Source organism: Urtica dioica, chromosome 2 (assembly GCF_054948205.1).
Source record: "Urtica dioica subsp. dioica isolate 48M chromosome 2, U.dioica_male_clone48M_v1_H2, whole genome shotgun sequence".
NCBI classification, from domain to species: Eukaryota; Viridiplantae; Streptophyta; class Magnoliopsida; order Rosales; family Urticaceae; genus Urtica; species Urtica dioica.
In genome coordinates, this window is record NC_142757.1 from 48,591,336 (window position 1) to 48,654,696 (window position 63,361).

General features: G+C 37.0%; 3 protein-coding genes, 2 long non-coding RNA genes and 1 pseudogene across 6 annotated transcripts; 3 read left to right on the plus strand and 3 right to left on the minus strand.

Moving 5' to 3' along the window:
• Nucleotides 1–20,241: 20,241 nt before the first annotated feature.
• On the plus strand, nucleotides 20,242–20,883 carry LOC149405190 (uncharacterized). The gene is made up of 3 exons (XR_016294073.1): nucleotides 20,242–20,296; nucleotides 20,547–20,705; nucleotides 20,799–20,883. It is a non-coding gene; the product is annotated as an uncharacterized LOC149405190 (long non-coding RNA).
• A 3,907-nt stretch (nucleotides 20,884–24,790) lies between these two features.
• Nucleotides 24,791–25,432, minus strand: LOC149405191 (uncharacterized). The gene is made up of 3 exons (XR_016294069.1): nucleotides 25,378–25,432; nucleotides 24,969–25,127; nucleotides 24,791–24,875 (listed from the first exon to the last, which is right to left on the minus strand). It is a non-coding gene; the product is annotated as an uncharacterized LOC149405191 (long non-coding RNA).
• Nucleotides 25,433–28,908: 3,476 nt separating this feature from the next.
• On the minus strand, nucleotides 28,909–31,332 carry LOC149405192 (uncharacterized; annotated as a pseudogene). Its single transcript, XR_016295522.1, has 2 exons — nucleotides 31,212–31,332; nucleotides 28,909–29,794 (listed from the first exon to the last, which is right to left on the minus strand). The product of XR_016295522.1 is annotated as an uncharacterized LOC149405192 (transcript).
• A 3,304-nt stretch (nucleotides 31,333–34,636) lies between these two features.
• Nucleotides 34,637–37,008, plus strand: LOC149405193 (cell division control protein 2 homolog C). Its single transcript, XM_089606933.1, has 4 exons — nucleotides 34,637–35,372; nucleotides 35,456–35,525; nucleotides 36,007–36,145; nucleotides 36,589–37,008. Exons 1-4 carry the CDS (start codon nucleotides 34,718–34,720, stop codon nucleotides 36,679–36,681), a joined length of 957 nt encoding a protein of 318 aa, XP_089463059.1. The 5' UTR covers nucleotides 34,637–34,717; the 3' UTR covers nucleotides 36,682–37,008.
• A 629-nt stretch (nucleotides 37,009–37,637) lies between these two features.
• Nucleotides 37,638–40,135, plus strand: LOC149405194 (serine/threonine-protein phosphatase PP1-like). The gene is made up of 3 exons (XM_089606936.1): nucleotides 37,638–37,903; nucleotides 38,541–39,100; nucleotides 39,572–40,135. The coding sequence occupies exons 1-3, from the start codon at nucleotides 37,735–37,737 to the stop codon at nucleotides 39,746–39,748; spliced, it is 906 nt and encodes a 301-aa protein (XP_089463062.1). The 5' UTR covers nucleotides 37,638–37,734; the 3' UTR covers nucleotides 39,749–40,135.
• Nucleotides 40,119–47,160, minus strand: LOC149405195 (mediator of RNA polymerase II transcription subunit 33A-like). The gene is made up of 12 exons (XM_089606935.1): nucleotides 46,707–47,160; nucleotides 45,999–46,109; nucleotides 45,278–45,637; nucleotides 44,826–45,142; nucleotides 44,631–44,722; nucleotides 44,158–44,536; nucleotides 43,577–43,784; nucleotides 43,383–43,497; nucleotides 43,024–43,185; nucleotides 42,253–42,871; nucleotides 41,768–41,986; nucleotides 40,119–41,457 (listed from the first exon to the last, which is right to left on the minus strand). Exons 1-12 carry the CDS (start codon nucleotides 46,967–46,969, stop codon nucleotides 40,406–40,408), a joined length of 3,897 nt encoding a protein of 1,298 aa, XP_089463061.1. The 5' UTR covers nucleotides 46,970–47,160; the 3' UTR covers nucleotides 40,119–40,405.
• Nucleotides 47,161–63,361: the final 16,201 nt, after the last annotated feature.

The following is a 63,361-nucleotide window of genomic DNA, read 5'->3' on the forward strand; positions in this document are numbered from 1 at the left end:
TATTTTATTTTTGTTTAAAATTTATGTTTGTATGTATAAAAAGTATTTTCGACACATAAATTTGACTTTTTTTATTGATGATATAATATTTTTTATTAAGTGTATTTTTTTAATGCCGGTTTGGTTGCCGGACCCACGTGCTGATGGCATACGAAATGGAAAAGTTGACTTCTTGGGGAAGCTACGAAGCTCTTCCCCATTGACGAACTCGGATAGACATACGGGAAATTCATCTCCGAACAAAAGAGAAGGTGTCTGCGCTGAGACGGGTTTAAAATTTATTTTGTATTTATTTAAGAAAATCTATCAATTTACCTCGCAGTTTACGGTGTACCTTTATAAGCGGTTCACATACACTACAATCTTTAATATGGATTCATTCATTTCTTTACTCGAACCGAATCAAATCTTAACCGGCTCGACCCTTTTTTAGAGGTTTTGGATAGGTCAGAATGTATTCGATAAAGGGTCGGGCCAAATTAGGCTTGTTGAAGGGCCTATGTTAGGCCTAGAGTATAGACTCTAAAAAACGCCTAACGCAAGCCCGCCCAGTGCCCTAATTAGGCTCGATTTCGCCACAAATTAGGATCGATTCAAGGTTAACCCTTTTTAAAGAATATAATATTTTATTTTTGTTTAAAATTTATGTTTGTATGTGTAAAAAGTATTTTCGACACATAAATTCGACTTTTTTTTATTGATGATATAATTTTTTTTATTAAGTGTATTTTTTTTAATGCCGGTTTGGTTGCCGAACCCACGTGCTGATGGCATACAAAATGGAAAAGTTGACTTCTTGGTGAAGCTACGAAACTCTTCCCCATCGACGAACTCGGATAGACATACGGGAAATTCCTCTCTGAACAAAAGAGAAGGTGTTTGCGCTGAGGCGGGTTTAAAATTTATTTTGTATTTATTTAAGAAAATCTATCAATTTACCTCGCAGTTTACGGTGTACCTTTATAAGCGGTTCCCATACACTACCATCTTTAATATGGATTCATTCATTTCGTTACTCAAACCGAATCAAATCTTGACCGGCTCGACCCTTTTTTAAAGGTTTTGGATAGGTCAGAATGTATTCGATAAAGGGTCGTGCCAAATTAGGCTTGTTGAAGGGCCTATGTTAGGCCTAGAGTATAGACTCTAAAAAACGCCTAACCCAAGCCCGGCCAGTGCCCTAATTAGGCCCGATTTAGCCCCAAATTAGGATCGATTCAGGGTTAACCCTTTTTAAATAATATAATATTTTATTTTTGTTTAAAATTTATGTTTGTATGTATAAAAAGTATTTTCGACACATAAATTCGACTTTTTTTATTGATGATATAATATTTTTTATTAAGTGTATTTTTTTAATGCCGGTTTGGTTGCTGGAACCGCGTGCTGACGGCATACGAAATGGAAAAGTTGACTTCTTGGGGAAGCTACGAAGCTCTTCCCCATCGACGAACTCGGATAGACATACGGGAAATTCCTCTCCGAACAAAAGAGAAGGTATCTGCGCTGAGATGGGTTTAAAATTTATTTTTTATTTATTTAAGAAAATCTATCTATGTACCTCGCAGTTTACGGTGTACCTTTATAAGCGGTTCACATACACTACCATCTTTAATATGGATTCATTCATTTCGTTACTCGAACCGAATAAAATCTTAACTAGCTCAACCCTTTTTTAGAGGGTTTGGATAGGTCAGAATGTATTCGATAAAGGGTCGGGCCAAATTAGGCTTGTTGAATGGCCTATGTTAGGCCTAGAGTATAGACTCTAAAAAACGCCAAACCCAAGCCCGGCCAGACTCTAAAAAATGCTTAACCCAAGCCCGGCAAGTGCCCTAATTAGGGACGATTTGGCCCCAAATTAGGATCGATTCAGGATTAACCCTTTTTAAATAATATAATATTTTATTTTTGTTTAAAATTTATGTTTGCTTGTATAAAAAGTATTTTCGACACATAAATTCGACTTTTTTATTGATGATATAATTTTTTTTATTAAGTGTATTTTTTTAATGCCGATTTGGTTGCCGGACCTACGTGCTGATGGCATACAAAATGGAAAAGTTGGCTTCTGGGGGAAGCTACGAAGCTCTTCCCCATCGACGAACTCGGATAGACATATGGGGCATTCCTCTCCGAACAAAAGAGAAGGTGTTTGCTCTGAGGCGGGTTTAAAATTTATTTTGTATTTATTTAAGAAAATCTATCAATTTACCTCGCAGTTTACGGTGTACCTTTATAAGCGGTTCACATACACTACCATCTTTAATATGGATTCATTCATTTCGTTACTCGAACCGAATCAAATCTTAACCGTCTCGACCCTTTTTTAGAGGTTTTGGATAGGTCAGAATGTATTCGATGAAGGGTCGGGCCAAATTAGGCTTGTCGAAGGGCCTATGTTAGGCCTAGAGTATAGACTCTAAAAAACGCTTAACCCAAGCCCGGCCAGTGCCCTAATTAAGCCCGATTTGGCCCCAAATTAGGATCGATTCAGGATTAACCCTTTTTAAATAATATTATATTTTATTTTTGTTTAAAATTTATGTTTGTATGCATAAAAAGTATTTTCGACACATAAATTCGACTTTTTTATCGATGATATAATATTTTTTATTAAGTGTATTTTTTTAATGCCGGTTTGGTTGCTGGACCCACGTGCTCATGGCATACGAAATGGAAAAAAGTTGACTTCTTGGTGTAGCTACGAAGCTCTTCCCCATCGACGAACTCGGATAGACATACGGGAAATTCCTCTCCGAACAAAAGAGAAGGTGTCTGCACTGAGATGGGTTTAAAATTTATTTTGTATTTATTTAAGAAAATCTATCAATTTACCTCGCAGTATAAGCAGTTCACATACACTACTATCTTTAATATGGATTCATTCATTTCATTACTCGAACCGAATCAAATCTTAACCGGCTCGTCCCCTTTTTAGAGGTTTTGGATAGGTCAGAATGTATTCGATAAAGGGTCGGGCAAAATTAGGCTTGTTGAAGGGCCTATGTTAGACCTAGAGTATAGACTCTAAAAAACGCGTAACGCAAGCCCGGCCAAGTCGCTAATTAGGCCCGATATGGCCCCAAATTAGGATCGATTCAGGGTTAACCCTTTTTAAATAATATAATATTTTATTTTTGTTTAAAATTTATGTTTGTATGTGTAAAAAGTATTTTCGACACATAAATTCGACTTTTTTTTACAAATGATATAATTTTTTTTATTAAGTGTATTTTTTTAATGCCGGTTTGGTTGCCGGACCCACGTGCTGATGGCATACAAAATGGAAAAGTTGGCTTCTTGGGGAAGCTACGAAGCTCTTCCTCATCGACGAACTCGGATAGACATATGGGGCGTTCCTCTCCGAACAAAAGAGAAGGTGTTCGCGCTGAGGCGGGTTTAAAATTTATTTTGTATTTATTTAAGAAAATCTATCAATTTACCTCGCAGTATAAGCAGTTCACATACACTACTATCTTTAATATGGATTCATTCATTTCATTACTCGAACCGAATCAAATCTTAACCGGCTCGTCCCCTTTTTAGAGATTTTGGATAGGTCAGAATGTATTCGATAAAGGGTCGGGCCAAATTAGGATTGTTGAAGGGCCTATGTTAGGCCTAGAGTATAGACTCTAAAAATCGCCAAACCCAAGCCCGGCCAGTGCCCTAATTAGGCCCGATTTGGCTACAAATTAAGATCGATTCAGGGTTAACCCTTTTTAAATAATATAATATTTTATTTTTGTTTAAAATTTATGTTTGTATGTATAAAAAGTATTTTCGACACATAAATTTGAATTTTTTATTGATGATATAATATTTTTTATTAAGTGTACTTTTTTAATGCCGGTTTGGTTGCCGGACCCACGTGCTGATGGCATACGAAATGGAAAAGTTGACTTCTTGGGGAAGCTACGAAGCTCTTCCCCATTGACGAACTCGGATAGACATACGGGAAATTCCTCTCCGAACAAAAGAGAAGGTGTCTGCGGTGAGACGGGTTTAAAATTTATTTTGTATTTATTTAAGAAAATCTATCAATTTACCTCACAGTTTACGGTGTACCTTTATAAGCGGTTCACATACACTACCATCTTTAATACGGATTCATTCATTTCTTTACTCGAACCGAATCAAATCTTAACCGGCTCGATCCTTTTTTAGAGGTTTTGGATAGGTCAGAATGTATTCGATAAAGGGTAGGGCCAAATTAGGATTGTTGAAGGGCCTATGTTATTAGGCCTAGAGTATAGACTCTAAAAATCGCCAAACCCAAGCCCGGCCAGTGCCCTAATTAGGCCCGATTTGGCTACAAATTAGGATCGATTCAGGGTTAACCCTTTTTAAATAATATAATATTTTATTTTTGTTTAAAATTTATGTTTGTATGTATAAAAAGTATTTTCGACACATAAATTTGACTTTTTTATTGATGATATAATATTTTTTATTAAGTGTACTTTTTTAATGCCGGTTTGGTTGCCGGACCCACGTGCTGATGGCATAGGAAATGGAAAAGTTGACTTCTTGGGGAAGCTACGAAGCTCTTCCCCATTGACAAACTTGGATAGACATACGGGAAATTCCTCTCCGAACAAAAGAGAAGGTGTCTGCGCTGAGACGGGTTTAAAATTTATTTTGTATTTATTTAAGAAAATCTATCAATTTACCTCGCAGTTTACGGTGTACCTTTATAAGCGGTTCACATACACTACCATCTTTAATACGGATTCATTCATTTCTTTACTCGAACCGAATCAAATCTTAACCGGCTCGATCCTTTTTTAGAGGTTTTGGATAGGTCAGAATGTATTCGATAAAGGGTAGGGCCAAATTAGGATTGTTGAAGGGCCTATGTTATTAGGCCTAGAGTATAGACTCTAAAAATCGCCAAACCCAAGCCCGGCCAGTGCCCTAATTAGGCCCGATTTGGCTACAAATTAGGATCGATTCAGGGTTAACCCTTTTTAAATAATATAATATTTTATTTTTGTTTAAAATTTATGTTTGTATGTATAAAAAGTATTTTCGACACATAAATTTGACTTTTTTATTGATGATATAATATTTTTTATTAAGTGTACTTTTTTAATGCCGGTTTGGTTGCCGGACCCACGTGCTGATGGCATAGGAAATGGAAAAGTTGACTTCTTGGGGAAGCTACGAAGCTCTTCCCCATTGACAAACTTGGATAGACATACGGGAAATTCCTCTCCGAACAAAAGAGAAGGTGTCTGCGCTGAGACGGGTTTAAAATTTATTTTGTATTTATTTAAGAAAATCTATCAATTTACCTCGCAGTTTACGGTGTACCTTTATAAGCGGTTCACATACACTACCATCTTTAATACGGATTCATTCATTTCTTTACTCGAACCGAATCAAATCTTAACCGGCTCGACCCTTTTTTAGAGGTTTTGGATAGGTCAGAATGTATTCGATAAAGGGTCGGGCCAAATTAGGATTGTTGAAGGGCCTATGTTAGGCCTAGAGTATAGACTCTAAAAAACGCCTAACGCAAGCCCGGCCAGTGCCCTAATTAGGCCCGATTTTGCCCCAAATTAGGATCGATTCAGGGTTAACCCTTTTTAAATAATATAATATTTTATTTTTGTTTAAAATTTATGTTTGTATGTATAAAAAGTATTTTCGACACATAAATTTGACTTTTTTATTGATGATATAATTTTTTTTTATTAAGTGTATTTTTTTAATGCCGGTTTGGTTGTTGGACCCACGTGCTGATGGCATAAGAAATGTAAAAAAGTTTACTTCTTGGGGAAGCTACGAAGCTCTTCCCCATCGACGAACTCGGATAGACATACGGGAAATTCCTCTCCGAACAAAAGAGAAGGTGTCTGCGCTGAGATGGGTTTAAAATTTATTTTGTATTTATTTAAGAAAATCTATCAATTTACCTCCCAGTTTACGGTGTACCTTTATAAGCGGTTCACATACACTACCATCTTTAATATGGATTCATTCCTTTCGTTACTCGAACCGAATAAAATCTTAACCAGCTCGACCCTTTTTTAAAGGTTTTGGATAGGTCAGAATGTATTCGATAAAGGGTCGGACCAAATTAGGCTTGTTGAATGGCCTATGTTTGTCCTGGAGTATAGACTCTAAAAAACGCCTAACCCAAGCCCGGCCAGACTCTAAAAAACGGCTAACCCAAGCCCGGCCAGTGCCCTAATTAGGCCCGATTTGGCCCCAAATTAGGATCGATTAATATTTTATTTTTGTTTAAAATTTATGTTTGTATGTGTAAAAATATTTTCGACACATAAATTCAACTTTTTTATTGATGAAATAATTTTTTTATTAAGTGTATTTTTTTAATGCCGATTTGGTTGCCGGACCTACGTGCTGATGGCATACAAAATGGAAAAGTTGGTTTGTTGGGGAAGCTACGAAGCTCTTCACCATCGACGAACACGGATAGACATATGGTGCTTTCCTCTCCGAACAAAAGAGAAGGTGTTTGCTCTGAGGCGGGTTTAAAATTTATTTTGTATTTATTTAAGAAAATCTATCAATTTACCTCGCAGTTTACGGTGTACCTTTATAAGCGGTTCACATACACTACCATCTTTAATATGGATTCATTCATTTCGTTACTCGAACCGAATCAAATATTAACCGGCTCGACCCCTTTTTAGAGGTTTTGGATAGGTTAGAATGTATTCGATAAAGGGTCGGGCAAAATTAGGCTTGTTGAAGGGCCTATGTTAGGCCTAGAGTATAGACTCCAAAAAACGCCAAACGCAAGCCCGGCCAGTGCCCTAATTAGGCCCAATTTCGCCCCAAATTCGGAACGATTCAGGGTTAACCCTTCTTATATAATATAATATTTTATTTTTATTTAAAATTTATGTTTGTATGTATAAAAAGTATTTTCAACAAATAAATTCGACATTTTTATTGATGATATAATATTTTTTATTAAGTGTATTTTTTTAATGCCGGTTTGGTTGCCGGACACACGTGCTGTTGGCATACGAAATGAAAAAGTTGGCGTCTTAGGGAAGCTACGAAGCTCTTCCCCATCGACGAACTCGGATAGACATATGGGGCATTCTTCTCCGAACAAAAGAGAATGTCTGCGCTGAGGCGGGTTTAAAATTTATTTTGTATTTATTTAAGAAAATCTATCAATTTACCTTGCAGTTTACGGTGTACCTTTATAAGCGGTTCGCATACACTACCATCTTTAATATGGATTCATTCATTTCGTTACTCGAACTGAATCAAATCTTAACCAGCTCGACCCTTTCTTAGAGGTTTTGGATAGGTCAGAATGTATTCGATAAAGGGTTGGGCCAAATTAGGCTTGTCGAAGGGCCTATGTTAGGCCTAGAGTATAGACTCTAAAAAACGCCTAACCCAAGCACGGCTAGTGCCCTAATTAGGCCCGATTTGGCCCAAAATTAGGATCGATTCAGGCTTAACCCTTTTTTAAATAATATAATATTTTATTTTTTGTTTAAAATTTATGTTTGTATGTGTAAAAAGTATTTTCGACACATAAATTCAACTTTTTTTATTGATGATATAATTTTTTTATTAAGTGTATTTTTTTAATGCCGATTTGGTTGCCGGACCTACGTGCTGATGGCATACAAAATGGAAAAGTTGGCTTCTTGGGGAAGCCACGAAGCTCTTCCCCATCGACGAACTCGGATAGACATATGGGGCATTCCTCTCCGAACAAAAGAGAAGGGGTTTGCGCTGAGGCGGGTTTAAAATTTATTTTGTATTTATTTAAGAAAATCTATCAATTTACCTCGCAGTTTATGGTGTACCTTTATAAGCGGTTCACATACACTACCATCTATAATATGGATTCATTCATTTCGTTTCTCGAATCGAATAAAATCTTAACCGGCTCGACCCTTTTTTAGAGGTTTTGGATAGGTCAGAATGTATTCGATAAAGGGTCGGGCCAAATTAGGCTTGTTGAAGGGCCTATGTTAGGCCTAGAGTATAGCCTCTAGAAACCGCCTAACCCAAGCCCGGCCAGTCCCCTAATTAGGCCCGATTTGGCCCCAAATTAGGATCGATTCAGGGTTAACCCTTTTTAAATAATATAATATTTTATTTTTGTTTAAAATTTATGTTTGTATGTATAAAATGTATTTTCGACACATAAATTTGACTTTTTTATTGATGATATAATATTTTTTATTAAGTGTATTTTTTTAATGCCGGTTTGGTTGCTGGACCCACGTACTAATGGCATACGAAATGGAAAAAGTTGACTTCTTGGGGAAACTACGAAGCTCTTCCCCATCGACGAACTCGGATAGACATACGGGAAATTCCTCTCCGAACAAAAGAGAAGGTGTCTACGCTGAGATGGGTTTAAAATTTATTTTGTATTTATTTAAGAAAATCTATCAATTTACCTCGCAGTTTACGGTGTACCTTTATAAGCGGTTAACATACACTACCATCTTTAATATGGATTCATTCATTTCGTTACTCGAATCGAATCAAATCTAAACCGGCTCGACCCCTTTTTAGAGGTTTTGGATAGGCCAGAATGTATTCGATAAAGGGTCGTGCATAATTAGGCTTGTTGAAGGGCCTATGTTAGGCCTAGAGTATAGACTCCAAAAAACGCCAAACGCAAGCCCGGCCAGTGCCCTAATTACGCTCGATTCGGCCCCAAATTTGGAACGATTCAGGGTTAACCCTTTTTATATAATATAATATTTTATTTTTGTTTAAAATTTATGTTTGTATGTATAAAAAGTATTTCATCACATAAATTCGATATTTTTATTGATGATATAATATTTTTTATTAAGTGTATTTTTTTAATGCCGGTTTGGTTGCTGGACCCACGTGCTGATGGCATGCGAAATGAAAAAGTTGGCTTCTTAGGGAAGCTACGAAGCTCTTCCCCATCTATGAACTCGGATAGACATATGGGGCATTCCTCTCCGAACAAAAGAGAATGTCTGCGCTGAGGCGGGTTTAAAATTTATTTTGTATTTATTTAAGAAAATCTATCAATTTACCTCGCAGTTTACGGTGTACCTTTATGAGCGGTTCACATGCACTACCATCTTTAATATGGATTCATTCATTTCGTTACTCGAACTGAATCAAATCTTAACCGGCTCGACCCTTTTTTAGAGGTTTTGGATAGGTCAGAATGTATTCGATAAAGGGTCGGGCCAAATTAGGCTTGTTGAAGAGCCTATGTTAGGCCTCGAGTATAGACTCTAAAAAACACCTAACCCAAGCCCGGCCAGTGCCCTAATTAGGCCTGATTTGGCCCCAAATTAGGATCGATTCAGGGTTAACCCTTTTTAAATAATATAATATTTTATTTATTTTTTTAAATTTATATTTGTATGTATACAAAGTATTTTCGACACATAAATTCGACATTTTTATTGATGATATAATATTTCTTATTAAGTGTATTTTTTTAATGCCGGTTTGGTTGCCGGACCCACGTGCTGATGGCATACGAAATGGAAAACTTGGCTTCTTAGGGAAGCTACGAAGCTCTTCCCCATCGACGAACTCGGATAGACATATGGGGCATTCCTCTCCGAACAAAAGAGAAGGTGTCTGCGTTGAGGCGGGTTTAAAATTTATTTTGTATTTATTTAAGAAAATCTATCAATTTATCACGCAGTTTACGGTGTACCTTTATAAGCGGTTCGCATACACTACCATCTTTAATATGGATTCATTCATTTCGTTACTCGAACCGAATAAAATCTTAACCAACTCGACCCTTTTTTTAGAGGTTTTGGATAGGTCAGAATGTATTCGATAAAGCGTCGGGCCAAATTAGGCTTGTTGAAGGGCCTATGTTAGGCCTAGAGTATAGACTCTAAAAAACGCCTAACCCAATCCCGACCAGTGCCCTAATTAGGCCCGATTTGGCCCCAAATTAGGATCCATTCTGGGTTAACCCTTTTTAAATAATATAATATTTCATTTTTGTTTAAAATTTATGTTTGTATGTATAAAAAGTATTTTCGACACATAAATTCGACTTTTTTATTGATGATATAATATTTTTTATTAAGTGTATTTTTTTAATGCCGGTTTGGTTGCCGGACCCAAGTGCTGATGGCATACGAAATGGAAAAGTTGGCTTCTTGGGGAAGCTACGAAGCTCTTCCCCATCGACGAACTCGGATTGACATATGTGGCATTCCTCTCCGAACAAAAGAGAAGGTGTCTGCGCTGAGGCGGGTTTAAAATTTATTTTGTATTTATTTAAGAAAATCTATCAATTTGCCTTGTAGTTTATGGTGTACCTTTATAAGCGGTTCGCATATACTACCATCTTTAATATGGATTCATTCATTTCGTTACTCGAACCGAATAAAATCTTAACCGGCTCGACCCTTTTTTAGAGGTTTTGGATAGGTCAGAATTTATTCGATAAAGGGTGGGCCAAATTAGGCTTGTTGAAGGGCCTATGTTAGGCCTAGAGTATAGACTCTAAAAAACGCCTAACCCAAGCCCGGCCAGTACCCTAATTAGGCCCGATTTGGCCCCAAATTAGGATTGATTCAGGGTTAACCCTTTTTATTTAATATAATATTTTATTTTTGTTTAAAATTTATGTTTGTATGTTTAAAATGTATTTTCGACACATAAATTCGAATTTTTTATTGATGATATAATTTTTTTTATTAAGTGTATTTTTTTAATGCCGGATTGGTTGCCGAACCCACGTGCTGATGGCGTACGAAATGGAATAGTTGGCTTCTTGGGGAAGCTACGAAGCTCTTCCCCATCGACGAACTCGGATAGACATATGGGGCATTCCTCTCCGAACAAAAGAGAAGGTGTCTGCGGTGAGGCGGGTTTAAAATTGATTTTGTATTTATTTAAGGAAATCTATCAATTTACCTCGCAGTTTACGGTGTACCTTTATAAGCGGTTCGCATACACTACCATCTTTAATATGTATTCATTCATTTCGTTACTCAAATCGAATCAAATCTTAACCGGCTCGACCCTTTTTTAGAGGTTTTGGATAGGTCAGAATGTATTCGATAAAGGGTGGGCCAAATTAGGCTTGTTGAAGGGCCTATGTTAGGCCTAGAGTATAGACTCTATAAAACGCCTAACCCAAGCCCCGCCGGTGCCCTAATTAGACTCGATTTGGCCCTAAATTAGGATCGATTCAGGGTTAACCCATTTTAAATAATATAATATTTTATTTTTGTTTAAAATTTATGTTTGTATGTATAAAAAGTATTTTCGACACATAAATTCGACTTTTTTATTGATGATATAATTTTTTTTATTAAGTGTATTTTTTTAATGCCGGTTTGGTTGCCGGACCCACGTGCTGATGGCATACGTAATGGAAAAGTTGGCTTCTTGGGGAAGCTACGAAGCTCATCCCCATCGACGAACTCGGATAGACATATGGGGCATTCCTCTCCGAACAAAAGAGAAGGTGTCTGCGCTGAGGCGGGTTTAAAATTTATTTTGTATTTATTTAAGAAAATCTATCAATTTACCTCGCAGTTTACGGTGTACCTTTATAAGCGGTTCACATACACCGTAACTATTAATGCTCGTTTTAGATCAACGCTTGAGAACTCCAATGGTTCGACTCATGGCAAGACCATGTGATAGCACTTGAACTGAAAGATAGTGGACTCTTCAACTCGTAGGTCATCTCTCGTGCACACTGTTTATTTGATCCTTAAACCTGAGAAGTGAAGAAAAGAAGAATTGTTAGGGCACAAAGGGATTTACCCTCTCTGATAGGCAACATTATAAAGATTGCTCGAGTTAGAAGTAAATGAGTTATTCAGATAGTAATCAGAGTTTTTTGGGTTTTAGAAGTCGTTACAAGGTATTGGTGAAATCAAGGTGATATTTTTGGAGGGATTCGACTCTAAGGGAAGCGAAGCGGACACACACTCAAATTGGGCCAACACTGAGGCCCAGTCCTTTGTCAGGCTTGTGTTGAGGCCCTTGGAGAGAGACGTTGAGCCCGATTCGTGCTAGGGTTTGGTTCTTTGTTGATTGTTGGGTCTGAGTGCGTCTCTTTTTTAGGTGAGACGTTTTTTTTTCTACTAATAACGGTAATCATAGTCGCATCATAGTAGCGATAAATAATAACTCAAAACCTTCGTACAAGCACAGACTATTTACTATCAACACACACATATGGAGTGAATTATTTTATATAATGAAAACACAACCCAAGTTTGCGAAACCTAATTCTTTTTGGTCTTCAACATTTCACACACAGTGATATCCCTTCACAATCCCCTAGAAAATAGTAGAAGAAAAAATAAAAATATTTACTCTTGTTTTGTTGTTTTGGAGTACATTTCTTAGTGTGATTAACAAGTCTGAATAAAAAAAAAGGTTTGTTTTTAAATGGGCCTCATAAAACCTCTCCGTCAAGACCCGGAGATAGAGACGGGAGAGGAAAGAGCACCCTTTGCATCTATAAAAACTCGACACTCGTCGAGAAAAGCTCTCCGCACAGGAGGCGGAGACTCCCCAAGATTACAAAACCGGACTCCATAGAATTGTTCGCCCAAGATTACAAAACCTAACTCATGAACCAAACAATTGTTCTTTCTACTAGTCCACCCAAAACGAACATCAACCATTTAGACAAGAGAAATTACCCCATTTGCCACTAATTTCATAACATTTACCCATTTTCCACCAATATACTAATTTTGCCTAAAATGCCACCATCTATGTCAACAATGTTGACATCTAATAGTGAAGGGAAAAAATAGATGTCAATATTGTTGACATAGATGGTGGCATTTTGGGCCAAATTAGTCTTTTGGTGGAAAGTGGGAAAATGTTATGAAATTGGTGGCAAAAGGGGCAATTTCTCTTTAGGCAACTCTAAATTATCTAAGAATAATGACAACAGATTCTAAACAGGACAAATCTTAGAAACACCTAAGCTATCCATGATGATCTTGTAGTCACCTTCCACCAAAACGAGCTTTTCTCCTCCGAATTTAGCCAAGAGCAATGCCGTGAAAACTCCCGACATCTGTGCTTCCATCGGCGAGCTCCCAACAGCTTTACTCCTCCACATCCAGCTAATAACATCAACCTCTCTTCGAGCGACCAAACCTACAGCAGCAGAATCATTCCTATAAGAGGCATCAACATTAATTTTGATCATACCTGAGCGTAGAGTAGTCCACACGACAACCGGTTCTGACGCATGGTCCCGCTGATCTGAGACATCCAAGCTTGCTCTCCCACAGTGCTCTTGAACTCCCACTCTGATATTTCGCAATGATTTCTCATCGAAAATTCTAATGCCGTCGAAGATAAGTCTATTTCGTCTATCCCAAATTTCGTTCAAAATGAGCCATGCTCGGATAACAAATTCATTGTTAAGGCCGTCTCTACCATTTAAGCTGGAGTTCAGGTCAAGAATGGCCAGAACTATGTCACGAGGGTCTGAGTCTAAAGCCCAATTCCATGTACGCCTTTGACGCTCAGTCCACCAAATTCTTTGAACTGAATCACATCGAAAGAAGAGATGGGTAAGGGTTTCAGATTCACCTGCACAAACACCACAAAGATCCGTACCTGCCATAGCTCGCCGTAGTAAGAGAGGGCCGAGATTGAAGCAACCACTCGCAACCCGCCAAAGAAATTTTTTTGCCCTTTCATGAATTTTTAATTTCCAAATCCTTTTCCAAATGATCTCTCTTAAGTCTGGCTCAATACCTCTGATGGCCTTGAGCGCACTTTTGATGGAGAAAATTCTAGAATTGATAGCCATCCAAACCAGAGACTCATCATGGGGTTCTCTAAGAGTGCGGAGTTTGAGGATGCCGGCCACCTTATCTTCCCCTATGATTTGGATGATTCTGTTCACATCCCATTCATGAGTTCCTTTCTAATAGAGAGTCCATCGAAATGCTCAAAAGATCAAAATCCGCCTCATCGTCAATGATCTCTCTCGAATAAAGCCATTTATCCCCAAAATTTTTTGACCCTTTTACCACTCCCTACCAAAAAACAACTATTAGCTATGATGATCTCACGGGTAGCCATAATGTCATTCCATCCTTTGGATTGATAAGAATTGGGATTCACATCGAATAAGTTCCCCGAGGCACAATATTTTTTGTGTAGGACTTCCACCCATCTCAAGGGAGATCTAGCGGCCATATTCCATCCTAACTTTGAGAAGAGGGCCAAATTCATATCTTCAAATTTCCGGAATCCAAGCCCCCCGCTCCGTTTAGGTCTACAAAGATGATTCCACCCAATCGATGCCAAAAACCTATTATTTTTTCCCGAGCCTTTCCACCAAAATTTACGAGTCATCTTATCCAATACTTGACTAAAAAGTCCGTGGAAAATTATAGGTGGACATAGCATAAACCAAAATACTTTGGATACGATCTCCCGACATTGGAAATAGTCTTCGCCATCCACCCTTCGATACGATCGTGAACTTTGCGTTTCAAAAAATCCAAACTATCCGACTTGTTTCTACTAAAAAAAAAGAGGATTCCCCAGGTGAAGCACATCTTTGTTACATTCTTTCATGTTGAGCATAGCTTAAATATTCCTTTTATGATCCAAGGAACAATTTTTAGAAAAAATGATCCCCGACTTATGAAGATTAACTTCTTGGCCCGACCATTTAAGATACTTCTCCACACATAATCGTATCGTCGGCAAACATCAAGTGAGATATACTCGGGGTATTTCTACCAATCCTAATACCATGGAACTTACCTCTTTCTTCTTCTCTCGAAAAGAGCCGGCTAAGGACTTCAGATGCAATGATAAACAAATAAGGCGAAAGAGGGTCGCCTTGACGGAGGCCACGTTCAAGTTTTAAAGCCGGGGGAGGACTTCCGTTGAGAAGAATCGCACTAGAGGCCGAACACACACAACGACGGATAATATCAATCATCTTATTCGACATCCCGAAATTCTTAAGCACCTTGAAGATGAAACTCCACTCCATTTTATCATACGCCTTGCTCATATCCATTTTGATCCCAACCAATCCTTTTTTCTTTTTAGATTTTCTCATCGTGTCAAGGACCTCTCTAACCAAGATAGTATTCTCCGCAATCCATCTACCCGGGATAAAAGCCGATTGAAACGGGGATATCATCTTGTCAAGTTATTTTTTAAGTCTTCTTGTGATGATTCTTGTAATGACCCTGAAGCTAAAATTACAAACACTAATAGGTCTAAACTTATCATAAGTGATCGCTCCATTTTCCTTTGGGATAAGAACCACGTGCGCAAAACTAGCCTCCAAATTCCAATCAGCCCCCTTGAAAAAATCTTGGACAAAACCCACCAAAGAAGGTCCCACGATATCCCAAAATTTTTTATAGAACACTCCTTGAAGGCCGTCCGGACCTGGGGCTTTGAGGCTCGGCATCTCCCACACCGTACCTTTGATTTCCTCCTTAGTCGGGATAGCCTCAAGATCCACATTGTCTCGAGGTTCCAAAATCGGCTCAATAAGCCCCTCGAGGTCGTCCGGGGACGTAGGATTAGAAGATTTGAAGATCTCCAAACTTAAGGTTTAAGTAACAAAAAATTAGCTACGTAAGCCACTTAAATTATAGGAATTGTAAATTAGCCAACATTTTGTAAATTCTTTGTAAATAACCAAGTTGCATACGTGACATCCTATTAACTGCTTATTTTTTACATGTTTGCCCTTTATTAATTTCGGCCAAGTGTTTCAAATTAAGCAGTTATTTTTTTAAAATTTGAATCAAATATTGAAACCAATTAGGAAGTTTCAAACGTGATTGCAGTTATGGCCAAAAATTTGATTTCCTTTTTAACTAACGGGCTAAAAAATTGGCGGGAATTGGTTGGGTTATAAGAGTCTTTTTCTATCCCGTAAATAAGGTGCCCTGGCTATTTACAGGATATTAACAAAACGTATGCTATATTACAAAACACTATAGCATATATGGCTATATAGCTTAATAACCCTTTTAAGTAATCTCCATTTTTTTCCCTAGAGTTCAAGAGAGCCCCATCGTCTCCCTTCATCCTACCAATGTAATTCCGCTTGCGGCGTATGGTCGTCGCGGTATGAAAGAATCTATAATTCGAATCTCCATCCTTGAGCCAACATTCTCTAGATTTTTGACGCCAAACTTTTTCCTCTTTCAAGTGAAGATCGGCAAGCTCCCTAACAATAACATCTTCTCGACTAATGTTAATAGAGGAAGCCACTGCATTTTGGATGTTCAGAAGCTCTTCTTCTCTCTCTCTCTAATACTAGCCTTCGTAGAACCCCACTTAATGGCTTGCCATCTTTGAAATTTTTACCAATACCTTAGCTTTTCAAACCAAAACCTCCATTTATTGGCCCAAGCTTCAGTTGGCACCAATAACTATCAATGATTTTCCGGCAACTAGGGTCATCGGCCCAAGCTTCATAGAAACGGAAAGGCTTCTTACCCTTGTTGTCCTCCAAATACAAATCCAAGAAAAGAGGGTTCTGGTCCGAGCCCCCGGCCGGAAGTACTCTAGCACCCGCCATGCGAAAACGAACTAGCCAATCCGGGCTAGCAATCACGCGATCTAATCCTTCTTTTATATGATGGTCGGCACCTCTACCATTCGTCCAAGTAAAGAGACCACCTCTAGCGCTAATATCAATGCCCCCGGATCTTTGAAGGAAATTTCTCAAGTACTTCTCCTTAGCCCACGTAACCTTATTACCTCCTTGTTTTTCGCTAGCATCAAGAATAACATTAAGATCCCCCATAACCACCCACGGCCGGTCCATTGTAGAAATAGAGTCATAAGTGGAATCCCAAAAGGCTTGCCTCTCACTTTCATAAGGCGGCCCGTAAATCCCGAAGAAGTCCCAAGACTCTTGGCACGGCCCGACGCGAATAACCGACCAAATCATATTCTTAGTCATTTTCAAAATATCCACATGCATCCCTCTCCTCCACCAAAGGCAACAACCGCCGGCCAAACCGTTAGCCGAAACCCCTTCCCATCCCCAAAAACCAAACCTGTAACATAAACTTTGCATTCTACCATAGCACATCTTAGTTTCCATTAAAAATAAAAATTTCGGATTGTTCCTTCTCACGAGCCTCCGGAGGGCCCGCACTGCCGTGTCTCGGTTGAGACCCCGACAATTCCACGAGATGACTAACATTGGGGGTGGGGGGTTTGGGATGGCCCGCCTCCTCGGTCATGAAGCTTGTTGCATTTGTTGTTGAGCTTTCACTCCCCATTAGTATCTCCATAGTGATTTTCTTGTGGCCTTCTTCTTTCTTCATAAGGACCATGATGTTTTTTTTATTCCCTTCATTTCGTTTGGCTTTGAGAATTTTCCTCAAAGAGAGTTTGGCACCACCACCCTCGCTCTTGTGACCCGAGGCAAAGGCAGCTGGGAGATCACCTCCCAAAATTTCCCTCCCAGAATCGCTATCCTTGTCATTGAGGACATTAATACTCAAAGCCCTTTTAGCCACCCCTGGTCCTTCTATTTCCATGTCATCACCCATGTCCACAATTTTCCTCTTTAAATTGGAATTCGGGCTGAGTTGATTGACTTTAGGCTTGTTGTTTACCACATCAAAAAATTGAAGCCCAATCTCAAAATCAGCCCATTTTCCCACTTCCCACTTACTTTATAGGCTTATCTCAACATGGGCCGTATCTTTCCCAGGCCCACCACCCAAAACCAGCCCTAGACCCTCTTGTCTTTGCCCATTTTGCTTATCCTCCTTTCCAGAATTAGACATCTCTGCAAATCCTCGCCAAGTTTCTTCTGGGATAGAGTATACCCGAAATCTCGTATCCTCTCTGATTGGACGTAGCTCTGCATCGATGATCCCACCTCTGAAAAAACTCCCGTTGCACCCATGTCACTATCAGATTTCGCGTACCCCAAAGTCTTCTCGCTCATCTGTCTTGTCTAAACAATGCTCGTTTTGTCTATACTCTATACCCATCTCTTTTGAACGAGAAATTTAGCTCAGCATTTATAAAAAGTTGATTTTAACTCTATACCCTCTTCTCATTTTAGTTTTCTTTTTCATTTATTTTTTCAGCCCAAACCATCTAAATTACTTATATATCCTAACCTTATTTTTTTTAAATTAAAAAAAATAAAAAACTTGAAATCTGAGAACCCATTCCCGCGTCTGTTCTCTCACCCAAGAGACCTAGCAGCAGTCACTCCAGCAGCCAGCAGAGAATCGAGAACCCCAGAGAATCCGACCTAGCACAACAAAGGAACAAGAGAGAAGAGAGACCACCCGACCAGCGGGAGAGAAAAAAACTTTCGGCCAAGAGAGAGAGAAAGAGAAACGTGGGCTGAGTGAGAGGCAGAGCGAGAGTGAGCAGAGAGAGAGACACCAGCGGCACGGAGGACAAGGGCGGCGAGGTACAGTCACTCGAAATGTTTAATTCTTGTTCGAATTCAGAGCATTAATTGTTGGTTTTCTTTGTGCTTTGATTTGAAGATTTGAAGGTTAATTTTGTCTTGAATTTTTTAGTTTGAAACTCGTCGGAGTTGAAGAGTGGAAGAAGGTGAATTTCGTTGGAGTTGCAAAGGTAGATGATTCCGTGATTTCCCATCTTTTCTGCTCGAATTTTGATAGAAGAAATCTAGGGTTACTCTTTGTATTGTGTTGGGTCAGAACTTTTGTGGTAATTTCTGAGCTTCCAGATTTCTTAGGATTCTGATTTTTCTTTTGCTTGGATTTTGGTATTGAAACTATGGGTGCGAGTATTGGTGTTTGGCTGATTTGATTCTTGATTTTCTCTCATTCTTTCTTTGCGTCCCCAATTGATGATGATTTTGTTTGAGGATTAACAAATTGCCAGTTACATTAGTCAAATAAGCAATATCATTGTAAAGCCTTTTCACTCAAATGATTTTTGCTGTCAATGATAGAAGAAAGCAAACATCAACATTGTGGCTAATTTTTTTTTGGAAGTCATATAGATGGATTTTACTTTGAAATTGAACGGAAACTTTTGACGTCGGTGTTGTATGTTTGTTGGGTGTTTTTTTTTCTGAACTCTGTGGTTAAGCTGTTGAATGAGAAAAGTACATATTTTGAAGAATTTTGAATGAAGTCACCGGTGAGTTTTAAGTGGTTGTGTATTGGTTTTATATTTAGGTACCCAATGAGTTCGAGTTTTCGCCAATCCATTATAGAAGCGGAAAAACAACAAGAAGAAAATGAAGATAATCACGAAGAGTCCACGGACGAAGAGAGTGTGGAGTACACGTACGAAGAAGATAACGGAAATGATGATGGTTCGAATGCATAAGAGGAAGAAGAACATGAAACTGACGACGATGAAGAGTCGTCAAATGATCGGATCATTCAGGTAAAAACACTTAATTTATTGCAATAAAATGCTACTCTACTGCTCAGTAGAGCAGATTCTGCTCCAGTCTACAGCTCAGTAGAGTACTCTACTGAATTGTAGAGTAAACAATATTAATAGAATTATAGTTTTTATTCTATCCGACTAGAGCAAAATTAAGAAAAATAATAATTATAACTTGTTTGCTACTGTTCTTACGTTTTTTCAGATCAAAGATTTAGAACCATTGAAGCCAGTTCTTAAAGAGGACGATTATTTTCCGATGAAGATCACCATAAGAAGTAATTTTGAAGAGTATTGCAAACTTATCAAGAAAGGTTTGATCAGGAATGAGTTTGAGATTCTCAAGAAGACGCAATTCGGCCATCTTCTCGCTTTTCCTAAACAATACCAACACTCGAGTCAAATGATGTGGTACTTTGTTCTTCGTCAGATTCAGACAAAGAAGAAAAAGGAAATGTGGATGATGGTTAATTCAACACCAATGAGATTTTCAATGGAAGACTATCAAATGATTACGGGGCTCAATTTCACTCATGTTTCAGATAGAGAGAAAATCAAAGATGAAGCATCTCAGAATGTACACCTCGCGACCGAGTTTTTTGGTAGGAAAAAAATCAACATTGATAATTTGGTGTGTGAACTCGAGAAAAAACCCGCGAGAACCAAGAAAATTAACTACGACAAGGTTAAAACCGCTCTTCTTTTATTTTTGACTGGTGTCTTATTCGGGTATGAGAAAAAGACTCTGATTGAAGATTGGATCGTTGGGCTAGTTGATGATATTGAAGTGTTCGATCGATTCGATTGGGGTGTTGAATCGTACAAGTGCACATTGGCGGCTCTTAGGAAGGACGTAAAGGCTAAACTAGAAGAACACTCAAAAAATAAGGAGAAGACATATACGTTTTTAGGATTCGTGCATGCTTTTCAGGTATGATTTTCATGTTCTATCAATATTAATAGTGGTCTAATGGCCAGTAGAGCCGCATTTAATTGATCTACTTACCAGTAGATCAGCTCTAATGGCCACAATTAGTTGATCTACTGACCAGTAGAGCTGATCTACTGGTCAGTAGATCAATTAATCATGGTTCTACTGACCATTAGAGCTGATCTACTGGTCAGTAGAGTAATATGAATTATTTTGAATGTTGTATTAAAATACACTTTTTTTTTTGTAGATATGGATATACGAGATGGTACCTGCAATAGCAAAAGAATACGCTGAAATGATTAGTGAAAGTACGTATCCACGCATTTTACGATGGAAAACTAAGATGTGGAATAAACGAAACTCTCCTAAGTTGAGCGATATTTCCAACACTATTGCAAAAGAAGAGGTAAGTTCATATAATAATGTTCATATAATATGATTAATTAAAAATATTTTAAACCGTAAAATATTTATGATTTTTATCTTATATACAATGTAGATCATACAAGGTTTGTTGCTTCCAACGAGAAAAGAGAAGAAGATATTACGTGGATCCACTAAATTGTTGGACGAAGATGACGAAGTTCTTGATTCTTTGGTGCTAAAATTCCGCTCAGGTGCATTAGTACAAAGAAATATGAACGATGTGCCTCCCGTTCACATTGTTACTCCTCCACTTGATGTGCCTCCCGTGCCACCACCAATACCGCAAACGAGTACGTCTCCGCCACCTCTTCATATGAACGATGGTACGTCTCCGCCGATCGTAACATCTACTCCTTTTCATGTGAACGATGTCTCGGGTGTGCTCTTTAGTCAATTAAAAAGTTATTTTGACGAAAAGTTTAGTGACTTAAAGAGTCATTTTGATGAAAGCTTGAGTCAATTGAAAAGCACACTTATTCACGAGATTCGATCCACGGAGTCTCGTAGTTGCGAATTTCAAGACCGTGACCGCAACTTCACAAGAAATGAAACATTTGGGGATGAATATCATGATCATGAAGATCGCGGAGAGTATTACTTGACACCACCACGAGTTGTCGAGGAAGAGGAAACAAATACTCACGACGTCGGTGGGCGGCCATTTAGAAACAAAAAGCGTTCCTTGTATGTGCGAACTCCATATACGAGAAATATGAAGTTTCGTCGAAATCATGGCCTCGAGTTTGCTCCTTTACGTGAGGTATCGCATAGCAAGAATGCTTTGTTCGAGGAATTCATGAGAAAGTCGTATAGTGGAATTCCGATTGAGTGCGGTATAACGAGTCATAACAAAGAATTCTTCGAAGGCATCATTAAGGACTGTGCATGGTTTTCGAGCGAGGTATGTATTTAGATTTTTTAATTTTTTTTTTTTTGTATTTAGATATCTATTGACCACAATTAGTTGATCTACTGACCAGTAGAGCTGATCTACTGGTCAGTAGATCAATTAATCATGGCTCTACTGATCATTAGAGCTGATCTACTGGTCAGCAGAGTAATATGAATTATTTTGAATGTTGTATTAAAATACACTCTTTTTTTTGTATTTAGATATCTATTTTAGTTGATAATTCATAACTTTTTCTCTCTCTTTATTATGAAGCAAATCGATGAAGCAATGTACGGTTTACGGAAGCGGAAAAATAAGTTCAATGAGATCTTTGATCAAGATGTTGTATTTTTGGACGTCAATTTTACACAACTACTCATATTTGCCATGACGGACAAAGGTCAAGATGTGAATTACAAATGTGATGAAGGTTTGCAATCTTATTGGGTAGGTCAAACACCTAAATTAGGTAAATCTTGGAAACACATGAAAGCATTATACACCATTCATCTTGTGAATGGTAATCATTGGGTGGGGGCTAAAGTAGATTTACAAATATGTGAGATATTTGTTTTTGATTGCAACATGAAATTGTGTGATGAATTTGATGTTCGAGCTTATATGGAACCGCTTTGCGAAAAATTAAGAAGTCCATGGCCGTGTAAGCGGGTGAAAGATTTGCCACAAAATAAGAAGTAAGTGTGTAGATGCTATTTACAATGTCTATTTGTTAGGTAATCAACTTTGTGTTATTCTTTTAACTTTTGTTTTTTTTGGTAAACAGGGGAACGGATTGTGGAATATATGCAATCAAATATATCGAGTTTGATTCCGCCGGAGTAGGCTTTGAAGATATAAACGATGTTAACGTTCCACTCTTTAAGAAGAAGATGGCCGTTGATATTTTTGAAGGCAATTGGGAACCTTGACTTATATTCAATATATGTACTAGTTAAGTATATTATGTGTCTTGATACTTATTGTTTTTAGAAATTAATATGATGAACAAGTCCTTGAGAACGTTTTTATAGAAATGCAAGGTTATACTGAGCGGTAGAGTTACTCTACTGGTCAGTAGTTTTAGTGGTTCTACTGAGCATTAGAGCTACTCTACTGGTCAGTAGATCAATATTACTAGTGGTTCTACCGAGCATTAGAGCTACTCTACTAGTCAGTAGATCAATATTACTAGTCACTCTACCGAGCATTCTAAATCTTTTGATCTACCAATATTACTACTCTACTGTTCTTATGTTTTTTCAGATCAAAGATTTAGAATGCTCGGTAGAGTGACTAGTAATATTGATCTACTGACTAGTAGAGTAGCTCTAATGCTCGGTAGAACCACTAGTAATATTGATCTACTGACCAATAGAGTAGCTCTAATGCTCGGTAGAACCTTACATTTCTATAAAAACGTTCTCAAGGACTTGTTCATCATATTAATTTCTAAAAACAATAAGTATCAAGACACATAATATACTTAACTAGTACATATATTGAATATAAGTCAAGGTTCCCAATTGCCTTCAAAAATATCAACGGCCATCTTCTTCTTAAAGAGTGGAACGTTAACATCGTTTATATCTTCAAAGCCTACTCCGGCGGAATCAAACTCGATATATTTGATTGCATATATTCCACAATCCGTTCCCCTGTTTACCAAAAAAAACAAAAGTTAAAAGAATAACACAAAGTTGATTACCTAACAAATAGACATTGTAAATAGCATCTACACACTTACTTCTTATTTTGTGGCAAATCTTTCACCCGCTTACACGGCCATGGACTTCTTAATTTTTCGCAAAGCGGTTCCATATAAGCTCGAACATCAAATTCATCACACAATTTCATGTTGCAATCAAAAACAAATATCTCACATATTTGTAAATCTACTTTAGCCCCCACCCAATGATTACCATTCACAAGATGAATGGTGTATAATGCTTTCATGTGTTTCCAAGATTTACCTAATTTAGGTGTTTGACCTACCCAATAAGATTGCAAACCTTCATCACATTTGTAATTCACATCTTGACCTTTGTCCGTCATGGAAAATATGAGTAGTTGTGTAAAATTGACGTCCAAAAATACAACATCTTGATCAAAGATCTCATTGAACTTATTTTTCCGCTTCCGTAAACCGTACATTGCTTCATCGATTTGCTTCATAATAAAGAGAGAGAAAAAGTTATGAATTATCAACTAAAATAGATATCTAAATACAAAAAAAAGAGTGTATTTTAATACAACATTCAAAATAATTCATATTACTCTGCTGACCAGTAGATCAGCTCTAATGATCAGTAGAGCCATGATTAATTGATCTACTGACCAGTAGATCAGCTCTACTGGTCAGTAGATCAACTAATTGTGGTCAATAGATATCTAAATACAAAAAAAAAAAAATTAAAAAATCTAAATACATACCTCGCTCGAAAACCATGCACAGTCCTTAATGATGCCTTCGAAGAATTCTTTGTTATGACTCGTTATACCGCACTCAATCGGAATTCCACTATACGACTTTCTCATGAATTCCTCGAACAAAGCATTCTTGCTATGCGATACCTCACGTAAAGGAGCAAACTCGAGGCCATGATTTCGACGAAACTTCATATTTCTCGTATATGGAGTTCGCACATACAAGGAACGCTTTTTGTTTCTAAATGGCCGCCCACCGACGTCGTGAGTATTTGTTTCCTCTTCCTCGACAACTCGTGGTGGTGTCAAGTAATACTCTCCGCGATCTTCATGATCATGATATTCATCCCCAAATGTTTCATTTCTTGTGAAGTTGCGGTCACGGTCTTGAAATTCGCAACTACGAGACTCCGTGGATCGAATCTCGTGAATAAGTGTGCTTTTCAATTGACTCAAGCTTTCATCAAAATGACTCTTTAAGTCACTAAACTTTTCGTCAAAATAACTTTTTAATTGACTAAAGAGCACACCCGAGACATCGTTCACATGAAAAGGAGTAGATGTTACGATCGGCGGAGACGTACCATCGTTCATATGAAGAGGTGGCGGAGACGTACTCGTTTGCGGTATTGGTGGTGGCACGGGAGGCACATCTAGTGGAGGAGTAACAATGTGAACGGGAGGCACATCGTTCATATTTCTTTGTACTAATGCACCCGAGCGGAATTTTAGCACCAAAGAATCAAGAACTTCGTCATCTTCGTCCAACAATTTAGTGGATCCACGTAATATCTTCTTCTCTTTTCTCGTTGGAAGCAACAAACCTTGTATGATCTACATTGTATATAAGATAAAAATCATAAATATTTTACGGTTTAAAATATTTTTAATTAATCATATTATATGAACATTATTATATGAACTTACCTCTTCTTTTGCAATAGTGTTGGAAATATCGCTCAACTTAGGAGAGTTTCGTTTATTCCACATCTTAGTTTTCCATCGTAAAATGCGTGGATACGTACTTTCACTAATCATTTCAGCGTATTCTTTTGCTATTGCAGGTACCATCTCGTATATCCATATCTACAAAAAAAAAAGTGTATTTTAATACAACATTCAAAATAATTCATATTACTCTACTGACCAGTAGATCAGCTCTAATGGTCAGTAGAACCATGATTAATTGATCTACTGACCAGTAGATCAGCTCTACTGGTCAGTAGATCAACTAATTGTGGCCATTAGAGCTGATCTACTGGTAAGTAGATCAATTAAATGCGGCTCTACTGGCCATTAGACCACTATTAATATTGATAGAACATGAAAATCATACCTGAAAAGCATGCACGAATCCTAAAAACGTATATGTCTTCTCCTTATTTTTTGAGTGTTCTTCTAGTTTAGCCTTTACGTCCTTCCTAAGAGCCGCCAATGTGCACTTGTACGATTCAACACCCCAATCGAATCGATCGAACACTTCAATATCATCAACTAGCCCAACGATCCAATCTTCAATCAGAGTCTTTTTCTCATACCCGAATAAGACACCAGTCAAAAATAAAAGAAGAGCGGTTTTAACCTTGTCGTAGTTAATTTTCTTGGTTCTCGCGGGTTTTTTCTCGAGTTCACACACCAAATTATCAATGTTGATTTTTTTCCTACCAAAAAACTCGGTCGCGAGGTGTACATTCTGAGATGCTTCATCTTTGATTTTCTCTCTATCTGAAACATGAGTGAAATTGAGCCCCGTAATCATTTGATAGTCTTCCATTGAAAATCTCATTGGTGTTGAATTAACCATCATCCACATTTCCTTTTTCTTCTTTGTCTGAATCTGACGAAGAACAAAGTACCACATCATTTGACTCGAGTGTTGGTATTGTTTAGGAAAAGCGAGAAGATGGCCGAATTGCGTCTTCTTGAGAATCTCAAACTCATTCCTGATCAAACCTTTCTTGATAAGTTTGCAATACTCTTCAAAATTACTTCTTATGGTGATCTTCATCGGAAAATAATCGTCCTCTTTAAGAACTGGCTTCAATGGTTCTAAATCTTTGATCTGAAAAAACGTAAGAACAGTAGCAAACAAGTTATAATTATTATTTTTCTTAATTTTGCTCTAGTCGGATAGAATAAAAACTATAATTCTATTAATATTGTTTACTCTACAATTCAGTAGAGTACTCTACTGAGCTGTAGACTGGAGCAGAATCTGCTCTACTGAGCAGTAGAGTAGCATTTTATTGCAATAAATTAAGTGTTTTTACCTGAATGATCCGATCATTTGACGACTCTTCATCGTCGTCAGTTTCATGTTCTTCTTCCTCTTATGCATTCGAACCATCATCATTTCCGTTATCTTCTTCGTACGTGTACTCCACACTCTCTTCGTCCGTGGACTCTTCGTGATTATCTTCATTTTCTTCTTGTTGTTTTTCCGCTTCTATAATGGATTGGCGAAAACTCGAACTCATTGGGTACCTAAATATAAAACCAATACACAACCACTTAAAACTCACCGGTGACTTCATTCAAAATTCTTCAAAATATGTACTTTTCTCATTCAACAGCTTAACCACAGAGTTCAGAAAAAAAAACACCCAACAAACATACAACACCGACGTCAAAAGTTTCCTTTCAATTTCAAAGTAAAATCCATCTATATGACTTCCAAAAAAAAATTAGCCACAATGTTGATGTTTGCTTTCTTCTATCATTGACAGCAAAACTCATTTGAGTGAAAAGGCTTTACAATGATATTGCTTATTTGACTAATGTAACTGGCAATTTGTTAATCCTCAAACAAAATCATCATCAATTGGGGACGCAAAGAAAGAATGAGAGAAAATCAAGAATCAAATCAGCCAAACACCAATACTCGCACCCATAGTTTCAATACCAAAATCCAAGCAAAAGAAAAATCAGAATCCTAAGAAATCTGGAAGCTCAGAAATTACCACAAAAGTTCTGACCCAACACAATACAAAGAGTAACCCTAGATTTCTTCTATCAAAATTCGAGCAGAAAAGATGGGAAATCACGGAATCATCTACCTTTGCAACTCCAACGAAATTCACCTTCTTCCACTCTTCAACTCCGACGAGTTTCAAACTAAAAAATTCAAGACAAAATTAACCTTCAAATCTTCAAATCAAAGCACAAAGAAAACCAACAATTAATGCTCTGAATTCGAACAAGAATTAAACATTTCGAGTGACTGTACCTCGCCGCCCTTGTCCTCCGTGCCGCTGGTGTCTCTCTCTCTGCTCACTCTCGCTCTGCCTCTCACTCAGCCCACGTTTCTCTTTCTCTCTCTCTTGGCCGAAAGTTTTTTTCTCTCCCGCTGGTCGGGTGGTCTCTCTTCTCTCTTGTTCCTTTGTTGTGCTAGGTCGGATTCTCTGGGGTTCTCGATTCTCTGCTGGCTGCTGGAGTGACTGCTGCTAGGTCTCTTGGGTGAGAGAACAGACGCGGGAATGGGTTCTCAGATTTCAAGTTTTCTATTTTTTTTAATTAAAAAAAATAAGGTTAGGATATATAAGTAATTTTGATGGTTTGGGCTGAAAAAATAAATGAAAAAGAAAACTAAAATGAGAAGAGGGTATAGAGTTAAAATCAACATTTTATAAATGCACTGAGCTAAATTTCTCAACCCCCCCCCCCCCCCCCCCGACTAAAACCCAAGAGAAAGCCTCCCAAAAGATAAACAAAAATTTCATTTTATAGACCTAGAAGTTCATAAAATATCGGGATTAGACCTCACACTTTGAAAATATCTAAAAATAGACTTTTGTCCCAATTTCGGACATAAATACCTTTTTGAACAAATACACTCATTTCACTTGAGATATCTTCTCAATCCTTCATTCGATCTTTCACGCTCGATTCCGACGAGATATAACTAAATTCAATGAGATATGAAGGAATCCGACGAGCTATGATAACATAGAATGACAAAATTTCACGTGAATTTGACTTTTTCCGCTTAAAATGTCCATAAAATATGAATTTTATCGTATAACTTCGTACATTATCGATGCCGTACGATGTCGTACGATGAGATACGATACATTATAATTATAATGTACGATAAAATTCATACAAATTATAATGTACGATAAAATTCATACAAATTATAATGTACATTATAATTATAACGTACGATATCGTACGATGCTGTACGATGTTGTACGATGCCGTACGATGAGATACGATACATTATAATTATAATGTACAATAAAATTCACACATTATAATGTACATTATAATTATAACGTACGATGTCGTACGATGCTGTACGATGAGATACGATACATTATAATTATAATGTACGATAAAATTCACACATTATAATGTACATTCTAATTATAACGTACGATAACGTACGATGTCGTACGATAATGTACGATGTTATACGATAAAATTCATACTTTTTGGACATTTTACGCGAAAAAAGTTAAATTCACGTAAAATTTTATCATTTTATGTTATCATAGCTCGTCGGATTCCCTTCTATCTCATTGAATTTAGTTATATCTCGTCGGAATCGAGCATGAAAGACCGAAATAGGGATTAAAAAGATAGAAAGAGAAAGTGAAATTAGTGTATTTATTCAAAAGGGTATTTGTGTCCGAAATTGTGACAAAAGTACATTTTTAGATATTTTTAAAGTGTGAGGTCTAATCCCGATATTTTGTTAACTTGTAGGTCTATAAAATGAAATTAAAATGAAATTTCTCATTTACAATTGGACTAAAGGCTACTCTAATTCAAATTGGACAGTCGAATTTGAACAAAAAAAAAGTTACACATCTAATCTTCAGCAGATTCTCTTGATATCCCTTGAACAACTCAAAGACAGACAAAGTAAAAGAGAACTACTATTCCAAATATTTCATTACCAAAAACTCACCGACCAAGATGAGCAGTCACTCTATTAATCTCACAATCCCAACAAATAACTTAAACAAACAGGAAAACAAAACCAACTCAAAAGCTTTCGTCGAGTCTAGCGGAAACTGCTCTGAGCTTCGAGTAAACCTTGCCAGCAGGCGAGCCCATAATCAAGTTGCAGAGCGAATCCCTGGCGACCTTGATGTGCTTGAAAGACCCCAAAATGTGAATCTTGGTGTCGGCAATCACGATCCTCGTCTTCGTCGCGTTCTCGATCGCAAACTTTGTCTTCCCGCCTTTTCCCGAGAGCCTCCCGATAGCCCGGGACTGATGCTCTCCCTTCAGAGTCTTCACGTCCTTGATCTCGAACGACTCGACGTAGAGCTCGTCGAGCCGGAGAAGAGCCACCGCGTCGATGGGCTCGAAGCCGAGAGTCACAGCGTTGACGAAATCCGCACATTTCTGGAGGTTTGCGACGTCGGGGGTGTCGTTTCGGGTCTTGAGCTCGACCCGGCAGTGTTTGAGGTTCATTCGGATGTCGATCTTCATGTGGTCGTACACGGGTGTGTAGACCTCCATCCACGCCTTCTCGAGGGGTTTTTTCCGGTGGGCTGGGACTCGGACTCGCCGGAATTGGGGTCGGCCGTCCGACATCTCGTGGGCCTTCAAGGCCTCAAACACTGGCTTCGGGGGCAGTGTTTTCGGCGGGTTTGCTTCGACTTCCATAGCTACAGAGGCCATTTTTTCGACGGTTGAATAATGTTGTTGGATTCGAGACCTGAGAAAGGAATCAAATCGAGGTAGAAGAAGCTTTGGGCTCGGAATCAAAGCCTGCCGCCGGTCAATCTAGATTTGAGCAACTGCCAGTGAAATGCACACACATTGAATGAAGAAAAATAAAATGAGAAAATATAGGTAAACAAATGACAAAGGGAACGAGTAATAAAAGAATCCCCAACAACAACCATACACTTTTAATTTGCGACCAGAAAACCCTTAAACAAAATAGGATAAAGATATCCGAAAATCACAACCAAGAAAATTTATGCGACCATTTACGAATACAAGAACAGTACCACAGAAAATGCAAGCGAGCATGACAAAACCGATCTCCAGTTAAGAAATTAGGGAAATTACGAGCATAACCATCCTAATATACAAAAAATTCTGAACTTTTATTTCGAATAAAATATTTATCTTATAAACCTTGTTTTGGTTACTTGAAAGTTAAAGACATAAGAATACTCATCTAAGATTCACTTATCTCAAAAGAAATTGCTCTCCAATCCATTTACAACTTACTGTGGCTTCACCACTTAAGGCACAGCAAAAAAAGATGGTTTCCATTTTATGATTCATGACTTAAAACTTACTTTGGCCGATATTCAAGGCTTACAGAGAAAACATCTCTCAAGTGACCCATGAATACTAGGTTCTTTAGAAAAATGTATCTTCTAACATGATTGTGTCCGAATAAAAAATACTAGACCACTTTGTTTTTCCTCGTTTGCTTATAGTTTCTATGCCTCTCTTATTTTTACTAAAAGTAACATCATTGGGTCTCACGACTCGGCCCGGACTTCCAACTAAAGACCCTTGCGGCTGGGGAGGGCTCAATAATTCTTATTTCCAGATTAATTAATGTTCTTAGTTGCTAGTGAGATGTTTAAACACATTGAATTGTCAAGTAACGTTATATACAAATTTGAAAAACAACAAACCAGCCTGAGACAAGGACACGCAAATCAACATGAGCAATCAAACAGCATATCTGATTCCTCAAATTCAAATAGTTAACATAAAAGGATTAGCTCTATGCAAGGTTTTAAAAAACACTGAGGCGTGGAAACGGTAAAACGCCCAGAAAACGCCTCAGTAACGTACGTTTTAGGTCTTGAAAATAACCTTGCTTGAACACCACTTTGCATATTTGGTGGACTTGTTATAAAGAATTTTTTTTTCTTTTTCATTTACTTTTATTCTGTTTCAACTAAGGAAAACGCAACCCTAAGCTTCCAAGTCAAAACCCAGGACAAATCCCCCAAAATCCAAATACACGAACAAGAACCATCATCTAAGCCCTAAAATCAGGGACTGCTCTACCTGGTATATCTTGATTAGACTTTGCCACAAAACGGAATTTGAATTTTAGACGATTTCAAATTACATAAGCTAAAAACAAATCAATTATATATTTTCGCAATGAAATAGGGAATTCAAGCAATACTTATCAATAAAATAAAATAAAAAAACTGAAACTAAGAGTTTGAACATCACCTGGTGGTGGTCGTGATCGTGGCGATGAGACGGTGAGAGAAGGCGAGCAATTGGGAGCGACGGCAAGAGGGTTTTCTAATCGTACAGGTATTATCACTTACACTTACTTGGTTTACATATTTAAGAATTATATTTAAAAATTAGGTTAAAAAAAAAAAAGAAAAGAGAAAATAGTTCAATCCGAAAATTGGTAAATCGTACTTTAACAGTCATCAAAACTATATAATATTTTCTCAAAAAAAAAAAACTATATAATATAATTTCATAAAAAAAAAAAAAAAAATTAAGTATGTAATGTAAATATGGGCTATTTTGCTAACTAACCCAATCACTTTTTTTTTTTTTATTATTAATGATTACACTTACTTGGTTTACACTTAAATGATTACACTTACTTTATAAAAAGTTAAGTATGTAATGTAAATATGGGCTATTAAATGATTACACTTACTTGGTTTACATATTTAAAAATTATATTTATTGGAATAACTCATATTTTGTACACTACCTAAATTACCTTAAAAATCTCACTCACCCAACCCAATTTCACTCTCTCTCTCTCTCACGATGTCATTTACTTCTCCGACTATCTCTCCGCCGGCGAACGACACGTCTCCGCAGCCTCCGGAGGCTCCGCCGGAGGCGCCGGCCACGTCGAACGCGACTCAGAAGATTCTGTCGCCTCCGTCGCCGCAAACAACGGTGACGGTCGACTCGTCGCCTCCACCGACTAAAACGACGATGCCGGTAGATTTTTCGCCTCCACCGCCTCGCGTTTCACGCAGCGATCAAGCCTCCGACATATTGTCCGACGATGATTAGAGGTTTTCTAGGGTTTTCTGTTTTTGTGGCTCGGGTTCGCTGGTGGTGGAGAAGAAGAAGAGGATTCGCCGATTTTGTTGATTCAATATAAATTCGCGAACCAGTTAATTTAATTAACTGATCGTTGAGTTAAGTTAATTAATTAGCTTATTGGTTGAATATTAGCTTAGGTTCTGATTTTTTTGTGGATACAGTTAATTTACTAAATAATTGAATGTTTTTGAATATCAATAGACTTAAGTTCTTAGTTTTTGTAAATTTTTTGTGAATTTCAAGTCCTTCACGAATCAGTTAATTAATTAACCTAACTCACTCCAATACGTTAATTAATTAACCGATTCGTGAAGGAAGCGAGGGCATTATGGTCTGAGCAAAAAATATGGGCTATTTGCTTAATAAAATAAAACTTTGGCTATTCTCACAATAAGAATAGCAAATTTGACTAGTTACAATAAATTTTTGTGTAAATATTGTGAAATCTATTCAACACCATCTTTTATATAAAAACAAGCGGCATGTCTCGCGTGTTACAACAGGATAATTAATATATTTTAATTTAGAGGAAAAAATATATTGAGAAATGTCCAAAAATATCTAATTTTGAAAAAAAAAATTAATTTAAAAACTTTGGAGACATTTTTATCTTTCTGATTAAAAAAAAAAAATCGGTAAGAATGAGTAGTACTTGTGTTTAGTCCAATTTTTTTTCCTCTAAAAAAATAATAAAAAAAATTGCATTTGAAGAATTTTAATAAGATAGCCAATTTATATATGCATGGTTGTTAAATAAAAAAAAATCCAGTTTTAATCTTGTACGATGCATTTATATCAAAATATAATCGGGAGTTTTTATTTACAATTTTGTAAATATATGTGATTTTTTTACTATAAATTTAATTCTAGTAATAGTTAACTCAAATAAAATACAATTGGTGAATATTTATTTTAGTCAACGTTGTATCTCTTGCTACCCAATCGTAATTCATGGTTCGTGTTTAAGCCTTTCGACAAAATAAGTCTGAAGTCATCCATTTTTGCAGTGGATTTTTCGAAGCTGAGAGTCAAAATATATAAATCTGAAAACGATTTCGTATTTGTGGAGAAGTTGTGGAGATCGATTAGACTCCCATGAGTTCTCAATTCAATATAGTATATCGGCCGATACTTGGAATTTCAATTGTTTTCAAACTTTTATAAATCACGATCAATTTTTTTTTTATGAAGGTTATCTCTCTATGTATAGTCTATATGACGTTTTTTGAGCTCTGTGTATGGACATGTCACAAAAGAATTCATGTTCTTAATCCAGGTCACGAAATGTATCGTCCTCTAGCTGAATTATACGAAGTGGGTTGTAATGTTTGTTTCAGTGAGTCTAGTATTTTGGGGTTTCCTCTCCTTTTTTACTAGACCCTAGCTCAAAACTAGGGGACTAAAGCGTTCGAACCCAAGCTCAGCGATGTTGGATCGAGTTCACTACTCTTCACATTGGATCGAGCTGGTTAGGCTTTGCTCGGGCTAGTAGGGCGATCTCATCGCGATTGTTCCAAAAATTCGAGATTCAAGACTCAATTCTCTTTTTCATATAAAGGATAAAATCCTACGCCACAATAGTTTATTTGATTAACATGATAAAATAATAAGTAACACACTACACTATATGATAGTGGTTATTCGCAAAATGTTTCATAAACACATTTTCTCTAGGATCGATGGTGATTTGAAGCATACTCCTAACTTGGATTAGATTCCCAACACCGAACCATCGCCGCCGTCTCTAGCCACGATCTCCAAGCCATAAATATTGTCATCTTCAACGATCGTTGCATCAATATTTACTTTCACCATGTTTCCACAAAACATTCTCCAAGTTTTATCCCCACTCAATATTCTATAAGCATAACTAATAACTCCATCTCTTTGGTTATATGCATCAGCCCACTATGAGAAACAAGTCCTAGCTAAAGAAATAGTGTCCATAGTTTTGCATTTCACACTTTCTCATTCCTCGCCCATTAGATCACCTAACAGATAATCACAATATGATTTTCCCCTACTCATCTTCGCTAGAAAACACCACCTGTGTCTAATATTTAAAAGATCCTCCATCGCCCGTCTCCAATCATCCCTTTCCCCCAACACGTACATGCAAAACATAAAAGAGAGAGTCATGCATATATAGTCTATTTAAACTTCTATATTATAAATTAACTATCTAATAATTAATAATATAGCAAAAAATTAAAGACAAGACGTAACACATGTGTGCCACGTTACAAGAGATTAAGTATAGATTGAATAGTTAATCTATAATTTTAATCGATAATAGTCACTAGAACAAATATAAGTATCCGGTGCGACAATCGTCGCACCAAATGCCTCAAACTTCGCACCTAATAATTTATTTTGTCAAAAAATGTGAATATTTAGTGGAAAAAAATAAAGGACACTAATATAACAAAAAAAATATACTAAAAAATATTTAAAATCGGACGCGTATTGTTTTACACTCTTTACCAAACACTTTAGCAATATTTCCCCCCTCATTACAAATTTCAAATCCCCAATTCCCAAACGGTCACCTAATTCCCATTTCAAAACCCTCTCTTTCCACTGATCTCTCATTTTCTAGGGTTCCCATTCTCTCTCTCTCCCTCTCTCTCTCTCTCTCTCACCGATCAACAATGGAGAAGTACGAGAAGATCGAGAAAGTCGGCGAAGGAACGTACGGCAAGGTCTACAAAGCAAGAGACAAGACCACCGGCCAAGTGGTGGCTCTGAAGAAGACTCGCCTCGAAATGGACGAAGAAGGAGTCCCTCCGACGGCTCTCCGAGAAGTCTCTCTCCTCCAAATGCTCTCCCACTCTCTCTACGTCGTCAGACTACTCTCCGTCGAGCACTCCGACTCTCGCCGCCGCGCTGGGAAAGATTCCTCCGCCGCCGGAGAAGGACCTTCAAAGCCCGTCCTTTACCTCGTCTTCGAGTTTCTGGACACCGATCTGAAGAAATTCATCGATTCCCACCGGAAAGGCCCGGCGGCGCCGAGGCCGCTCTCGCCGGAGCTCGTCCAGAGCTTTCTTTTCCAGCTCTGCAAGGGCGTCGCTCATTGTCACTCCCACGGCGTTCTTCATCGTGATCTGAAGCCCCAGAATTTGCTTCTTGACAAGGAGCGAGGGATTCTGAAGATTGCGGACCTAGGGCTTGGAAGGGCTTTTACTGTGCCGTTGAAGAGTTACACGCATGAGATTGTTACGCTTTGGTACCGTGCTCCTGAGGTTCTTCTTGGCTCTACTCATTACTCTACTGGCGTCGATATGTGGTCTGTTGGGTGTATCTTTGGTGAGTCTTGATCCTGATCTCATTCGGATTATAATTTATTATAATATATATAAATTGTTGAGTGTGTGTTTGTTTGTTCGCAGCGGAGATGGTGAGAAGACAGGCCTTGTTCCCGGGTGACTCGGAGTTTCAGCAGTTGCTTCACATCTTCAGGTGAGTTTTTTTTTCTCAAGAAAGCAATATAAAAAGTCCTGGCTTGGTTTATGGCTGTTGATGAATTAAAAATGGAAGCTTTCTCATGTTAACTATGTGTTGATTATTTTTCTGGGATTTTTCTAATTGGGAGAAGTTATTGTGCGTGTGTGTGTGTGTGTGTGTGTGTGAAGTTTCCCTCTTCAGAGTTACTGATACTTGCTAATTCTGATGTTGGTCATTGAGATATAAATTGTCATGTGGTTGATCGTATGTCGAGGATGTCTTAGGAGAATACGAGGTGGTTGTTTGTGGAATGTGTCATTGTTCAGATTTACAGACCCTTGCTGAATGATACAGCGATCATGGAGCTTTTTTTTTTTTTTTTTTTTACCATTTGGGTTTAGTGTTCGCTTGCTTGATCATTAGCTGAGAATGTTATATCAGTCTCAAAAGCTTTTGATATTAATTACCGACTATTTTACCCTTGAATATTGTGTAGGCTTCTGGGAACGCCGACGGAAAAGCAGTGGCCGGGAGTGGCGGCGCTGAGGGACTGGCATGTGTATCCGCAGTGGGAGCCTCAGAACTTGGCACGTGCCGTTCCTACCCTCGGCCCTGACGGGGTCGACCTTCTCTCGGTATCCTTTCTTTCCTTTGCTCAATGAAATTTTTACTCAACCCGGTTCTTGATTTGATGATGACTTTAACAACCAGCTGATAGAACGGGAATGAGTAGTTATGAGTTTCTATCCGACTCCTCTACGAGGTCTATCTGTATGTGAAAATAATGGGTTGTTCTATTTGATTGGATACTTGTCCTTTTTATTGTGGAAACTAGTGCTTTGCTATCGGTATTTAGAAGAACATTGGGTAGTTTTTTTTGCTCATCTCAACTGTCTTCAAGACTCTGCATTATTTTCTTTGCGTTGTTTAAAAAAACTTCTTTTCATGTCACGGAATTAAGTTTACACTTCCAAACCTGGCACTGATTTCTTATAGTATTCTGAGCTTTTGCGAAGCAACGTTTTAAATTTTTTATTTTTCTTAGCTACTCTCACGAAAACTAGTTTCAATGTTGCAGAAAATGCTAAGGTATGATCCGGTGGAAAGAATCTCAGCCAAGGCCGCTTTAGATCATCCTTATTTCGACAGCCTTGACAAATCTCAGTTCTGAAGTGCCTGCCTAAGACTAAATCTTCAAGTACATTCTTCTTGGATATGACCTAAATGGTAATGAGTGGCTACGGAAATCACTTGTCATCATCATCTTGGTGATTGATGAACTAAATACTGTGTATGATGTTTGTGTGCTCTGATATTTTTACCTTGCTGTCGAATAATATCATACAACAGCGAACCGTGTGAAAAGTTTCTTTCAAGTATAATTGACTATAGTAACAGTCGATGTTTGTTGAGATTTTTGATCTGTTTGATCAAAATACTGAGGTTGAGAACAAATTGATAATAAAAAGCTTATTACAATATGGTTTGACTTGATTAATTTTGTTTTGCCCAAATATCTTGAACCTTGAAATTTGACCCAACATTGTGATTTCACCGGAAAAATACTGACCAAAGAAATTGAAGGCATTATTCTTGAGTATAATATGTCATTTTCTATGGACCTTGATATTGTATGCCTCTAAAACCTAGCAGCCCTTTTATTTATATAATATATATATATATATAATATATATATATATATAAATATATATATATATATATTTATATAATGTATAATAACAAGTAAAATGGCCTAAGAGGAACGAAGGCGTTTTAAAAACAGAGAGGAAAAGGTAAGAGTTGAAGAGCAAAAACTGTTTTCACGTCATAAGGCCAATAAACTCGGAGATTCCTATGGTTGGTGATTCCTCTAGAATTTTAGTTGGCATATTGTTGAATGTTACCATTGTAATTTGTAGCCATCAAATTTTTTTTGAAATAAAAACAAATCCGAAGTGGTTATTGGATGGGGAATTATCAAAAATCCCAAAAAGTCAATCAAGTCACTATCGTCTTTCCCTCAATTACATCCATTGCCTTGCATAATTCTTGTGTTTCTGTGTCCAATTTCTCTATCTTATCATAATCTTTTGTGTCATTTTGATCCAAGATAGGGGAAACTACATGCCCTTCTAAATTAGTGGCGATAAAGACACTAATTTTGCACCTTAAAAAAAGGTGATTAAGTTTTATATCATATATTCTAGGGGTGTGGTTTTTTGGCATGGAAGGATTGGATGGTTTCATAGAAAGATTGTTACAAGGAAAGAAGAACAGAGGCAAAAAAATCCAGCTTATAGAACCAGAAATCCGACAGCTTTGTACCAAAGCCAAAGAGGTTTTCCTCAGCCAGCCTAATCTCCTTGAGCTAGAAGCTCCAATTAACATATGTGGTACATTTCCTTTACCACCATTCTCATAATATTAATAAATTTTGAATATTTCATTTTAATTCAATTTTCATTTGGGTCTCCAAAATAATTGCAAAATTATGAACATGGTGTTTTTTTTTTTTTTTTTTTTTTTTTTTTTTTTTTTTTAACAAAGGCAATTATATATTCATAAAATGCAAGGAATAAAATGCTGTGACGGTAAGCCGGTTTGCGGTCCCCCTCCGACCACCAAAAGCCTTTCATCACTAAAACAAAAAAATAAAAAAATAAAAAATCTGATTTTTGGTAAAATGTGAAGAATCCGATGAAAAGTTACTGAAAATTCAAATTATGGGAATTTTTTTTGCAAATATTGCAATTGTATGGACATGCTGCTGAAAACCTGCAAAATTTTGCAAACTTGGAACGAAATTTTCAAATCGGAATTTAGTTTTTTTTTATATTATATATATATATATATATATATATATATATATATATGTGTGTGTGTGTGTGTGTGTGTGTGTGTGTGAAATTCTCGTCGACATTTCCACGAAATGAAAACATCGGTGAATCATGTGCAGTTATCTACGTGGAATTTCCACGTAGTAGTAGCAGAAATTGAACTCATAATTTGTTCTCATCTCGAAATTTTAAGGAGACATACACGGCCAATTTCCGGACCTCCTACGAGTATTCGAATACGGCGGTTTCCCGCCGGAATCGAACTACGTGTTCCTCGGGGACTACGTGGACCGAGGAAAGCAAAGCATCGAGACGATTTGCCTCCTCTTGGCTTACAAAGTGAAGTACCCTGAAAATTTCTTCCTCCTCCGGGGAAACCACGAGTGTGCTTCGATCAACAGAATCTACGGCTTCTACGACGAGTGCAAGCGAAGGTTCAGCGTCCGACTATGGAAGCTCTACACCGACTGCTTCAACTGCCTCCCCGTGGCCGCCCTGATCGACGGCAAGATCCTCTGCATGCACGGTGGCCTCTCCCCGGACCTCCACACGCTCGATCAGATCCGGGCCATCGAGCGGCCCATCGACGTCCCCGATCAGGGCCTCTTGTGCGATCTCCTGTGGGCCGACCCGGATAGAGACATCAGAGGTTGGGCCGACAATGACCGCGGCGTCTCCTACACCTTTGGACCAGACAGGGTCGCCGACTTCCTCAACAAACACCACCTCGACCTCGTCTGCCGGGCCCACCAGGTTCGATCCGTAAAATATATTTATGTGTTGAAATCGACATGATTACCATGAAAACATAACAAATCGACTTTTTTTTTTTTTTTTTTTTTTTTATTATTGCACAATCATTGAAATTGTTGTATCTACAAAATTCAGACATAGTTCATAGATTCAGAAATTGGGCAACTAAGATTTCGAAAGAGTGAGAACATGTCTAAATTGGAAGTAGCAATAGAAGTCATTTTATTGTGTTTTACTATTTTAAAGTACATATTTTCTCAAAACTTCAAATACAGGCATTTTTTTTATTTGACTCGAATTCATCTCCACATGTTTTGGGATGCTTACTATCGAGCTAACCATTCCATAAATACACGGGCTCACTATGTTCAAACCATATACGTATACATATATTATATCGCAGACACTCCTAAGGAATCAGATAGATCATAGATGTCTGTGATGATTATAACGTTTACCTGAAAATGGCAGGTGGTGGAAGACGGGTACGAATTCTTTGCGGACAGACAATTGGTGACGATATTCTCGGCGCCAAACTACTGCGGAGAGTTCAATAATGCAGGGGCTCTGATGAATGTGGATGCAAGTTTGCTCTGCTCTTTTCAGATAATCAAGCCTTGGAAGGCTAAATCCTCACCACAGGAATGAAATTCATCTGTCTTGCTTTCTTTCTCATAATGTCTTTCTCAATGCTCAGTTGCTTTTTTTTTCTTTCTTTCCAGTAAAACAACAGTTTGTAGATACTCCAAATAGAACTTTTAACACAACGAATCCGTGTATATAATACAAATGTCCCTTTACTGTTACTGATTGCTCCGAATTTAGACACATTTTGCTCAGACTGGTATTATCAAAAATAAAAAACAAAAACAAAAACAAAAACTCGGGCTCTGACTAAGGCAAAGGAAAATGCATCCCTAAAAGTGATTTCTGGTTTACATGTTTTACTTTAGAACACAGGTAAAGATTTTGTGTTCAGTAACTACCCAACAATTAATCACGAGCAGTATTCGAGCCGTAGCACTATCCTTCATCACATGGGTATATTTCAAAATTTCCTAGCAGATCCAAACACAGAATGTACTTACTTGAGGAAAATAAACGGATACACAAACAAACCATTGAAGTATAAATACGATCAAGGCTTGTGGTAGCGACTTAAATCAAGTATTATTCGGAGTAAAAACTCCGGTAATAGAAGATACACAAATAAAAATAAAAATAAAAAAACCCTAACTTAAGTCTAAACCCAACCTTATATCAACAACAGCATAAAGAACGACAACATTTTGTAAATAAGAGAGATCATCGATTCAAACCTCGGCCACCAATGATGTTGGCCAATTCGGCGGCGGGACCCATAGCCTCGATCCCGCCCTTTTCGATGAGCGAGAGGGCGAGGTCGTACTCTCGCCACCCTTTGAGCCCAGTCGCCACGGCCCTCAGCGTCTCCTGCCTGAGGTCGGGGATCCAGCCGGGAGCGAACTTCACCATCTGACCCACAAAGCAACACACGTACGCCTTCCACGCGGCCGTGTTCGACCCGACCGCTTTCCCCTCCAACATCTGCCCCAAGAAATTCACGTGGACCCCGAGAATCCTCAGCCTCTTGATCTGTTTGCACTTGGGAAGCTTCTCCTGTAGGCCCCACATGAGGCAGCCCGAGTGGAAGGCCAGGCAAGCCACCGCGTAGCCCTCCATGGCTCCTCCTCCGCCGCTTCTTCCCGGAGAGAGAAGCCACGTCGGGATCGTCTGCGTGTATAGCTCTTGAACCAGCCTGAAACCCCCGGAGATGCAGACCAGGCTCGATCCGAGGGCCGCGGCCTCTCTCAGCCTCGCCGTGGTCAGGCACAACGAGCCCATCGGGCCCAAACCCGCCCGGGCATACTCGGCGACGAGGTGTACGATCGCGTCGTTCACGTAGAGGACCACGTTCTGGATGGTCCGGCACGATCGGAGGTAGAGGAACCCGGGGGAGACCGAGGACGAGATGACGTGGCCGAGGAGGCCGTCCACGCCGCGCTTCTTGGAAAGGCGTGAGGTGGCGGCGGGGGATTGGACGACGGGGCCGAGGTAGGCGGAGAAGCAGCTGCGGAGGAGCTGGCCCACGGCCTCCTTGCTGTGGCGGAAGACGGATCGGGAAGAAGAGACGACGATGAAGTCGTGCCATCGGCGGACTTTTTGGGCCCAGAGGCAGCTCACGACGGCCATGCCGGGCCACGGGCAGCCCGAGGCGCAGTTCTCGAGAGCCGGGCCCGCCACAGCGTGGATGTACTCGAGGTTCTTATCCAGCTTGAAGGTTATGGTTAGGCTCACAAGGACGGCCATGGGCAACGGGAGCGTTATTTCGGGACCATCTGCGAGGCATTCATTCAAAAGCAGTTAGCTAAAGCTTTGGCACGTTTGATGCTCTGAACTTGGGATTTTAGACGAAGAATCTTTTTTTCTTTCTTCTTTCCTTTTTCTCATTGTGCTAAGATTGTCTATAATGAAATAACAACGTAGCATTTGTTTGTGATAAAAAGCATCAGGACCATTGCATGACATCCAAACCACGATGAGAGTGGAATTGAGATACATGTGGCCGAGCAAGAAAAGAAGCAGAATACAAACCATACAAGGTATGTATGATGAGGGCAAAAAAATTAGGAGAATGGAAATATGTACCCGAAGAAAAGCTTGGAAGGCAGCTTGGCATATCAACCCCAGAAGCAGCAAGTATCGCTTTAATTTCGGATTCAACTTGTTTAAGGACAGGCGCTGGACTTGGCCACTCTATTCCATTCATTGGGACTGGTTTCCATATACCTCGAGTGACTTCCGCGGAAAAGTAACTGATGATTACTGCGAGAGTCGCTGGTAGATAGTCAACGAGGTCTCTTAGCCCTGCACTCATTCAAGATCAAGAGAAGACAAATAAGCCTCGGAACAGAAAAAGAAGCTTGAAAGGCAAGTAATCGTAGAGGAGGAAAAATGATTGCAATATTCGAAATCCATAGAAAATAAATTTAAAAATGGACAAAAGACGATACATGTGTATTTCAAGAGACCTGGAACTCTACTAAATGGCTAAGCATCACTCTAAAAGTATTTCTTTCCTCTATAGTATTTCTAATATTTATATTATTATTTTTTTACCCATAGAAATTAACCTGTTATCATGTTTCGAGAGGAAATCCTCTGATAGGAGCAAGCGGCTAAAAGTGCATCAAGTACGAAAGGCATGGCTTCTAACACCTGCCATGCAGGAAAATGCAGGGTCTGCTTAAAGACATCATCTCCCATATTTATAGGTGAGCTACTACCGGATGATAATGAAGAAGTAGTTCCGCTCGTAGTCACTTTCGAATAAATCATGTTCAAGATCGTATTAGCGACTTGATAGGCTGGTTTTTCGGTGGAGAGGCCGGAGAGCGGTGATGACACACAAGATTTATTTTGCAAGTACCATGATCGTAAATTTGGGAAGGAATCGATGTACACAGCCTTATCAGAGTCTTTTTCACCATTCAGGAATATGGAACGACTATTATGCAACACCAAAAGATACTCCAAATTGAGTTCAACTCCATTAATTCTTGCGTACTCCGTAATGCATTGCTCAATAGGAGGCCTGTAGAACTTCCACAGACGAAGGAGGAAGAGAAATGCTAAAGAATAAACCATGTAAATAGAGGGTTCGTCCCTCTTTGTAGACTTGTTCTGTATTGCAGGTTCTAGCGACCCAAACACCTCACAAAGTGGCATTAATGAAGCAGCAACTTCAGGGACCTGTACGTAAAGAAAATGTTTGAGCCGACAGCCCAAGTTTCAGATTCTAACACAGACAATTGCATCATCTTACATCACCAAATAAACGTGCGCTGAGACGTATTTTCCAAACCCAGCCCATATGCATAAAAGAAAATAGACTTTTTGCTTACCGCACCATGCAAAGAGAGTATGTGAACCATATCGATAGAGGACGCTCGATATAGGATAACACTAAGCATTGGCATATAGTCAACCAGATGACTTCTTGACTCACTGTAATTGGGCGGTGCAGGAGGACAAAGAAGCTTGACCACAAAGCGCACCACATGTTCCTACCAAAGGATTCAACACATTGTCATATGTTATAAGGTCTCTCGAGGGCCACAAGCTCACAGGGAATACTAAATCCTCTTTCCAGACAAATCAATTATGTTTCATCCTAGCTTTCAACAATAAAGATAAAATTCTCTCTGGAAAGGCAGTAGGTCGATTATCATGAAAGGCCAAATGATCTACCACAAAACTATACCTGAATGTTCCATCCACTTTTTAAAGACGCACCACAAAGAATCTTTGCAGCTACTGGCTTTTCCTCCTCGGACCCATTTAGTGCAATATTATATAACTTCTCTACCTCCACTAAACTTGAAAATGAGAGCACACAAAAATCAGGAAGGCGTAAATTTCTTATTATCAAACAGAAGTTGAAAATCCTCAATATACCTCGGGGCAGGAGTTGAGATAAGTGAGTTGACTAAATGACCACTCAATGGTGCTCCTTCTAGAAATACCAACCAGGGAGATTTTACAGGTGTTTTCTCTGATGGTGAGAATGCTGATGCTGGTACATAATCTGGCCAGAAATATGCCGATGTGTCTATGAGATTTCTTGCTATGCAAGCCTCCACAACGAGGTGTATCATGTTTCCACCTGAAAGATAAATATTTAAGTTGATAGATATTAATGCAAGACCCAGTTATATGTAAAAACTTGAGGCATGTGTACTGATTAAAATTTAAGGAATACTATTGAAGTCCAGAAGTTCCAATAACCTGGTAAGTCACAGCTGTCGTATCCACAATAAGGGAGGAAAGTTACAAAAAAAATAAAAATAGAAGCATTATCTTGTGAAGTGTATTTGTAATTGTAACCGTTAAGCATTGTTAGTATCAGAGAATTTTAGTTACAAGGAAAACAACGAAAAGACAGATAGCACTCATGTAGTAATGTTCCTCCTTTTTTTTAATTCCAAAATGGCAAACACGCCCAAAGACCATTGGGAACTTTAAACTTCTAAACATACCGGCCTTGATAAAACCCTGATCATAATGATCAAAATCTGCACCACGGTCTTCATTTCTCGAACTACGAATAAATCGGGCAGCTTTTGTAGCTGCAGTGTTTGCTGCATCAACAACAGACTCGGGAGGGCATACGAGGCTGGAAAACTGTCCAAGAACCTGGAGGGCCAAAACCAATCCATGTTTCCTTGGAAACCTTGCTTTCACACTAATATCATGTCCATATCCAGTATCGTTCCCAGACACTGTTGTTACCGGCAGATTGGAGTTCAATTGCATCTCCATGTTCAAAAGTTTCGCAATTGACAAAGGTATTACAGACAAAAGGATACAAAGACGGGTTTCAAGGTGCGGGATCGGGCCTTCAAGGGGATCGCGTTCCTGAAAATCAGTAATTTTTTTTATAGAAAACAAATATTAATTCAGTTTATTCCTTATCTTAGCTGGGAAAGTAAATATAAGGCATGGTCTCAACTCGTTGAACGAGACGAAGAGCTGAAAGCCAAAGGGCGAGAAAGGTTTCTTGCCATGTTGCCTGGTTAATAATTTGGAGCGTTTTAACTGATTCTGCAGTTACCATCAAGGAAAAAAAATGTATTAGTTTTCCGGGCCTAGTGTCTCGTTAACTAAATTGCACAAAAAAGATAAATTTATCACTTCAAGCTTTTACCAGCGAGCACGTCAACAACAGCTTTTATCGGCAGCTGTTTTCCATCCAATGCATTCTCCAAATATATATCAAAAGCAATCCAGCAAGCAGAAAAATCAGATCTGAAATTGCAGAGAGAGAATGGTTTTCTTAATCCATTTTCAATTAGCATCCCCATTAGATGGCGCTTGTCTAACTGGCGCTGAAAACCCACAACTCTTTGGATGTTGGCATAAAACTCAGCAAACAATTGTGTTCCAGGCTTCAAGTCTGAGGATGACAACCAATAGGCTTTAAGAAGCTGAAGTTTAGACTGGAGACCATCAAAATTTCCAGGCCTGTTGAAAAAGAGAGAGTAGAACAATGGACAAAGTTAATAAAATGAAAGCTACGCTATATGAAAAGTAATATGAATAAAATGGAAGATAAGTCAAAGACACAGAGCTAAAAGAGGAAAGAAGAGGTAGGTTTACATATTGATGCGAACAAGCCGAAGCAGAAGCACAGCTTTTTTGCTCTCTGTTAGTTTTCCCAACACCTCGATTGCCTTGAGAGATTTTTTGATTCTCAACCCCACAACATTATCCTTATTCTCCAAATCACGCTTTTCAGTGGAATCTACGTCCATATCAGTATGATCAGTAGTTCCAAATGCTAACCTTGACCTGTCTGAAGACGTCTTCACCAATCCCCAATCATCTAAAATGACATCGATCAATCCATCGATAACACGGAACAAGAATAAGACAAAGGCGTGACTAAGCTCCAAGGTACGAGTAGTGACATCATATAATTGAGAGAGCTTAAGTGCACATTCAATATCTTCTATTATCCTGTCATGAAGCAGAACCAGTTTCACTTGATAAGTTACAACTTTTGAGTTATGCTTTCAGTGCAGCAATTTTTGCTAGTAAATCGCAGCCCAAACTAAACTCCTCCACGTTGATTAATATATAGACAATGCCAGAATGTAGAGAGTCCTAATATCCAAACCTATAATGCAAATGATCATGAAAATGTAGTAGCATAGAACTCTAAAGCCTATCAAATGCATTAAGCTATTCACTGTCCAACAGAAACGGCAATAACATATCCTAATGACAGCCAGGCAACAAAAAACAAGAGAGATTATGAACTTGAAAATGTTTATAAAATCCAAACCAAATTAGCAAAAGAATAAAGCATGACACTAACTTTTCTTTGGAGACATCTTGTGGCATAGACTCAAAAGAAAGAGCATATCGGCTTAGCAGTTCAAGATAAACAGTATATGCCTTTGATTGAGAGCTTCGATTGGGAACTACCCTGCAAAAAAAAAAAGAAAAAAAAAGCATACACTAAGTCGGAGTATGAACACGAAGATTCACTACTTTGACTATATATATTTAAATAGAGCAATAAATCATCATCTCTGCATAATTGATTTAAAAGAAAAGGATGATTAAAAAATTCCCTTTTTCAACAATGATTAACTTCAGCCTTATAGCTAATTACTATGATAATCTTAATAGGTTAAATGAACCATCTTTTTCACATTTCAGCATCATCAAAATACCTATTGTGGACAGAATTAACAACGGCCATTGATGATAATATCATAACCAGAATTACAGAAAGGCATAGGAAACGTCGTTTTTTTTTTCTCGTTTCAACGAACAAAACAAATTACGAGGAATATCAAGTTATCATTGACGAACGTCAAAATAAAAAGGAATTTAGAAAGAAAAGAAATCGGAGAAAATATAAAGGAAAAAAAATCGCCATTGTAACATCACGAACACGAGAAAGCGTTTGTCTCTTTCTCTCATTTCGGAATTTCCAAAGCGAAATGGAAGAAAAATCAATGTGAATAATCAATTCAACCAGAAACGGATAATTAACGAGAAGGAAGAAAAAAAAAACCTGGCGAAGAGAAGAGAGAGGACATGGATAGGGAAAAGGAGACCCGAAGAGAGCGATTTCTCGATGAACTTCCATAGCGGAGGTCGATTGTGGTCGAAACAGAGGTGCGAGACCAGAACCTGACCTAGCTCCGGACTCGGAACCGCCGTGGCCAACCTTCCGACCACCGTGGACCAGACCAAAGGACCTTCATTCCTCTCTTCGCACCATTTCACAGCATCCACGACTCTCTGCTCATACTCGCGCCACTCTTTCTCCTCCATTGTCGTTCCTTACGAAGCTCTTCGTTCTGTTTTTGTGTTTCTTAATTTCCTTTTTTTATTTCATTCGAATACTGACAAGAGATGAGATTGAGTTTATTTGCATGGAAATCCGTGATTTTCTTTTACCGGATTTCTTACTATTTATTTCAAGTTTTAACTCAATAATCTCTTTTGGAAAAAACGACGTCGTTCGGGAGAGCTAAGTTCCGACGACGAGTAACTGAACTAGTCTCTCTCTCTAGAAAAATTACAAGTGAAATAAAGAGTTTTTTTGTTTTTATTCAACTGGTATGGTCATGTGGTAGGTGACGCCAAATGCCATAATATACATGTTTCATCAAATTATTGTGCAACATTAATAAAATAAGAAAGAAACTGTATTGTCATTTATTCCTCACCTTTATTTTTGCACACTTTTTTAAGGCGGAAAAAAAGTATCTGATCAGATATTAAATTCATGTCATTATATTGGTTATGGTTTGTGGGTTGGTTTAGATTAAGGTTAGTCAGTTATAGATAGTTATAAAATCACGTTAGCATATAACCATTATTGGGCTAAATATAAGGAATTTTTTTTTAATGAATTTAGTAGTTAAAATTTATAGAACTTTGAACTAGATCTTAACATTTCTATAATATATGGGTAAAATAAAAAATAAAAAATTTGTGTGGGGTAATTTGGCTAAATAGCCGATTTAAAATTAAGGATTTACAAAATAGTCAAGATTTATCTAAGATTAGAAAAATAGTTAAAATGTGCAGAAAAGTATTATGATTAATATTTTTGAAAGTGATAGATTGCTTATAATAATTGATAAAAAAAAATTTAATATTGTTGTCAAAAATTATTTGACAACTTAATTTTGTTTACTTTGCTGAAAATTTGAAACCTTGCTTATTTTGTTAATCAATTTGCTTCAAATTGGTATTTTGTACCATTTTTCCTTTTATTATATAATGATAATAAGTTATGAATCAGTTGGTATTTAACTATTTACATAACGATGACTATTATTTAGCTAAATGAATTACATCTGCTGATTATTTAATATAGAATATCTTAATATATCATAAAATCTCTAAAACTATCATTGTCTATACCAGTAAGTGAAAAACAAATTTACTTTAATTAACAGCATGATCGTTATCCTTCTTTATCTTTTTTATTTTTTCAAGGGTGGATCACTTGTTTAATTTTTTAAAATTTTATTCTGCAATAAGATCACTTACTAAATCTTACAAGTTTTATCATCATTCATGTGACCAGGTCAAAAGGTCAACGAGAATATCGGATAAGAAAAATAGAAAAACGCTATACAGCATATTACTAAATTATATGAGCTTGATTTAGTATTCAAACAAAGATTCTAGAAAATATTTTGATAGTGTGCATATATAGAATGTAAATTGTTGCCCAATATTCAATAACATAAACTAGGCCTATTATAATATAAAGATAAACAATGGCAGTTATGATTTTATAGTACTATATTACTGACGTATAAAAAATACTTGTATAAAAGTGAAGACTAACACTAGTGATAGTTTAGGATAATACTTCGAAGACTAGTTATACTCACCAATGGTGGTGATAAATGCAACTAGGTCAAGACTAACAATGTATGTATTCTTTAAATATAAGGTATATATAGAAAATCAAAGCATAAAAATACAGTGAATTTTCTGGTATTATAATGTGCACACCTAACTTTCTCAGGTCAAACTAAGCAACAATAACAACACCCCGTGTCAGATTTAGCAAAAAAAAAAAAAAAAAACGTGTCTTGCTACAAACCACCCACTCTCTAGTATCTCTGTATTTGGGCTTAACTTAATTGGGCTCTTATATGAAAAAAAAAAAAAAAAAAATGTTTATAGAGAAATTGATCATTCTACTACTATTTGATAATCCATTTCCCATTTTCCACTAAAATCATAATTTGGACAAATCTACTAATCGACCAAGTATGCAAATATTCTTTTACCTTTGTTTTCCTTTTTGTTTTATTTCCAAATTAAGTCTCACATCTCTTCTTTGTTCTCTCATTCTCTCTCTTTCAATCTCTTATTTCTTTCTCGGTCCTCCTCCTCCGGTCCATTCATCCTCGCGTTCTGCGACGCCGCCGCCTGGAAAAATGTCTTCCGAGCCTGCACGTCCAAAATCACCGACCAGTGCGACACCGCGTCGAGAAAGACGGAGAAGTGTCGGAGGTCGATCGTGGAGGCTAGGGTTTCGGTGAGGGTGAAGAGCGGTTTCCGGAGAGAATGGTTTCAACTGGAAGCTCCACAAGGGTGATGACGCTGATGGCAACACTTTCCAACCGAGAATCAGAGTCGTCCTTGGGTCTTTCGTCAACTCCAATTCCCTCGAGTCTCTCGTCAACTCTAAGATGCCTATGGGTCGGAGACCATGGCCGCCGTGGAATTTTATTAAAAAAAAAAACTATCACAGTGCCACCCATACCACGAACGCCGTCAAGACCGTATCAATCCACTGCCTCACGATCTGACCTCCGCTTGCACTCTCATTGCTAAAAAAAATGTCGCATGGAACATTGCTCTGTATATATATACTACGTGTAAAACGTGCTTCGCACGTGGGGATAAGAAATTAGTTTGGCAAGCAACGAAATAAAAGGGTAAAAGAGTAAACTGATATTAAGTAACATATATATACCATCAATACTTACAGTACTTGAAACAAAAGTTCTAATGATACAGACAATACCAAAACGAGCACACTGATACTAGCTAACATATATATACCATCAATACTTACAGTACTTGAAACAAAAGTTCTAATACAGATAATACCAAAACCATAATTTACAACACACCTAGAGGATAGTTAACGAAGTTTTAACTAATTGTATGATGCCCTTATAATGAATATGTACAATACAAAAACAAACTAAAGGCAGTTTCAGTTGCCAAAAAGCTCCGGTGGGTTGAACTTGATCAAACTATATTAACAAAAAAACAAACTCCAGTTGAAGTCTTGTTCTTAGACCAGTTTCTGTTTCTTTGAAGTCAATGAAGCCTCACCTAATATATTAGACTGTTTTTCTATTTTTTTTCTTCAGCATTGACGATAACTTCAAAAAGATCATAGACCTGATTGATATTGTATTGTGGGTCTGGGGTTGTTGTTGTGTTTTTTTGGAGGAAAAATGCTTTCACACATCCTTCTTTAGATTTGAACACTTTTTGTGCAGAGTTAGTTGCACCCTGGGAGAGGAAAATGCGACGCAAGATAATGTGTTACTTGTAGTTTGAATAGAATTGATATACGTACTTGTTCTATAAGCTTTGATATTTCTGTGGCTTTGCATGAGAAAAGCTTTCATGCAATAAAGTCAAAGCAGGTAGCATTGATGGTGTCGTTGTTTAGTTCGTCAGTCAGTGTAACCTGGACCCATAAGTTGTAGGTGAAACAAATTATTTTTTCCGTGTATGAAAAATGGAGTGCATGAAAGAATGAATTTCAGATGAATTTTATCTTACCATGGGGCAACTGAATTTTTCTTTGTATTGCAGTTGAAGCAGTCAAAGTAACGATTTACTTTTAAATTTGTTCTTTTTTTGCAGTTGTTGTAGACGTAGTAATAGAAACTTTGACGGGTGTTTGTTATGGATAGTTTGGCTCTAACCCAATTGCTTCGAACTTTTGTGTCCTGAAAATGTTGACATAAGTTATATAATAAAGATTTCAGTGTAGATATCTAATTATAGCAGTACAGATCTTTGTTTCATTAATGAGTAATTTTTTTTTATCATCTTAGCTAAGCATTAGTCATATTATGAGAGTCATGTATTAAAAATGAGCTAATAATGACTTAGTATGAGTCATGTAATATAGCAGTATAGTAAACATTATAGTGAATTCAGTAGAGATTTAAAAAAGAAAAAAGGTAGAGTAAATATAATGACTCAAGCACTAAGGATTTGTAACAAAGTGTAGTGAAATCATTTTTCGGTAACTAAAATGATTCATCAAAGTAATTAAAAGAGCAACAAAGTTTATACTTTCATGTGAACAGTATATAGTGTAAAGTAGTTTGACATTAAGAATTGTAATTTTAGTATCGCTAACCTTTTCGCTCAGATGTAGAAATTCACTCAGGTTGATTATGTCTCTTTCAAATGGCTGCGGAAGAGGCTGTGAAGGTATATTTTTTTTTTGTGTTTTACCCATGAATGTAAAGTTGATGCATTGTTTATTTTCCTGGAAAAAGTTATTTTGAAAAAATCAAGTGTTAAATAAGTGTTGAATAATAATTTTCAGAAGGTCAAATAGTTATGTGAATATTGAAGAATATACCAAAATGCTAATCTCTTTGTTGCTGAGAAATTTGAATTCAAGAAGATTGAGCTTGTTCTTGTAGATAAAACGATGTTGCCTACAAAATCAAATAAATGTAGTAATATTATTACTTTATAGATGTTATACATGGTGTGGTGATTTAAGTAATACCTTGGAAATTCCTTGTTCGTAATCCTATGCCGACTATGATTGGATTTGTATCCATGATAGCCTTGATAGCAGCTCCTTCTATTGTGGCATGGTTATCCCAGTGCAAGTGATATTCTTTACTGTAGAGAAAAGTAACGTTCATTTTGTTTCACATTAGCTTATGTTGTATAAAGAACAAATTATGTAAATTGATATCGTACCTTTCGTCGACCAGTGTAACTCGTTGAAAGTCAGATTGATTTTTTATCTTTTTTTCTGAGATTTGTAAAACTATCCCAACAACATCTTGGAAAACAGAAAGATATGGTGAAAATAGAGATTAGCGTAATTTGAGATTGGTTTTGAAAACATTATTTATGATAATTGATGTATGGAAATGCTTACTCAGGTCTATATCATTGTTGAAGTTATTTTTGCACTGTTGCAAAGACGTGAAAGTATAACTTTGATCAAGCATCGACATATTATCTTCCTCAACTTCTTCAATGTGCGTTTCTTGTTTGAATGTTAGGTGCAGATTAGTTTCAAACTGTTGATATTCTATTTTCTCTCGCTCCACTATAGCATTTGATACCAAATATGTTTTCCCTAGTTGGAGAGTATGCTTTAGTGATTCTATGTCTTCATTGAAGAGAGTTCCTCCTATTTTGCTGCCCTGAATCATTTATATAAAAAAAGAGTTAATAAAGACATAAATATGACATAAATCTTAACAGTTGGTAAAGAGGTGATAAGCTATTATGAGCTATGAAATTAATAAGAATCTGAAATGTGTAATTAGTAGTGTGAATGTATGCTATGTTCTATAGGATTTATTTACATCTCTGTTTATAGTTAATATCAAAGAGAAAGCCTTATAATTCAACTTTTCATTTGGTTTAAAAATAAAGATTAGATGGTATATCTTTTCATTTAAATTTCTATCTCAATTGAAAAAGCAAATATATTTTTAAAGTTTTATAATTAAGCTTTTCATTTGGTTTAAAACTTAAGATTAGATAGTATATCTTTTCATTTAAATAAGTATTCCATCTCAATAGAAAAAGCAAATATATTTTTAATATATACATGAGTAAATATTAATTCGAACACCTAGTAATAAAACTGGAAATGTTTTGATCATATACCGTTAATTTAGACGTCCATAACCTTTCCCTTGGTATTAGGTCTGCTATAAACTTCATTTCTTGAATGTTTTGATCAACAGGACCTTTACCTTTGTTGTTCACCGAAGATGACCTACAAAAAAAGGTTGATCAGCCAGTGACATAGTAATTTATAGTGGCGTTAAATTTTTGAAATATAACACCTTGAAGACGAAGGCATGATTCTTTGCTGAAGTAAAAAGTAATTGTGTTTTTTGTTGATAGAAGTGGAGTTTTATAACTCTTGAAGAATTCTGCTAAATAAATTAGAAATAGTTTATTTAAGGTTAAATTGATGACAAGTGGTGTGGTAACAGAGGTTGATTCAGTTAGTAGGTTTAAGTTGTAAAGAGAGGACAAGTGTTACCTTATTCAGCTGAGTAGTGGCCATAGGTAGCAGGTTATTCATCAACCATAATTTGAGAGTATTAGCTCAATTCTAGTAGTAACAATGTGTGGTTGATAACTGATGTTTGATAATGATTATTGTGCTTCAAAAGTCGTGCAATTTTCCTTGTTGAAGTTATCTTATGTGTGTTTTATAGTTAATATGTTGTCTGAGTCTTAGGCCGAGCCTGAAAATATAGACAGTAAAGGTTATTATATTGAAACTAGCCATTTCGGCTCATGTGCAACTACATTCATTGCATATGCATTTTAGTTCATCATCATGAAAATATACATTTACATGAAACTTCTTGAAGATTTTCTCAGTTCTATCATGTACAATAATGTCTATATTTAATAAAAAAAAAAAAAGTTGGCAAGTTAAAGCTTAGTTTCTATTTAAAATATGAGCTTGCCCTGTAAAGCACCTAATCACCCAGTAAAAAAATTAGCAATCTCATAATACAAAAGTAGTAAAACAGTGAATTTTTATAAAAATAAGGGTTAATACGATTCATGATGAAAAAAATAAAAGAATAAAAATATCCCTACAAAATAATAATCAATCAACACTAAATAATAATCAAGCAACACTAAATATTCCTACAAATCAGATAGTCCCTTCAAACCTTAAGCCTATATCATTCTTTACCTGTAAGTATCTTCTTCCCGTCTCAGTTTTGATCTTCAGATTTTCTTTCGGGCTCTCTTACACAGAAATAAAAAAATCCCTACAAATCAGATACTTGAGAATTGCGGTTAGGATAAAAGACAGAGAAGGAGAGCTGCCGTCGGAAAAATAGCAGAGAGAGGGAGATGGGACAAGACAAGGACGAGGTTGATGGTGTCGTTTCCAGAAGATTCAATCTCTGATCCAAAGTAAATCTCTCCCATGAAGGATTGGGGAGTCGACGCTGAGAGATTGAGCACAATGATGGGAAAAAAATAAGTTGATGTCTTGTTAAGCCAATGGATTTGACCTCTCAGACAAGAAGAAAAAGATTTTGTAAAAAAAATCAATATTAAACCATACTTTTGACACGATCAACCAACAGAAGTGGGAAATACTAATAGAACCATACCACACAACCAATACATCACATAATTAAATAAAATACAATTAAGAGTTTTGAAATTACTTGTAATCTACGCCTCCAATATTCAATGCCTTCCTTGATAACATTCGGTCACTGGAAGGATGATCAAGTACGCCAAGTACAGAGTGACTGGGATGAACGACACTTAGGCAACCACAATGACGTATATATTGGAAACACTCTTGATTTGTTTTCTGTACAAGAAATGGAGCAGCGTGTACTTTGTGGTCTACACGTAATTGTTTTTGTACCCAAGTACTTTAGCAAAAATAAATATGAAACAAACTAAACCACCACAACATGATTGGATTAATATACACAGTGAAGATGTGATAAGAAATGCTGAGAAACTCTTTTAACTTGCCTTTTTCGTTGCTTGTAATATAGTGAATTTTCTCCGGAATATCTAAGATCCGCTATATTATTTTCAGTTTGGTTGAGAAAAAGTAGAATAGTCAAGAAAATAAAGTCAGTATCGGAGAGAAAGAGAGAGATATATATATATATATATATATATATATATATCTATATATTACAAATATGACGAAGAAATTTGTTTAATCATTTAATCAAACACCTTGCGAGCATAGTGCGAATAGAAAGAAGGAACGAACCTTGATAGACAATTTGACATCCTCTTGGCGCACAAGGTCGCAGAGAATAACTACCCTGTCAATCTTCAAAAGCCTCAGAACGTGGACCTTGATGTTTCGGCAGTGAGATCTTCTCCAGCGAGCTTGAACGACACCGGAGAAAAAGAAGAACAAGCGTGACGAACGGTGTCGAGGGAGCCTGATCTTCGTCTAGCAAGCCTGAACGGTGTCAAGGGAGTGAGAAAATCTGGAATTGAAATCAGCCAAGGTGCGGATAATAGGAGCGTAACGAGAAGATGGAGAAGAAGAAGAAGAAGAAGAAGAAAAAGGAAACGTGAAAAGGATATCAAAACTAGAATAAAATTTATATAATGCAAATCGCGATGTAATTTTCTTTTGTTTTTGGTTCAATATTTCCATTTTTTTACGACAGTGGCGTTGATTTAGTAATTAACTGATACTATAACGGCAGTTGGCTATCATGCAGTTTGCCACGTTGACGTTGATGTTAGCAGCTTAACTGCTTATACTTGGAGAAGAAGTGTTGGTGAGCTGTATACTGGAGATGTAACTTCAAGTTTGGTTTTTAATACATCACATTACAAGACTACAAGTTAACGACATGCGATGCTGTCAGTCCTAGTCAGCTTCAATTACATAATAAATTGACAACACTTGCTTACTTCTAATAGGCTATAATCACACTTAAATAGGATTTGATTGGTGCTCTCTTATGAACAGTAAAACTTCATTCATATTTATAATACTAGGTCGATATACATATATATATATATATATATATATATATATTGCAAGTGTGGACAAACATTGCTCTGTATATATTATTTGTGTTCGTGTTCTATTTTGATTGCTTTGGAACCATTTTGGCTGTGTATGCCAATTGTTTGTCTTTAGAGTTCGTTGATTTCTGAGATATAGTGGATAATGATTGGTATGTGAATTGGTAAATTTGGCTTATACCCTTTTTTGTTTGTTTGATGTGTGATTGAATATTTGTTGGTTTAAAGCCATTTGAGTTGCGTACGATTAGCTTGTTCATTGTTATTTGAGTTATACATCGTTAAAGCCATAAGTTGTATGAGGTTATTTGATGTTACACATGTTATTCACTTTCACTTAAAATTATGGTTGATCTTTGCTAATAGGGCTATTTGATGTGTTTTATTTAACCAATAACAACATTAGAAAATTTGTTGATTTGTTGACATAGATGTCAACAAATGACATGATTTGTTGCATAGATTTCAATAAATGATGTCATTTATTGATGTCTATATCAACAAATCATGTAATTTGTTGACATCTATGTCAAAAAATTATCGAACTTTCTAGTGTTGTCATTTGTTGACATATATATGTCAACAAATCATTTCATGTAACTTTCTAGTGTTGTGTTGTCATTTGTTGACATTTGTTGACATCAAACTTTCAAGTGTTGTTATTTTTTGACATATATATGTCAACGAATTGTGTCAATTGTTGACATATATATATGTCAACAAATCGTCAAACAAGCTCGAATTTCTTTTTAAAAAAAAAAAACCAGATTTCTTGACATATGGGAGACTCAAAGAGAAAAAAAATTTAAAAGTAAAAAAAAAAGAAGAGGATAAAATGGATAAAAAAACTCCATTGGCGGGCCTGGAAGAAGTTGTGCCAACCCAAGGGGGAGGGATATATCGGCTTCAAGAGTCTACATGAATTCAACCAAACAATAATGGCAAAACAGGTCTGGCGATTAGCGCGTTCTCCTAACTCCTTGGTGGCAAGAGTTATGGCTGGAAAATATCATCCGCACGGTTCGATATTAATTGAAAAGGAGAAGTCGGGTTGTTCTTATATATGGAGGTGTTGGAATTGATCTAGGGTTTAAGAAAAAGTTTAACGCTTCGGGTAAGCGGCGGAAATTTAAAAAAAAAAAATTTGACAAGTAAAACAATTTTACTAACCTAGACAAAGAGCAAGTACACGTAAATAAAAACTATTATGAGCATTGTAAATTTACTAACCTTTTTAGAAGCTTGAACGTTGAGAGGCTTTTGGAAAGTTGCAACGTTCGTCTCCCCTTGCTGCACGTCTCTCTTCCTTCCTCGGCAACACGAGCAACCACGACAGTTTCTATCACAAGAATCACTCGAGAGAAAAGGAATTAGTGAGTGGGCACTTTTAAACACGACGACTCGAGAACAAGTCTCAAAGTCGAAGAGCTAAAAACGCTAGGTCAAATGAGGACCTAGGTGCCAAAATAAAAAACCGAAAAATAACTAGAGAGAGAGAGAGGATCGGCCAAGTTCTAGAGAGAGAGAGGCTTTCAATCTCTTAAACTTTGGATGAATGAAATGTGAAGAATGAGGGCTCTATTTATAGGAGAGGTTTTACCTTCAATAAGGTAGTTTGCTCTTCTATAGAATATCACATATTCATTAGTAAATATTCCCTCATTTCCCACTTATTTCACACGGCCAAGAGGATCCATGCATACCATTGGATTTGTTTCCTCTTTTATTTGCTTATCCCTTGACTTACTTGGCCGAAATTCACATTGCCTTGTATAGGAAATTTGTTTCATCTTTTTCTTTTGGCAAGTATCTAAATACATTTATGCATAAAATAATCTCCCTTTCTTTCTTTATGTTGGGCGGCCAATGCTCTCTAGAAGGAGCTTTTAGAAGCTTCTTCATTTGTTCATGACAACATGAAAAATGCCCATTAAGATTTTTCAATAAAATTCTTATGAAATGAAATTAATCCACAAGGCCCAATTAAATCAATTTTGGCCGAGTGGTCTTAAGTCATCAAATGACCTTGTCAAAAAATTTATTGACATTCATTTCATCCTATGTCCAAAAAGACAAAAATACCCTTTTGACAATTTTCGTAAAACTTGTCTCGTTCTTGTTTTGACTTAGCTTCTAGTTTAACTATTCCTACTCGATGTGATTTGTGACAGTGACCTCATGGATCAAAATGAACAAGGCTTGAGCTAAATACTTGGACTCAAAAGTTCACAAACCTTTTCCAAGTTTAGCTTAATGTCTCAACTGACTCCATTAAAGAGTTGACACTGAAAATCTCTCGGTTCAAATGAATTTATTTTCTACTCAAGAATTCAACCTAATTGTAATGAGTGGATCCACAAAATATTATCAATGTTTACCCTTCATGAATATCATCAGCTAGTCGAGATTTACAAAATTACCATTTTACCCTTCTAGCTGTTATTTCATCAACTCATTTGTCGCTTGTGAATAAGTTAGAAACAATGTATTGACGAGGAGCTAACAAGTCACATTGTTTCATCCAAAAGAGTCAAGACTCAATTTGGACACTGGCCAGTTCATTTATTCACATTCCAAGGAACAAAGCATGAGGTGATATACATTGCATTTCAGCAATCTTGTACATGAAGTCCATATCTATGAGAACTTCACAAAGTTACTCATGACATTCTCACAACTTAGTACTTCACCAATAGGCCATGTTCAGAATCATATAGTGAGTCCGAACTCTGACTTTCTCAAATGAGAATACGTAAGCTGTGAAATGGCATGTCTCATTTCAGGATTAAGGTAAGCACGATGCAATTCATACGTAGTGACTTCGAGACATAAGAGGTTAAATGGTTTATTCTTATTTTGTCTCTAGAAGTGCACTGGTGAATTCAGTATCTTCGGAAGATACCTAGAAGAACTATAGAGTCTCCAACTCTCAATGCCCCATAACCAGACATCATAGATTCTCCTAACAATCGTACTGAGGTCAATAGTCTTTTGACCCTTAGATTGCGAATATATCGTTTTAAGCAAACTACGAAGAGTTTGTTCATGCAAATCTACATTTGTCTCTTCGTAAGTTGTTAAGTTTGTTTATGGACTAAAGACTAATGTTTTGTCATAAAGCTTCAAATAGACAAGGAAGAATGAATGAACGTTTCAACTTTTTATTAATGAATAAGAAATTACAAGCAAGAGTCTTCGTCAGACTTTATTACATCAAATGTACGAAAGTAAAGGCTACAACTCTTTTTGTGGGCACCATTGACAACAGGATGAGCTTACTCTGGGGGCGAGAGCTGCTAGATAGGGGATGGAGATAACGTATCGGGATCAGAGAAGATGTCTCAATCTATGGTGATCACTGGATTCCACTTCCCTCGAGATTTATGTTTAGTCTCCTTGCAACCTTGATTCTCAGGCAAAGGTTAGCAAGCTTATACTTCCAAATTAGGAGTGGAACATGAATCTGATACGGGACTCTTTCTTGCCTTTTAAAGTGGATCAGATCCTCTCTATGGCGAGGCCAAATAATCAGCAGAGGGATGCTACCATATGGTACCTCGATAAGAGGGGTATTACACTATCAAGAGCGGATATCATAAGGTGATGGAGTCACGCGAGGATCACTTCGAAGCTGGCCCTTATTCACTGTGGTCACATAATATCTGGAGCAGGATATGGACGCTGAAAATCCCTCTCAAGATCAAGGTGTTCATGTAGTGAGCATGTCAAAATATAACACCAACCCGTGGGAATTTAGTGAGAGAACATATATACCCATAACTGAAAACTACCAGTGTTGTGAGTATACGATCGACACTTTCGCGTACACTCTGTTTTTTTCCCGTTGTTGAACCCGCTTGGCTGAGCTCCCCTTTTGAGGACTTGAGAGAGCTAAACCCACACAAACAACTCATTGATGTCTTCGTCGAGGCGATGGGCAAGCACACAGAGATTTGCCTCATTGCCATCCTTTTATCGGATATATGAAACCAGAGGAACAAGATCTTGCACGGGGACCATCGAGGCGACTTCACACAGTCCTTCAGCCGTGCGGTGACCCTTTTGGATGATTTTGAGCTATTCAATCAGCCAACCAAGCACCCAATAGGAACAACAGAGAGCAACCCGTGGTCCCCACCGAGTATCACACCATGGAAGCTGAACATCGATGCCGCATTCTCGAAGACTGGCTAACACATGTGTATAGGCATGCATGGATCCACCTGGGGGCCAATGGGGGCACTGGCCCCCACTGGAATTTTGGAAAAAAAAAATTGTACTTATATTTAGCCAAAAATCGAAGTCAATTGAAAGTTGACTAAATCAGATTCCATATTAATATAAAATTGGGCTTATTTTGTGGTCCACACCTAATATAAAAAACCTAAATCATTAATGATATATAATTTTTTTGTTATTTTTCATTTGTCGTGTGTCACTGTCTGCTCCTCCAATTTCATTATCCGAGAGGTTTTTTTTTTTTTTTTTTGCAGACTTGAATTTACGAATTCCAAGAAGGTGATAACTTTATGGTTTATTTATTACCTCTACTCATTTGTACTATGTCATCAGAGACCTCACTGCTAATTCCGTCCATTTTTGTTTCTGGGGTGTCCGGTATTTGGTTCCAGTCCCTTCTCTATTGTATTGCCGATATTCTATAGGCTGATTTAGCCACAGTGGTTTAATAAAATTACTCCAGTTTTTCCTAAAAAAAATACAATTCATAAAGATATTTATAGACATTCATATTTTGTTTTATGACGATAGTATATGGTTTTAATATTGATTAGAAATGGTTGTTTAAAATAAATTTTTGTTTATCAACTTTGATATTTTTTTATAATATCCAAATTTTAAGTTTCGTTTAAGACACTGATTTATACTAGGCTGATTCCCATCCATGATAACAAGAAATTTTTTGTAAACTAAAGAGGGTATGTTACGACTCAAAGTAGATACTAAATTTTTATGAATACGTCACATTTGAAATTATTTATTAATACTTCACCAGCTAAATAATTAGACAAAAATATCTTTCAGATTATACTTTGTTGTTACGGTATATGTTGGCTTTATTTTTTAGTGCAAGTTGTTTGGAAAGATGTCGGTCTTCATGCTCCAGCTTCTGGTGAGACATCTTTCCTCCTGTGCGTAGACAGTATTTCGGGCAAGTTTCCAGTATTGCCAGATTGTCTCGCTGGTGACTTTATTGCGTGATATTCGTATAAGGATGGGTAAGGAAACCCTAGATACACCTCCAGGCCTGTACAACTGCTATAAAAGCCATGCGCTTCCCCCTTAGCAGCCTCGACGCTTTTGAAAAAATACCTACAGCTCCTAGACGTGCAAGACCGACGGATTGGGAGGCTTTGTGTTTTGTTAAGAGTGGTGTATTCTCTTAAACACTATTCCCGAAAGATTGAGTGTATGTGAGAGTTGGGTTCTGTGTACTCGTGATTGAAGACTCACGATCGTTTGAAGACTGAAAGTCATCCGAGCATAGGCGGTTTCTCGAACAGTGGAATTGGGACGGATCTCAAATCCAGGGGGAGTCCCTGATTTAGGTATTCACTGGTGGTAATAGTCTCTAGGTTTGTGTTTTGGTGGTTGTAATCATTTTAAACCTTGTGTGTACTATTGACTACAAGATAGTGAAATCTTTTCCACTGGCAGAGTGCCCCCAGACGTAGGTGTATTGCACCGAACTGGGTAACCATATTGTGTGTATCTTTCTTATCGCACTTTTTGTTGTTTATCCTTTATCTGTGTTCAAGCAAGTTGTCGGACACATTGTCAACACTTTGTGTGCGACATCTTGTCTTTGTGTCTAATCAGAATTTCATACTTAATATATCTTACATATACATAAACTCTATTTCATTTTTGTTAATATTATATCCCCTTTTATTTTCGTATATATATATATAGAGAGAGAGAGAGAGAGAGAGAGAGAGAGAAAATCAATCGCTGGTGAGCCACAATTCGATCATTTAAAAAAAAAAAAAAAAAGTCGGGCTGGAATTATAAAGAGAAAATACAAAAAACCTAGATGGGAATCAGTGTATGAATCAATCGCCTGTCTTTTGCGGCGGTTTGACTGATCTCAGTCGCCGGCGTTGCCGCACCGTTGGAGTTGAGGTTTGATCGCCATCGAGAAAGTTCTCGAGCTTCGGTCCTCCGGTGGTGGTAGTGATGGTGATGGTTGAAGTACTGTCAATCACCAAGGCTGTTGAACGATTACATGAAATGAAATGAGAAATTAATTAATAAACAATAATGTGCACAATTCAGAGAAATGTTTAAAGAATAGATTCAAAAGCATTGGTAGTATCTATAACGCTTGCCATACTGAACGGCCAAAACATGCGCATAACGTTTCATTCACTTCCAGGAGCAAGTATTTGGAAAAAAAAAGTCCAATAAATGTCCAATTTATTTTTCATCATTTATTATTATAATACTCCAAGCTGGTAATGCCTTCAGGTTAAGGTACTATTTAATAATGACGTGTCACATTACGATTGGCTAAAAACGATTAGGAATAGTCTATTAACTACTCATTGTAACTTATATATATATATATATATATATATATATATATATATATATATATATAAATATAAGTCTATGATCAAGTATTCAAGTTGGATCAAACACGACACTGAAAAATTACCGAGTAATATTAATAAATAAATCCCCTTGTAAACATAGAAATAAATAAATAGCAATCTAAGTCAATATATCTGTGTGCCGGTGTTTCTGTATCGAATGAGAAATAAACAAGTCCCTTTTAAACTTTTTATTTATTAATTTTTTTTTAATCTTTGTGCTTTCGCCAATATATTAACTAACAATAATAAAACGTCACCTCATCTTTTTGTAATTATCCATTGGTTATTTAATTTAATATCAAATATAATATGTTAAACGCAATTTGTTTCATTAGTCACGCGACCACAGAAACATAAATTCATCAAGGATCATTACAATTATCAACCTTGCTTTACAAATCAAAAGTCCTCTAATTAAAAGTTCCCCAATTATATAGACCAAGACAGCCTAACTACACTTAATTATATTTCAATTTTATATCAACACATTATATATAAATGTTACTACTACGACTATCGATAACTTATAACACTAACTTGATTTAATTTTTACACCAAATTAATGTAACTGTCATATAAAACAGTGTTTTCATCTCCAATCAACAACAAATCTCACACACACAAAAATATTCTCTTGTTTATACTTTTTAATATTACTTCATATCAATTGCATTACTCCAAAATAGTGTGAGTGAATAGTGTAACACCAAATTTGGTGATACTCTATTCACCACAACACTTTTTACACTATTTTGGTGTACACAAACATTGTGGGTTGAAGCAAAACCTACACTATAAACATCACTTCCCACACCAAAATGTCGTGGGTTGAAGATGCTCTAATATAAAGGAAAATTTATTTCATTTCAAGGAAAAAAAATAATCATACCCTAAGTGTGGTACTAGATTTTCTACACAAAAACACTTCACATTTCGAAACACCAAATATGGTGATGCAAATTTGGTTAAACTAATCTTTTTGATTTATTTTTTAACCTAAATTAACCGGTTAAAATTAACCGAACGGTTAATTTTAACCGCGATTTCGGTTAAAATTAACCGTTCGGTTAATTTTAACCGGTTAATTTTCGGTTAACCTAGGTTAACCTAGATTATAAGACTTATTAAATAAAAAAAATAAAATATATTATTTTTCAAATTAAATTAATTAATTTAACTTTAATTATAATTAATAATATCTATTAACAAAATTTAATTTAGTTAAACTGAAATTTATTAAAATTTATATACGAATTTATAATAATTTTTAAAAAATTAATTA

Excerpts from the sequence above, each read along its gene's own strand:
- LOC149405194 (XM_089606936.1), top strand. The coding sequence starts at position 37,735 with ATGGAAGGATTGGATGGTTTCATAGAAAGATTGTTACAAGGAAAGAAG. Across the intron at positions 37,904-38,540 it reads AGCTCCAATTAACATATGTG|GAGACATACACGGCCAATTT; the intron begins GTACATTTCCTT and ends CGAAATTTTAAG. Across the intron at positions 39,101-39,571 it reads TCGTCTGCCGGGCCCACCAG|GTGGTGGAAGACGGGTACGA; the intron begins GTTCGATCCGTA and ends TGAAAATGGCAG.
- LOC149405193 (XM_089606933.1), top strand. The coding sequence starts at position 34,718 with ATGGAGAAGTACGAGAAGATCGAGAAAGTCGGCGAAGGAACGTACGGC. Across the intron at positions 35,373-35,455 it reads GTCTGTTGGGTGTATCTTTG|CGGAGATGGTGAGAAGACAG; the intron begins GTGAGTCTTGAT and ends GTTTGTTCGCAG. Across the intron at positions 36,146-36,588 it reads ACGGGGTCGACCTTCTCTCG|AAAATGCTAAGGTATGATCC; the intron begins GTATCCTTTCTT and ends TCAATGTTGCAG.
- LOC149405195 (XM_089606935.1), bottom strand. The coding sequence starts at position 46,969 with ATGGAGGAGAAAGAGTGGCGCGAGTATGAGCAGAGAGTCGTGGATGCT. Across the intron at positions 45,638-45,998 it reads CAAGATGTCTCCAAAGAAAA|GATAATAGAAGATATTGAAT; the intron begins GTTAGTGTCATG and ends GCTTCATGACAG. Across the intron at positions 42,872-43,023 it reads TACTCTCTTTGCATGGTGCG|GTCCCTGAAGTTGCTGCTTC; the intron begins GTAAGCAAAAAG and ends CTTTACGTACAG.